This window comes from Schistocerca serialis, chromosome 10 (genome assembly GCF_023864345.2).
Source record: "Schistocerca serialis cubense isolate TAMUIC-IGC-003099 chromosome 10, iqSchSeri2.2, whole genome shotgun sequence".
NCBI lineage: Eukaryota > Metazoa > Arthropoda > Insecta > Orthoptera > Acrididae > Schistocerca > Schistocerca serialis.
The window spans coordinates 212,160,536-212,212,591 of NC_064647.1; the positions used below are offsets into that span (position 1 = coordinate 212,160,536).

The 52,056-nt window shown below is 43.2% G+C and overlaps 1 protein-coding gene across 1 annotated transcript; it reads right to left on the reverse strand.

Annotated features, from left to right (window-relative positions):
• Positions 1–7,668: 7,668 nt before the first annotated feature.
• LOC126425053 (uncharacterized) lies at positions 7,669–41,902 on the reverse strand. The gene is made up of 6 exons (XM_050087963.1): positions 41,425–41,902; positions 33,225–33,344; positions 27,829–27,907; positions 13,635–13,720; positions 13,169–13,325; positions 7,669–8,283 (listed from the first exon to the last, which is right to left on the reverse strand). The coding sequence occupies exons 1-6, from the start codon at positions 41,743–41,745 to the stop codon at positions 8,177–8,179; spliced, it is 870 nt and encodes a 289-aa protein (XP_049943920.1). The 5' UTR covers positions 41,746–41,902; the 3' UTR covers positions 7,669–8,176.
• Positions 41,903–52,056: the final 10,154 nt, after the last annotated feature.

A 52,056-nucleotide genomic window follows, 5' to 3' on the forward strand; every position in this document is an offset into this window, starting at 1 on the left:
ATATCCCCTCTTGTAGTATCTTTGAATGACTGCTATTACTTCCCGATTGTTGTCTGTTGTTGGAGAGTTCGTCGTCAGTTCGCGTCGGGAGTTCGTGGCGAGTTCAGGCTGCCAGTCAGTTGGAACGCATCTGGAGCGCCGCCCGAACCTGCCAGTTGGAGTGGAGATGTGACACTAGGGCAGTCGGGTTGGAGTACCAGTTAGGGCTCGCCCGACCATTGCCGCCATGAATTACTTGGGCCGGTCCAAGGTCTTGGTAGAGCGTCGGTCCGTCTCCCTACCGGAAGACGCGTTTTGGGTCGCCGATCGTTCATGAGTCGGCTGTGTGTGTGTGCATCGACTACCGATTTGTTTTCGTGTGTGTTTAGTTACTGTTGGGTATCGTTCAGGTCTTCGTGCAAGGGCCGGCCGGAGTGGCCGAGCGGTTCTAGGCGCTACAGTATGGAACCGTGCTACTGCAACGGTCGCAGGTTCGAATCCTGCCTTGGGCATAGATGTGTGTGATGTCCTTAGGTTAGTTAGGTTTAAGTAGTTCTAAATTCTAGGGGACTGATGACCACAGCAGTTAAGTCCCATAGTGCTCAGAGCCATTTGAACCATTTTCTTTGTGCAAGTGTTTGTCAGGTTGTATGTGTAGTTGTCCTTATTTCTACTGACGACTATTTTAGATGTTGTCGGCATTCTGCTGCTGGTCGGTCGGTTGCTGCGGAGTTTTCCTGTGAGTAGCAACGAGTGTTTGAAGTGGTCGAAATAGCCGCCGTCAGGTGCAATTGATCAAATTACTTTACTATTGTTCAGGTGCATCAGCGAAATTTTTTCTGCCTTGTGGCCGTTAGTGTTCTGGTTACCTGCCCTGCCCGCTAATGTACGAGGGCGGTTCAGAAAGTAACCTCCGATTGGTCACAGTGCGGGTTGTGGGGGGAGTAGCGACGCCATCTGTGCGTTCACGCACTCAACAGGTCAGTCGGCATCAAGCCGTGGTCGAGTGAACGTCGTACCTGCGCTAGTTTAGTTTTTGTGGCAGTTTGAAATGTGTGCTGCAATAGAAAACCCCGCCAAATGTGAAGTGCGTGCTGTCATAAGGTTTTTTACAGCCAAAGGATATTCTGCAGCAGCTATTCATCGTGAGCTTTGTGCCGTGTACGGACCAAGAGTTATGAGTGAAGGAGTTGTCCGTGAATGGGTACGTTTATTTAAAAGTGGACGAGAAAACGTTCATGATGAAGAGAGGAGTGGTAGACCATCATTGGTGACTGACGAACTCGTTCAGACAGTTGATGCAAAAGTTCGTGAAAATCGACGTTTCTCAATGTCGGAGTTGTCTACTGGTTTTCCACAGATTTCTAAGACTCTCTTGTACGAGATAGTGACAGCAAGATTGGGTTACCGTAAGTTCTGTGCACGATGGGTGCCCAAAATTCTTACCGACCACCACAAAACTCAAAGAATGGCCTCTGCATTAGACTTTCTGTCACGTTATGAGGACGAAGGAGAACCATTGTTAAACAGAATCGTGGCCGGTGACGAAACCTGGATTAAATACGTGAACCCTGAGACAAAAGAACAATCAAAGATGTGGGCACATTCAAATTCGCCTACCAAACCAAGAAAAGCCTCGCAAGATTTTTCTGCCAGAAAACTGATGGCAACGGTGTTTTGGGATGCCAAAGGGGTGTTGTTGGTTGAATTCATGGAACGTGGTACGACCATTAATCAAGACGTGTACTGTGAAACAATAAAAAAGTTACGACGGGCTATACAGAACAAACGCCGTGGTATGCTGACTTCCGGTATCGTTTTTTTGCACGATAACGCCCGTCCTCACTCTACTCGCAGAACAACGGCCCTTCTTGAGTCCTTCAAGTGGGACGTTATCAACCATCCACCTTACAGCCCAGACCTGGCGCCAAGTGATTATCACCTCTTCATGCATTTGAAGAAATGGCTCGGGTCACAGCGGTTTGATGACGACGAAGAGCTCAAAGATGCGGTCACAGGCTGGCTCCAGGCACAAGCGGGTGATTTTTATGCAGAAGGAATTTCAAAGCTTGTGAAGAGATACGATAAGTGCCTCAATCGCTATGGAGACTATGTAGAAAAATAGTGCAAAAATGTAGTTGTAAGATGTATATATTAAAATATTTTTATTTAACTTGGTGTATTTTTTTAAATCAACCGGAGGTTACTTTCTGAACGGCCCTCGTAATTTCAGGCAGCGTCCTTTCCTCACCTGTTGCTGCTGTCCAACATGGTGTGTAGTTTTGACAGCTTAGTGCACACAAGTATTTGATTGTGGATAGTGAGGCTCGTAACTTTTTGGTCTGATTTCTCATGTACTCTTTCGTGGCAACCAAGTGGTTTGTCGGTCAGTCCGTGAGGGTTCCGACGGATCAAGTATAGTTGGGCTCACCACCTGTCTCACCTGAGTGAACGAGGGCAGACCGACCTCCCTGGAGGCCTTCTGAGTGCCACCGGTGTTTAATTATATCTTGACATCTATTTTAAATTTTAGGCTTATGGTCATTTGTTTTTTCATAAAATTTTGCAAAATTAACTTTTGCGTTTATCTTTCAAGCTTAAACACTCCGGCCTTCTGTCTTTAAAGATTATGGTAATATATTTTGAAATTTTGAAGTTTGATTGTGGACCTCAGCCATTGGTATTGCACCTTGCATATGTTGTTTCTTTAAATTATTTTATTTCTATCTTAATTGGATTCTCATCTTGTTAATTTTTAAGATTTCTTGTTGTTAAACATGCTGGCCTTCTTCCTTCAAAGGTCTATGGTAATATATTGTGGAAATAAATTATGATCCTCAGCCATCTCTATTGCGCTTTGCGTATGTTGTTTTTCCGAATAATTTTATTGGTATCTTAATTGGATTTTATCTTGTTAAGATTTCTTGTTGGAGGCCTTCAGCCGTGAAAGATTTGTTAAATTACAATAAATGACAATTAGAAGCAGAAACTGACTTCAACCCTACAATCCTATTACGTGTTCTGCCCAGCGGGTTTAGCGGGCGTCTCAGTACCTACAGAGGATAAAGATGTATAACGTTAGTGAAGTTTTTTCACATTAGTAATTCGGAGCCATTACCTTTCAGCACGTGCTCGTAGTATTAGACGGCAAGTAAAGGGTTGCCCACATACGTTTCTCATTTTCAGTACTAAGGACTGTCAAGTTCTGTCTGCAGTTTTTCTGTATGTAAAAGCAGAAACTTTGAAGATTTCCCTGAAGTCTCTACGTTGTGCATAGCAGGGTCGTTCCAAAATGCCTGGAATTCTAAACTACAGTTTATTTATGTAGTGCCACAAAGTTAGCTGCATGTATTTTAATAAGCAATACAGACAATTTGTTTGTGAAAATATTTAATTCAGGGCTCCGAGCTTGCAAAGTGTGCAAAATTTTTGCTCGAATTATTGTAGAGGTCTGGAGTTATGACGATAAACAACCAATCTTCAAGTAGTGTTTTTGTGTGTTTTGTAGTCTATAAATGATAAATAATAAATGAGTAATAAATAATTTTACTTTCGACTCTCTTTTGCACCATCTTCTTTGGTGATGTTTTATCTCCACCATTGTCTTTGGTTGTGATATGTATCCAAACATAAGAGAAGTTCTTGTTGTGTATTACGAAAAAAATATGTAATTTAAGTGCCACACCATAGTTCGTAATAGGGTGTCTGTGGAATCTGTCTTTTGGGTACACTCCATGTGTGTGTGTGTGTTTCTGCATCACGTAGTTTTATTAGATGTTGGGGTTATTTAATATTTGATTACAAGAAATACAATCTATAGATGCTTAAAGTGCAGTCTTCATAAAAATTATTATTGTACATAACCTCTAGTACAGATAAGTTATTTGTAATAAAACTAATAATTGCTAGTCAGTATCACTGAATATATTTTTATTGTGTATAACTGTCCATCCTAAAATGGTGCTCGAGAACGATTTAGACGTAAAATGTTTAATATTACACCAAGAGTATGTATAATTAATTACATTCTACCAGTGCCTCAGGTTGCCTATTAGTGCGCTTAATTTATTGGCATAGTACTTTAGGTAATATGAATTTTTTTTCAGTAACCGTGTCCAATCTCTGCGGTAAGTTGATCATTTGCTAATAGTTTGGTGTCCATAGCATTTACTAGCAAATCAATCCCCATTAAAAACCGTAACGTTAAGGTCAATCTCGCTTCTCAAATGACTGCTAAATTTTGAGGACACAATACCTCAATGTAATGATAGTCCTTTTCATGGAGTATAATTAGATATTCGTTTGATTACTACTTTACACCTCCCATAACTAATGTGAATAGCTATTTTTGCTCTAGAAATGTCTTTTAAACTATCAGTGAAATGCTTTCGCTGATCATCTATACTGATGTCGTTTTGTCAGATTCAGTTGCACATTTTAGATAAACCGTAGTGTCAGATACCATAACTGTTTTCTTGCCGACCTTAGACGACAATGTCCCCAATGGAATTTACAAATAGAGATGCAATTCTTGCTCTTGATAGCAAACAAAGTAATTCCATCAAGTCCTTTGGATATGGCGAACCGTGTATCCCACAAGTAGATTACTGCTTACATTCGTAATTAAGGCTGAATGCAATCAAACCATTAATAAACGCATGAGTGGGAATCTCTTAAGAGCTATACATTTATTGTACAAATACTAATATGAATTTTTACTGAGATTCACTTCGCTTGCAACATTTAGCAGTTAAATTAATCATTTCTTTGCTGTTTAACAAGAAATTATAGTTTCATACAGCACGGTTTGTGTACATAGATAACTTTTTCTTTATCGATGAAAAGAATTAGTTTCCAGCATTGGCTGTTTTTATATGTATTTTATTTCTATTTTATATACTATGGCGTTTTGGTTGTGTAGACATTTTCAAACAGCTGCATGCATATCAGAAAACCATATTAGAATACATGGCACAAAGCAATAATTGTAAATAATCACCAGCACAAAAATAGAATAAAAAGTGCACTTATAATGTTTAACCCATTAAACACATATAGTTTGGATTACTGTCATATAATTGGTAAGTCAGAGCGTGGATCACATGATAAAGTAAAATGCAATTAAACACCATGTAGATACAGCTAAAATTGCTAAGTGGACAGTAGTTGAAAAGTCATATAAGACAAAGCTTTAGCGCATAATCGGGCTTGAATGCTGTTGGAAACCATTTTAGAACATGACATTTTCAGTTATGAGTAAAAATATGGAAATGTACTTAGTATGAATATATCAAAGTGGCTAAACAAATGTACACAAATATCCCTCATTTGGCATTAACAAGTAAGTGCGCAGCTGACTGAAGTATCCAAGCATGACTCATGACAGGGAAATTCTGGTACAAGCAAAGCTGTGACGGCGGGTACTTGGATAGCTCTGCTAGGTGAACACTTGCACGCGAGAATCAGAAGTTCCAAGTTTGACTCGTAGTACAGCACACAGTTACTGAAACTGCCAGGAAGTTTCACATCAGCATACCCTCCCCTGCAGAGTGAGTATGCATAACAGAAATAAGGCTGCTTATAAATGGGGGCCGGCCGTTGTGGCCGAGCGGTTCTAGGCGCTTCAGTACGGAACCGAGCGACCGCTACGGTCGCAGTTTTGAATCCTGCCTCGGGAATGGATGTGTTTGATGTCCTTAGGTTAGTTACGTTTAAGTAGTTTTAGGTTCTAGGGGACTGATGACCTCAGATGTTAAGTCCCATAGTTCTCAGAGCCATTTGAGCCATATAAATGGGGAATGAGGAAGTACAAAAGTCATAGAACAAATACCATTAAATCAGGGGTGGAAATATACAAGGGGTATGTTGGAAAAATAACTCCATGTGGGAATAAAGAAGTATATGTAGAAAGTAGTAGATATTATTTTGGTTTAGTCTTGCTTTAGTTACGTGCTTAACAGACAACGTCCACGAAACTTTTATGCTGTGAACTGTGCAATTTAAGCAACTTTCATAAATCGTCCACTCTGAAGGATCAGCAAATGTAGCCCTTCAATCCACCTGTGTCTTATATCTTCCATTTAGTCTGATGGCATATGATTTGGGTCCAGTCATTTTTATGTCTCTCTTCTCCATATCCCTAATTGAAAGTCGTGATCATCTATCTGCATTTTTTTTAAGCAAGTTATTTATCTCATACATTTTAAGACCATGCATACAGCTATTATTCCTTGATTGTTTGCAAAATATTCTGTAATGTTTCCTTATAGATGCTCTCTGCCTTGGTCTCAGCAGTCATGCCCCTGATTAGCTTCTTTTGGGCGTCACTGTTGAAGAAGTGATATTAAAAAAAACTTATTCGATGGCATCATTGTATGGCAGTTTCACGTATGTAGATAACTGGCAATGTAACTGCTTATTTACCGCTTTTCAAGAACTCAGTGCTTACACACAATTAATTGTATTACAGAAATCAAATTAATTTCCATCTAAATGTTTTACGCCGTTTACCAGACATTGTATTTCCGTACTTGATTATCAAAGACAATTTATTGTACCTGTGTACATAACTCTTATATGAGCAAAGTAAGAGTTATTAGAGGGCTTTCCTTCTACTATATGTATGTCAGTCTCAGTGATATACATTGTTTTGAAGGGAACTGACTTGGAAAAAAAAAAAAAGAAATCTAAATATTTAGTGAGGCATTTGACAGATTACCCAAGTGCTTGAACACGTATAGGTGAGAATGCAATTCATAATTCTAAATCCTCTATTTTGCAAAGCTTATATGTTTTGCTTTAGAGAAGAGCTGCCTCCAAGTATCACACTGTGGCACCAATGAATGAACACACGTATTTGCGTTATTTTACTTTTATGAGTTTCAAAACTGGGAAATCTTTTGAAACCAAAATAACTTTGACTTATTTGTTTTATCTGTACATTGTATGACTTTACCGTTGGTGTACTCCATTTTTCAAAGATTTTATGGTTCATCATTGAAAGTCAGAGTGAGCTTAGATAATTTAGAACCAAAAACAACAGATGATTGTTGATCAACACAGTAATTTCTTCCGATGCAAATGAAGTGTGAATTAACTGAGTCACTTAACGCTATTTAATAATAAATAATAAATAAATAATAAGCTTAGATAATTTAGAACCAAAAACAACAGACGATTGTTGATCAACCCAGTAATTTCTTCCGATGCAAATGAAGTGTGAATTAACTGAGTCACTTAACGCTATTTAATAAAACTGCCAAAGCGAAGAGTACGCTTTAAGACCAGACAGAGCAGATATTTCAGTACAACTATTGCTTGTACGACACAATGATGCAATTGACACTAGCAACTCTTCAGATAGGCCATTTAAAGCCCTAACTAGTGATATTTCATAATTTACAGTTTTGAGTTATTGATGGATTATATACAGAAATTTCTTAATTCAGCAATACTACAAAAAAAAAAACTAATTATTCAGGCGCCATCCCGCCAAATTAAGAATAAATGTGCTCACGTTTTCGATCATTATAATTATTGGCAAGTTCCTTCTGTTACACACTGTCCAACAGAACACTGCTGAACTGTCTGCAATATTTTCATGAAATGGATCTAGTTGCAAAAGTAAATTGGCAAAGCTTGAATAGAAACTTGGCATTTATTAATTTCAATAAAAATACATTCACATATTAATCTTCAGTCAGAAACATTAGACAGCTGGAACATCTCACATTTTGTCCTACAAAGCACATGTTCATTAGTCACTTACAAAAATAGAACTGCAGTGGCAGAAATTAACGTTTGTCTGAGTTCATTGAAAAGCACATAGTGAATTACCCTTTCCCAGAAGCAACAGTTGAGGATGGTATACACGAATTTCTATGAAAAAGTGCAAAATTAATACCTGAACACTTCTGTGCTATCTGGAATCAGTTACGGAATTATCTGTTTGTGAAAATGGGAAGGGCAAGTTGCGTCAGAGATATATGGCTTCTGAAATATAGACACTATTCATTATAAACGTTATGCCTGGATGGTAGATGCGCAGGCAAAAACAGAAGAGAAAACTGATACCTTTGGTTCCTTCCACATTGACAGATGTATGCACAAGTAAGAATCAGAGCCAGCAGTAATTCCATCAGTGGCACATTTCACATAAGTAATGGAGAATTAAGCTGTCAACACTAGTCACCTTCCTTCACATCTCTGCAGTCTCGCTGTCCTCTAACAGCCTGACAGAACCTGAGTTGGTACGTAGAGTCTGGTAGTAGCTGTAGACAACTATGAGGACGTACCCACCCAACACTGGAACATGAAAGTGAGAAATACACAGAGGGTAGAGGCAAATGTTAAGCAAAGCAAATACATTGAGGTATTACTGAGAAATAAATCACAGGGGCTGGATTAGAGAAAGTAAAAGGTTTTGTTTAGACTGAAGTAAATTGTCTTTTTCTACAGAATGACTATGTTTCGGAGACGCCATCACAAAAGAGTACCTTCAGGGATACGTTAATAAAAGGCAAACAAACTGTGGCAATTTAACCTGTATGCTGTATTAACAGAAACTTTTGTTACAATACTTAACGCTACTCACGTTTTTTACCAACTAAATTTAACCTAGTAAATCATAAGCAAAGCTGCTGCTTTTAGAAAAGCTACTGGTTCCTCATGTATAGTAAACAATTGCTGCTTATCTTCCACTGACAGCTCATTAAGTGTCACACACATATTCCAGTTTTTCAGTTACAGTGTGTAGTATGTATGGAGGTTTATTTACAGCACTAATTGGTTAATTCAGGGATTTAGAGATCCAGATTCAAAATTTCAGTTTATATTGCTAGATGATATGACTAATAAATTAGACTTTATTTGTAAATTTATGGAGATTCCAAATTTTGTGCTGTACCTATTGGTATCTTTTTAAAAACATAAGTGCGCCCTTTTGTCTTGTTAAGGAATGGTGGGGCACCTGAAATGTTGGAGTCAGTCTGTGAGCTATTGTTGAGTAGTACTTTAGATAGTGCAATGTTCTTAAGAATGACACCTGCTAGAATCCCAATCTTATACAAAGTTTTAGTCTGTCACAAGTATTCACTGGCGTGTATACTCCAATAAGGAGTGAAATTGTGTCCAATGTTCTTAACTGAACTGGGCCATGCAGTTTTGATAGACAGTCTTCACACCAGTTGTTCATGGGGAAGAATGCTCACCTGAATGTGCTGGATAGTTTAACATTCTGAGTGTGGGACTGCTATTCTGTTATTCTGCGCAACGGATTAATCTGAGATGTACCCTTTACCCTGTGGCTCCTGCAAGATGCAATTTCCACCCCCACACTACTACAGAAGTCAGACAGACTCTCCTAACGTTCTAAAGAGAAATGCCTGAAAAACTTTCAGCAATAAATATCTTCTGGAGTCGTCCATTGTAAGAAAATGACACAAAAATTCACAAAATTTCTTGCATAACTAGTGGGATACTTGGGTACTGGAGTAGTGCTAGTTAGTGTAAGAAAAACATGAAACTAACGAAAATTATTATTTGTTTTGCAAAAATTCTGAGGAAGCACAATGGCACTTTTAGTTATGAATCGAACAAGTTATATCCTGGTTCTTTTCGGAATGTGAACTTACCTCTCAAGGATAGGATTCACTAATGAAATTTCTATACAAAGTTTAAGATTGTTATTAACTTGTCAGAATGGCTGAGAACCTTGCCTACTCAACTTGAATAATTATCCGTTAGAATGTTGCTAGGTACGGTCAAGGCTGTCGCGAGTGAAACGCAGTGAAGTGTACTGATGTGGAGGAAATATGGGGCTCCCAATGGCTGTAGCACACAATACCATAAGCTGCGATGACAGCTGTCTGTGCCACTCGCTGCTGACAAATAAGAAAACTCTCGTTCTATCTGGATTGACCTTCGCCAATCAAACTCTCCCTACGCCTTGATGAAGTCAAGGACTCCTATACGCCCCTAGTCTAACTATTGGCGTAGTACACCAGTCAGATAACCAGTCCACCACAATGCCACTGAAAAATTCGCTAGCAGGCGTTTAACTATAACTCTGTCTGTTCACACCGCACAATAAGTGTGTCGGCCAACACAGTGAACAACGCTTAATTGCAAGTACACTATATAGAGTCGCACTTCGATTTGCTCTCTACAGAGGTGCTCTCCCAGTGAAGTACTGAGGAGAGACTTGTTCCTTGCTCTTTGAGTACATGTACGAGCGCGCATGCTCTCGTTACGTGTTCTCGCTCCAAGTGCGACAATGGAACGGCCCCTCTCCATGCCAGACGTGAAGGGGTATATCTTTTGGTCTCTTCCATTACTCCTTCAGCTCAAGGTGTCAGAAATATCGTCTTCCAATCATCATCGCTCTTCTAAAATGGGAGAATGACGTTTCGTTTAAGGCAACCAATCCGGAAACCTGTAGTATCGGCTTTTGTCGTTTGCTGTCTCCCTGTGAAAATCTCTGAAACTGTGTGCTATGTTGTAAAGAATGCGTAAACTGGGCGCTCCCACACAATGTAGCAGAATTTGCTTTTAAACCGAACACGGGATCGTTCCCCCTTTTCACTCAGGCCAACGCTGTCTGCTCTAAGGGTGGTCACCGGCCGACATATATAGGCTGAGTCGTCCTCTGAAGGGACCGGCCCCCTGGCGTGCGGTTTGCATCTCCCAAACTAAAAGCAAGCCCCTGCGACCGTAGTGTCTTGAATGTGTGTGTGTATGCCAGCCTCGAGTATTTCAACCACGGTGCGCTTACTTGTTATTTGCATTTCGTTTACATGAATTCATACAACATTGACTTTATCTTATCGAGTTTGGGTTCAAATGAAGCATCCTGATGTGCGGAATATGATTGTGAGGGCGGAATATGTAAGCAACGAAGGTCAGGAGACCACGACGACTTGCAACATACTATTGCAAAAGAGTGGAACGCGAAGTGACAACAAGAGCCTTTGTTTCACATGCTGAAAATGTTGATAGTTTTCACCTATAGATGGCGACAGATCAACGTATATAAAACTAAGAAAGTAGGAGAATAATGGGTAGCATTGTTGTATTGTCTCATTTATATTCGGCGTGTTTCTGCACACACTGATGTGGACAGCTCCACATACTATCAAAATCTTAGCAGTGAAGTTAATACTTATAAATTATTGTCATCTCTGTGACTGTCTCTCAAGAAAGATTTAATCTTCAATGTAGAGATTCAGTTCAGGATTCGTTGATTTTTGTTGATGCTGATCCATACAGTGAAGAGGTAATGCCGGTTACACTCAGTTAACATGCCATTGCCTCTATTATTTTTAGTTATGTAAGTAAATACGAATTTGAACTACTGTTTGTGGAAATATATCTTTATAAAAAGTGATTCTCCTGAATGGACGTGTTTATGTGCTAATAAGGAACAGCGTCAGTTTTATCATCACCATCATCCACTAGTAAGCAGTAATGGGTATTTCTCCTTCTGCAGCTTCAAAATCTCTTTAATTCATCAACAGTAAGGGCTTCCTGCACCACTTCTTGCTGGACGTTGTTATTACAGCACTTTATGCCAAAACCTTTCTATCTACTAGCATCTTAACAGCACGTGCACTACGTCCACTGGCGTTTGAAAGAGCCAGTTTTAATACCATATTGTGAAATATGGTTTGTACTTCTTTTTTCATTTGTTTAAAACATTTTCTTTATAATGTATCATTTTATTAATTACGCTTGATTGAATTTTTCTCTACGTCTGTGAGAGATGGTTGTTTAATCATTTTTATCTGTACTACTGGTGATCAGGGACACCAAATAAAAAAGCGCAGTCTTAAATAAACTTATGATTCCTGTATTGGTGTTGCATTTAAATAGACTACACATCAATTCATGTACTTTGGTGATTGTCATGCACTTCCATTTATGCCACATTCTTTTCCTATCTTGCATCAATCATGAAATGAATTTGCATTATTGAATATGGTCATTGAACAAGACGGGAATATTTCGCGTAACAGATAACGTCTTTAAGCTAGCTTATAGGGGAAGGCGACGAAACGGATGTTGCATTAAGGCTTATTTTTTCGCACATTCCTTAATTCCATTCTTATATTCTTTTCAGGGCATACATACGTTCCGTATACGTTCATATTTTTTGGATAGATACATGGAAGTGGACGGGGCTCGGAATATTTGGTATAAGAATAATCTAAGGAGATGGGAAGATTCTTTGTTCACTAATAATGACAATTTATCTTAGTCAAGCACGGAATTGCCACCGATATGAGCTTTAAACCACATTAACAGTTCAGAGTATTCACGACACAAAATTCAACGTTCTATTTCATTCAGTGACTGTTGATTTAGCAGAGGGTCGCTTAACCCACATCAGACAGGGATGCTGTGGAAACACTGATTTTATTGTAAGCGGAACCTGCCCCTTCTTCGAGATAGTATTTCGTTCATACAGATAAAAGCAACAGGATGACACGTCCCAGATTAATTTCTACACTTTATACAGTTATCTTTTTACAGTACGTTATTTGAAATCTTAGCTTCTAACTTCAAGGTGAATTGCACCTTTTGTGGCAACTCTTCACTGCCATCGCTAGGTCTCTCGATCGCCAGATTGTGGACCAGTACTTCACTGTTACAGTTATAGGTGGCTAACTGTAACAGATAAGAAACTTTGCAATAGAATCTGCATATTACTCTTTCACAGATGAGGTAACTCTGTTTGATTGTGTACAGAGGTGACAAACTGTTCCCATAAGCGAGCAAAATTTATGAAAACTTAACAGAGAAAGAGTGTGTGTGAGTGAGTGAGAGAGAGAGAGAGAGAGAGAGAGAGAGAGAGAGAGAGAGAGACATGGGCAGATATTACTAAGACTAAGAAAATAACTATTACTAGAGGATAGTCCAAATGCAATGTTTCTGTGAGGCACATGTAAGACAGTGACCTATAATACAACGGATACATAAATAATAAGGCTGAATGAAGTAAGGGCACAGTTCCACAAAAATCATTTTTAGAATTAGGAAATTAAATGTGTTTCAATAAAAAAATTGAATTAGTTTTTCATAAATTGTGAAAATAGCTCATTAAGATATTTCAAGTACCGTAGGCGACAGTGAAACAGCAAATGAGTAAGTGCAGTGACTTTTGCACCAGACCGTATAATAGTAGTATACTTACACACATAGATGACGGTAAAGGCATACTCAATAGAGCCGATGAAAGCCGTGTGGGGATGTGGGAAATGAGCAATGCATAAGATAATGCCTACTACAGCCGTTCCTACATCCACGACGGCTTCCACAGCCATCCATGGAAGAAGCATGCCAGCCTTCTTCTGGAATGTAAAAGACGAAGTTGACGTTACTGGATACAGATCTGTGTCTTTAATTTAAGATATGTTGGGAGCACTCTGTTTTTGTCATCCTGAAAACTAACTCCCATGACATTTACTAAAAAAAAGAATATTTTAAATAGAACGGTTACCACGTGCTTCTAACCAAAATATGACAGTAACAATAATAATACAGAAGCAATACGGTCTCAGCATTTCATTACCAACACCAGGAAAGGAACAAACAGTTTCTAAAAGGATTTTTTTCAGTTTCCGTTGAATACAGTGTACTTATGTAATAAGACACTTCACCTGAATGGCTCCAGTGAGGAGAAGTATGCTACAGACAATACGGATAATGGACAGCGCGAAGCCTATAACGATTTGTGTCAAAATAACTGAAACAGAAACATGAAAAAGTATTAGTTGTCTTTCTCATAACTAAGGCAAGAAAAAATCACAATGCAGATAAATCACTGTATTGTCCCTGCATTCTATAAACACAGTCATGGATCTACATTTATAATGTATACTAAGCAGTGGGATTGCTACTTCAATTGAAGGTACTAAATAAGTTCGTTAACACATATGAGCTCATAACTCGATCTGAGTTGCGCCCATGATAATAAATTATACTCTGGAGAACCGAAGAAACAGGTACACCTGCCTAATTTCGTGTAGGGCTCCAGCGAGCACGCAGAAATGCCGCAACACGATGTGGCATGGGCTCGACTAATGTCTGAAGTAGTGCTGGAGGAAATTGACACCATGATTCCTGCATGGCCGTCCATATATTCATAAGAGTACAAGGGGGTGGAGATCTCTTCTGAACAGCACGTTGCAAGGCGTCCCAGTTTGGTGGTCAGCGGAAGTGTTCAATCTCAGAAGAGTGTCCCTGAAGCCCCTCTGTAGCAATTCTGGACCTGTCGGGTGTCGCATTGTCCTGCTGGAATCGCCCAAGTCCATCGGAATGCACAATGGCCATGAATGGATGAGATGATGAGACAGGATGCTTACGTACGTGTCACCTGTCAGAGACGTATCTAGACGTATTAGGGATACCATATCATTCCTACTGGACAAGCCCCTCACCATTACAGATTCTCCACCAGCTTGAACAGTCACTTGCTGCCATGCAGTGTCCATGGATTCTTGAGGTTGTCTCCATAGCCGTACACGTCCATCCGCTAGATACAATTTGACACGAGACTCGTCTGACCAAACAACATGTTTCCAACTATCAACAGTCCAATGTCGGTGTTTACGTGCCCAGGCGAGGCGTCAAGATTTGTATTGTGCAGTCATCAAGGGTACACGAGTGGACCTTCGGCTCAAAATGCCCATATCGAGTGGTTCGCACGCTGTCACTTCTTGTTGGCCCGGCACTGAAATCTGCAGCAGTTTGCGGAAGGGTTGCACTTCTGTCACGTTGAACGATTCTCTTCAGTCGACGTTGGTCCCGTTCTTGCTGGATCTTTTTCCGGCCGCAGCGATGTTGCAGATTTGATATTTTACCGGATTCCTAATATTCACGGTACACTCGTGAAATGGTCGTACGCGAAAATCTGCGCTTCATCGCTAGCCCGGAGATGCTGTGTCTCATAGCTCGTACGCCGACTTTTTAACACCTCTTTCAAGCCCACTTCAATCTTGATAACCTGCCACTGCAGCAGGCCGACCGCAGTGCCGTATTCTGTCTGTTTACATACTAGAGTTGTCGAGAAAGTAAGTTCCGATAGGTCGCGAAATGGAAACCACAGTGAAAATCAGAAACGTTTTATTTGCAACAGTTAGGTATACCTTCCACCTGCATTTTTACATAGCCGCCGCTCCAATTTTGAGAGTTGTCGTAGTGTTGTATCAACTTTCCAATATCCTCGTCATAAAAAGCAGCCGCCTATGCTTTCGGCCAGTTATCTGCACTGGTCTGCAGCTCGTTGTCTGTGGAAAAATTTTGTCTTCATAACCAGATGTTCATGTGAATAGAGATGAGACTCAGCGGGAGCCTGTTACGGACTGTACTGTGGGTGATCAAACACTTTTCATCGGAAACGCTGCAAGAGCATTCCCTATGCCTCTTTACGTGCTCACTGTTCAGTCAAAACTGAAAACGCGACACGATCGGGTTCCATTTCGCTACCGATCGTCACTTACTTTCTGGACAACCGTCGTATATCTGTATTTGAATACGCATGCCTATACCAGTTACTTTGGCGCTTCTCCGCGCCGGGAAGCGGCTTTCCCCGCCGGAGGTTCGAGTCCTCCTTCGGGCATGGGTGTGTGTGTTGTCCATTGCACAGATTAGTTTAAGTGACATTAAGTAGTGTGTACACATAGGGGCCGATGACCTATGCAGTTTGGTCCCATAAGATCTTACCATAAATGTACAAATTTTTACTTTGGCGCTTCAGTGTAGTTCCACGGTGAGAGAACTTCTTTATAATTAACCTTTACAATAGAGGTTAATTTGCCTGACAGAAGAAAGGAAATGAATGGATAGGAAGGAAACTTATTAACCGATTATTTAGGTAAGTTTGATGATGAAAAAAACGACCACGCTACATGGACATTCATGATGTTACTTAATCCATCACAGATCGTGCCTGTCTAGAGAGACGTGCGTGTTAAAGGGCCCTTCCGGAATAGAATCCAGATAGAATCCACCTGGTGTATTAACAATAAGGTTCGGTGTACTGACTGGCATGGACGTGGTTTTTAGGTGGTGGGTAGTGGGCTGGTACCGATGTCCAACCTTCGTTACGCGATTCTGGAGTGTTAGGAAGCGTCACATTTCTTCAAACAATCGAAGTTTCGACACCTCTGCTGCGATCATCTTCAGGATCTTCTGGTGTCCACTGCAGATGAGAGCTGGATCTACAGTGGACACCAGAAGATTCTGAAGATTATCCCAGCACAGATGTCGAAACGTCGATTGTGCGAAGAAATATGACGCAGCCTAACAACACAGAGGATTTTTAGTTCAATGATAACGGCCGCGGAGGCGTGCAGATTTCGTAAATTGCCAACACTTTCACACCAATAACACTAGCTGCAGACAGTTGGGATACGCATATTGCGCCGCGGAGGTAACAGAGGATGGTGACACGCAGGGCATCCATCCACCCGTTGAATTAACCACGCCATATCCGTTAACAGCCATGCCGAACCTGCACCGATGCTGGACAAGAGCGCAAGATAAAGAAGAGCAGTCTAATCAAATAACGTTTACAGTCCAAGTACGCTCAACTCTACTCTGTCCTGTCTAAGTCTCTTCATCTCTGCGTAACTGCTGTAAACTACTTCCATTTGAACCTCCATTGACGAGGAGTGTCAATAAGTAATGCAACATTTTTCTGTCGGGCAGATTCGGTTGAAAAAAAAAATCGGAATTTGCTGTTGGAGTGAGTCCCTATAGTTTCATTTAGAGCTCCGATAAGTGGCGGCGCTATACATAACTTTGAAAATGGCTTCTCAGTTGCGGAATGTTTATGAAGACTTGGCAGTGAACATAATCACGGCGAATCGTTGGGCAACGAGAGGACTTTCTTGTTGTAGGTGATTGACGGATCACCATCAGACACATCGCTGCACATCTGGACGTCTCTGTTGACAATGCTGACACACTGGGGTACTCAAAGGTGTGGGTTCCTCGGCGCCTAACGCAAGACAGAAAGAGCAACGGAGAACCATCTGTGCGGGACTACTTATGCGTTACGAGGCTGATCGTAAACAATTTTTTGTCGAATATAGTCACAGGCGACGAAAGATGGCTTCGTCACTTCTAACCGGGAGCGAAACGACAACTCATGGAGTAGCGCTACTCCTCCCTTCCTCCGAAGAAAAAGTTACTAGGTCTACAACTTTGCTTCCGCCGTTTCTTCTCGAAGTTCGGAGCTTTATTGTGAAAAACTTACAAACAAATTATGATTCATAGTATTTCCCATCGCTGGCCACTACATTCTTCCATCTTTCGGATAGCATACGAATCCCGTGGCGGAAGAACTGGGCGTCTTTTGTGGGGGTCCATGGATCGATTCAATTTTGCACTTGTTCATATGAGCGGAAGCGCTGGTCAGCCAGACTGTATGTCACTATCGAAAAAGGTGGCAGTCAGACAGAGCAGCGTATGGAGAGTCGGCGGGAGGGATAGGACACCTCATTTCAACCTTTACATGTATATTTCGACGGGTTTTGCGCCATGTGGTCGAGCACCGATCTGCTGCAAAATTACCTTTACGTGTCTATCGCTGTATTGTGGCCGTTTGTGATTCAGTGCTGGACTCGGACGCATCAGTTGCTTTCGATAATGATGTCCTGTGACTGTATCCGTCTGTTTCAGTAGCTACGAAAACGTTCTGTCCTCCACCGCGATGCCGGTCTTCGACATCAAAATCAGCGTTCTTAAGGCGTTGAAAACATTCTATGCACGTTCTTCCACTAATACACTACTGGCCATTAAAATTACTACACCACGAAGATGACGTGCTACAGACGCGAAATTTAACCGACAGGGAGAAGATGCTGTCACATGCAAATGATTAGCTTTTCAGAGCATTCACACAAGGTTGGCGCCGGTGGCGACACCTACAACGTGCTGACATGAGGAAAGTTTCCAACCGATTTTTCATACAAAAACAGCAGTTGACCGGTGTTGCCTGGTGAAACGCTGTTGCGATGCCTCGTGTAAGGAGGACAAATGCGTATCATCACGTTTCCGACTTTGATAAAAGTCGGATTGTAGCCTATCGCGATTGCGGTTTACCGTATCGCGACATTGCTGTTCGCGTTGGGCGAAATCCAATGACTGTTAGCAGAATATGAAATCGGTGGGTTCAGGAGGGTAATACGGAAAGCCGTGCTGGATCCCAACGGCCTCGTATCACTAGCAGTCGAGATGACAGGCATCTTATCCGCATGGCTGTAACGGATCGTGCAGCCACGTCTCGATCACTGAGACGTTTGCAAGACAACAACCATCTGCACGAACAGTTCGACGACGTTTGCAGCAGCATGGGCTATCAGTTCGGAGACCATGGCTGCGGTTACCCTTGAGGCTGCATCACAGACAGGAGCGCCTGCGACGGTGTACTCAACGATGAACCTGGGTGTACGAATGGCAAAACGTCATTTTTTCGGATGAGCCCAGGGTCTGTTCACAGTATCATGATGGTCGCATCCGTGTTTGGTGACATCGCGGTGAACGCACATCGGAAGCGTGTATTCGTCATCGCCGTACTGGCATATAACCCGGCGTGATGGTATGGGGTGCCATTGGTTACACGTCTCGGTCACCTCTTGTTCGCATTGACGGCACTTTGAACAGTGGACGTTATATTTCAGATGTGTTACGACCCGTCCCTCTACCCTTCATTCGATCCCTGCGAAACCCTACATTTCAGCAGGATAATGCACTACCGCGTGCTGCCGGTCCTGTATGAGCCTTTCTGGATACAGAAAATGTTCAACTGCTGCCCTGGCCAGCACATTCTCCAGATCTCTCACCAATTGAAAACGTCTGGTGAATGGTGGCCGAGCAACTGGATCGTCACAATACACCAGTCACTACTCTTGATGAACTGTGGTATTGTGTTGAAGCTGCATGTGCAGCTATTCATGCACACGCTATCCAAGCTCTGTTTGACTCAGTGCCCAGGCGTATCAAAGCCGTTATTACGGCCAGAGGTGGTTGTTCTGGGCACTGATTTCTCATGATCTATGCACCCAAATTGCGTGAGAATGTAATCACAAGTCATTTATAGTATAATTTATTTGTACAGTGAATACCCCTTTATCATCTGCATTTTTTCTTTGTGTAGCAGTTATAATGGCCAGTAGTGTAGTTCCCTCACTATTGGTCTTAATCAGCATTTTAAGAGCCACATACGCAGATTTCTTCATGTTAAAGCAGAAAAGTAATACTTCCCGCAAATGGCGAGAAATGGGTGCTTAAGTTAACGTACGTAATAGAGAATAACCTTATGATGCAATCAGAAATCGACTAAAATATTTATGGCATTATGTTTACAGATGCCGAAGCTTATTGTATTACACCTATGACCAACCACCTGAACTCCACTTGCCGCTACTGCCGTCTATTGCAAAACGGCGGAAGCAAAGATGTAGACCTAATAAAAGCCACACTTTCAGCCGGTAAAGTCATGACTTATTTTGTTTGAAGTCCTCCATCATAGTGGAGCGGTCAACTCTGAAATGTATTATGCAGCCCTCAGGAAACTGAAAAAAAAATAAACAGCAAACTTCTCCTATTCCCTGAAAACGCAAGGCCTCACTCAAGTCTGCGCTCTCTAGAGAAGCCCGCAAAACTCCATTGAGCTATTCTTCCTGATCCACCCTACATCCTGGCTCTTGCACCTCACTTCCATGCATTTGGCCCGGTGAAGAATTCACTATACTGAAAGAAATATTCGGATGGTGAGTTTATTGACGCAGCAGGACGATGGATCCACTGTCGACCAGTGGAGCGGTACCATGTGGCCATACAGGCCCCTCCCGTTCTTACCCCACCACTGCCCTCCATTTTCAAATTGCCTCCCTTTAGACGCCTGAGGGTGTGTTCCATGATCCTCCCCCTTCTGCTAATCAGATTGTGTCACAGACCTCTCTTGTTTCCCTTGATTAGACTCCCTTTTTGTCCGAAATTAATTTCCTGACAACAGCTGTGTTAGCTGTAGATGTAGTGACAGCTGTAGATTTACTGCCCAGTAGTGACATATGAACGGATACGTCGGAGTTGGACACGAACCCGGATTTCATACTTATCACGAGAGGTCACCTAAACCACTATCGGCTATCCGGACCGATCCAAACATACATATGTATATCGTACAGCTGTGGATTGTTAACAGTGTCTGTTGCTTCAGACATGCGTGCAGCTATTACAAGCCAAGGCGGTCGTGCGATGATAATAACATTAGTCTCGATTCTGTGTTGTCTCATTCCACCTGTTGCTGGAAGCCAAATAATGTTGCGTGCATTACATGATGAATTTAGTGGACTACTATATAAGGATATACGCAGTGTGACACACTGAAAATGGAAAAATCAAAGCCGGCCAGGGTGGCCGAGCGGTTCTAGGCGCTACAGTCTAGACCGCGCTACCGCTACGGTCGCAGGTTCGAATCCTGCCTCGGGCATGGATGTGTGTGATGTCCTTAGGTTAGTTAGGTTTAAGTAGTTCTAACTTCTAGGGGACTGATGACCACAGATGTTAAGTCTCATAGTGCTCAGAGCCATTTATTGGAAAAATCAGTTTTGTGGTATGAACTGCACAATTTTATATTGATTCTCTACGGGCTTTGATTGATGCAATCATCTTCAAGGAGAAAAAATATGAATTATCTACTCATTTCCGTCATACATTAAAGGCCGGCCGCGGTGGTCTAGCGGTTCTAGGCGCGCAGTCCGGAACCGCGCGACTGCTACGGTCGCAGGTTCGAATTCTGCCTCGGGCATGGATGTGTGTGATGTACTTAGGTTAGTTAGGTTTAAGTAGTTCTAAGTTCTAGGGAACTGATGACCACAGATGTTAAGCCCCATAGTGCTCAGAACCATTTGAACCATTTTTTTAAAGCGCCAAAGAAACTGGTATAGGCTTGCGTATTCAAATACAGAGATATGTAAACAGGCAGAAAACGGCACTGCGGCCGGCAACTTTTACATAAACAACAAGTCTCTGGCGCAGTTTTTAGCTCGGTTAATGCTGCTACAATGGTAGGTTATCAAGATTCAAGTGAGATTGAACGTGGTGTTTTGGTCGGCACACGAGGCAATGGGATACAGCACCTCCGAGGAAGCGATGAAGTGGGGATTTTCCCGCACGACCATTTCACTAGTGTGCCGTGAATATCAGGAATCTGGTAAAAAATCAAATCTCGGACATCGCTATGGCTGGAAAAAGATCCTGTAAGAACGCCCGAAGAGAATCGTTCAACGCAACACAAGTGCTACCCTTCCGCAAATTGCTGGAGATTTCAACGCTGGGCGTCAACGAGTATCAACGTGCGAACCATTCAACGAAACATCTTCGATATGGGCTTTCGGAGCTAAAGGCCCACTCGTGTACTGTTGATCACTGCACGACAAAAAGCTTTACGCCTCGCCTGGACCCGTCAACACACACTGGACTGTTGATGACTGCAGACATGTTGCCTGGTGGGAAGAGTCTCGTTTCAAATGGTATCGAGCGGATACACATGTGCTGGTATGAAGACAACCTCACGAATCCATGAACCCTGCTGTCAGCAGGGGACTGTTCAAGCCGGTGGAGGCTCTGTAATTGTGTGGGGCGCGTGCAGTTGGAGTGATATGGGACTTCTGATACGTCTAGGTACCACTGTGACAGGTGACACGTACGTCAATATCCTGTCTGATCAGCTGCATCCATTCATGTACATTGTGCATTCCGACCGACTTGGGCGATTCCAGCAGGACAATGCGACACCCACACGTCCAGAATTACTACAGAGAGGCTCCAGGAACTCTCTTCTGAATTTAGACACTTCCACTGGCCAGAAAACTCCCCAGACATGAATATTATTGAGCATATCTGGGATGTTTCACAACGTGCTGTTCAGAAGAGAGTTCCACCCCGTTGTATTCTTACGGATTTATGGACAGCCCTGCAGGATTCATGGTGTCAGTTCCCTCCAGCACTACTTCAGACATTAGTCGAGTCCATGTCACGTCGTGCTGCGGCACTTTTGCGTGCTTCCGGGCGCCCTACACGATATTAGGCAGGTGTACCAGTTTTTTTGGTTCTTCAGTGTGTATGAACCGTACAAATGTAGAACATATATACGCTTAGTTATCACATTAGTCTTTCTTAACACAGTCCATATAACGCATCATCAGTTACTGTGCTGCTGAAACTACTTTCTGCATATTTCCTCATTGAATTCTCACAGCATTACCTGACTGCTCTATTGATACATAGAGGTTTGGGTCGGTGCAGAGATAGTCGATGTTGTTAAGTTCAAAAATGACTTTGAGCACTATGGGACTTAACATCTGAGGTCATAAGTCCCCTAGAAGTTAGAACTACTTAAACCTAACTAACCTAAGGACATCACACACATCCATACCCGAGGCAGGGTTCGAACCTGCGACCGTAGCGGTAGCGCGGTTCCAGACTGAAGCGCCTAGAACCGCTCGGCCACTGTGGCCGGCGATGTTGTAAAGGCGACTGTTCGCGATAAGCGGGAAATCTCGGTTCTACTCCAGATCCGGCACAAATTTTCATAAGTTCCTTTTGGTAAATTGACTTATACTTGATACAGCTGATGTCAAGAAATTCGCAGTATGTCAGTATTGCTACATTAGTTTTTACCATCTCATCTTCTGCATTCTTCTGCAGCACCACATTTCCTCTTCCCATCCGTGTTGCTTACTACCCAAATTCCATTTCTATTCCAGACAAATATTTCCAAAAATGTCTGCCTAACAGCTAAATTTCCATTCGATGTTAAAATATTTAAATTTTTTCAGAAAATATTTTCGAAATATCACTTCCGCATTTTACATCATCAGTTGTCGTGCTGCCCAAACTACTTTCTAATTCTCACAGCATCGTATGATTTAATTCTCCTACATTCCATTTCCTTGTTCGTCTTTCATTGATGTCCATATCGTAGTGTGTTTCAATACACTGTCCATTGTATTCAAGTGATCTTCCAACCTCTCTGATGACTTTGACAGAATTACAATGTCGTTAGAAACCTAAAATTTTTTATTTCTTCTCCCTGAACTTTAACGTATTTTTCAAATTTATCAATGGTTTCCTTCATCGCTTGCGCTATGTACAGATCGAATAAAATACGGGCTATGTCAATACCTTGTCTCACTTGGTTCTCAACTATTTCCTTCGTTTCAAGTTCTTCAACTATTTTAACGGCAGTCTCGCTTGTGCACAAGTTGTAGATCACCTTTCGCTCCGTGTATTTTATCACGGCTAACTTTAGAATTCTAACTGTCTCGATATTCAATTCCATTAAAACATGGAACGGAACTGCGTCTGTAGTCATGCATTTTGCCCACAAATGTATTAAGAACTGTTTTTAGCTCGTACGATCTCGAAAATTTTATCATGCATTTCATCTGACTTGGGATTAGATATTATGCCTTAATGACGGAAAGTAAAGAGTGAAATGTTTTAAACTGAAATTACGATCAAGGAATAGAGGAAGCTGTTAGCGTTTTAAAGGGAGAGAGAATGTACACAGGAATTAAGTTAGGCAAATAGCAAACTCTGCAATCCTCACCTTGAAACTTGGGTGTGTTCATGAATGCACCGTCATTTCCCTTTAGTGCAAAATCATTTTTGAGTGTATCAACCATATTACTAAATTTCTTGTCGATATCTGTTTGTATAGGCCTATTAGTGTTGTCTATGGTGATAAGAGAAAGGTCAGGTAATGATGCCAATCACTACAGTTTTAAATTGGCTAACGTGATCAGTCATCTTACGCTAGCAGCCCGCTCATGACAAATCTGACAGTCCATCGACTCACTTTGGCCATACGTCTACGTTTAGGAGGTAAGAAATGTGTTATTCTGTACAACATTGTCAGTCAGCTTAGTAGCGTGATACAGCAACCACATTCGTTCAGTGTAATTACCGATTTTACCACCACGAACAGCAGACACTTAACTACTGAATAATGTAATATACTGCAAGACAAGGCTTTTGGAGGAATGTGGGAGTTGGGGGTATGTTTTTTATATCGATGGTGGCCAAGACGCACTCTCAGATGTGAGGTAGGACTGCACAAATTTTGGAGTGCGCAGTCTTCCTTCGTGTATGCATTGTTCGTTTTTACTGTGCTGACAACTCTTAGCTTAGGTATAATTTCAATTTTTAATATCACAGGTATAATCATCGGAACGCGCACCAGAAAAATTGATAGAAAGTTAATTTCTACCGAAGAAATACTAAATGACATACATTTTAGAATTGCATATGATGTAAGCAAGAGGCAAGGAGCAAAATAGCCTTAAAACGTAAGAATTGAAATTGTAGATGTAATTTATACGAAAATAATTTTTCACCCCTGATGAGATTATCGATGTATTATTTTATAAGAGTTTTAGTACATTGCTGGTTTTTTTTCACGGTCGTTTCTACTTTTCTGTGCAGGTTTCTAACGGGATGGTGAAAAATACCTCGCAAGTTAATGCAGAGATTAGGTTGTAGGTGTCATAATTCGACTAGGAAACAAATCGTGCAAACTGCCTGTCAATTTGCTGATGTAAAGGGTGTAAGAACGGAAAGGAAATGGCTGGAAAAGATTCGGGTCAAAGGTTCTTTGAAAAGATACAGGCTGTCCGTCAGAGAGCCAGGAAACTGTAGTAGGAGGAGGGCAATCGCCTTCAAATACACACATCAAACAAAGTTTTGCATCACCCCGGTTCCAAGAACTCCTGAAGACAGACGTTGACTGTGGATATTGTATCACAGACAAAGTCCCTTCACAACTGTCCAGAAATGCCACTAAACCTCCCCAAAGAAGTAAGCAACCATGCATGAGCAGCGCTTATTAGACGGAGGGGGTCCGACAGCCGATCAGTTCCAGTCATTCCGCCAGTTAGGAGGTACACGGTTCGTGTTGTCTGTAGTTCAACCATGCCTAGACGGTCAATAACGCGATTCGATCGCGTCCGAATTGTTACTTCGTGCCAGGAAGGGCTCTCAACAAGGGAAGTGTCCAGGCGTCTCGGAGTGAACCAAAGCGATGTTGTTCGGACATGGAGAAGATACAGAGAGACAGGAACTGTCGATGACATGCCTCGCTCAGGCCGCCCAACGGCAGTGGATGACCGCTACCTATGGATTATGGCTCGGAGGAACCCTGACAACAACGCCACCATATTGAATAATGCTTTTTGTGCAGCTACAGGACGTCGTATTACGACTCAAACTGTGCGCAATAGGCTGCATGCATGATGCGCAACTTCACTCCCGAAGTACAAGGCGAGGTCTGTCTTTGCAACCATGACACCATGCAGCGCGGTAGAGATGGGACCAACAACATATCTAATGGACCGCTCAGGATTGGCATCACGTTCTCTTCACCGATGAGTGTCGCATATGCCTTCAACCAGACAATCGTCGGAGACGTGTTTGGAGGCAACCCGGTCAGACTGAACGCCTTAGACACACTGTACAGCGAGTGCAGCAAGGTGGAGTTTGCTGCTGTTTTTGGGTGGCATTATGTGGGGCCGACGTTCGCCGCTGGTGGTCATGGAAGGCGCCGTAACGGCTGTACGATACGTGAATGCCATCCTCCGACCGATAGTGCAACCATATCGGCAGCATATTGGCGAGGCATTCCTCTTCATGGACGACGATTCGCTCCCCCATTGTGCACATCTTGTAAATGACTTCCTTCAGGACAACGACATCGCTCGACTAGAGTGGACAGCATGTTCTCCAGACATGAACCCTGTCGAACATGCCTGGTACAGATTGAAAAGGGCTGTTAATGGACGACGTGACCCACCAACCACTCTGAGGGATCTACGGTACGCCGAATCGCCATTGACGAGTGGGACAATCTGAACCAACAGTGCCTTGATGATGAACTTGTGGATAGTATGCCAAGGCGAATACAGGCATGCATCAATGCAAGAGGACGTGCTACTGGGTATAAGAGGTATGGGGAGGTGTGTAGAGAAATCTCGATCGCCACCTCTGAAGATCTCGCTGTATGGTGGTACAACATGCAATGCGTGATTTTCATGTGCAATAAAAAGGACGGAAATGATGTTTATTTTGATCTCTATTCCCATTTTCTGTACAGGTTCTGGAACTCTCGCAACCGAGGTGATGCAAAACCCTTTTTGATGTGTGTAAAATACATGTTGAAAGAATTTTTATGACTGAAAATATGAAAGAAATTTCCCCCTCATACGATCTTCAATAGCGATGAATTGGGGCTATCAACAGTGCCTCAGAAAAAAACTAAAGTAATTTCGCCAGAGAGTAACAAAGAGGTCCGTTCAGCAGAAGAAGGTCAAAATGTAGTATTATTGTTTATTTGTGTGTTTCAGGTATTTATACACCGCCAGCTATAGTATTTTCCAGGAAGCGGATGAAACTGGAACCTGTTGTTACTTCTAGATAATCACACTACTTATATAAGTCTTTTTGGCTGTGAAATATTGCAGGGAAAATTTTTCGTCTCTCTGTCACTCTATTCCAGTCATGAACAAGAGTTATTTTGTGTCCTCTAAAGACTGAATATAACTCTGCAGTATAACTCTATAGAAGATGATGACTTGCTTGGTGTCCCTGTGCACTTTGAAAAAAAAAACCATACTTGACGATTCTTATTCCAACAGCGATATTGAAAACGTACCACTTTCAAGGAAACATGGTAAAAACGTGAAAACGCTTTCAGCTGACGGATTTAATGAGTCCATCTCTCATCCAGTTTCATCGCGTAGATTAATTGGCACTAGAACTGTTTCTAAGATGAAGATTAAACATAGAGAAAAAATCTCAATTCGAAAGCAACTGTTGAACATTCGAAGCTATCAGAATCCAAAAAAACAAAACCCGTTTGTTCAGGTGTTCCTACTAAGGCTAATGACAACAAAAAAGAAAATATCTCTCAGTTTCATTACATTCATCCCTGGGCGTAGAGCAGGGTTGAAAAAATCCAAATCATTCTGCAACAGTCTGAAACAGTATGAAGCTGGCCAATTAAAAGCATTCTAGAAGAGAAAAAAAAAACAACAAAGAGACAAGAACTTCGACAAAAGGATGAAGAAAGGAAAGAAAGTTATGATAAGAAAATTAAGGTTCAAATGGCTCTGAGCACTATGGGCCTTAACTGCTGAGGTTTTCAGTCCCCTATAACTTAGAACTACTTAAACCTAACTAACCTAAGGACATCACACACATCCATGCCCGAGGCAGGACTCGAACCTGCGACCGTAGCGGTCGCGCGGTTCCGGACTGTAGCGCCTAGAACCGCTCGGCCACTCCGGCCGGCGAAAATTAAGGGAAAATGGTTGAAAAGAAAGCTTGAAATTGAAGAAGAGCTCATAATCTATCAAAGGGCAACTCATCATATATGACGTGAAACAAAGGAAAGAAGAAGAAAAACTTTTTGCGCCAGTCGTGGATAGAGCTTGGAAGACTGTTGCGTGCAGTGTGGATAGCATTAGCAACGGTGGCACCAAACGTGTTCTCACTACGCAGGCTCAGGGTCTTCCTAATAACGATCATTGCTAAAGCTTACAGGGTACTCAATCGTAACGCTGAAGTCGTAATCAGCGCCCTCCATAGCCTCACCTGATAAGCCAGTTGAAACTGCACAAATGTAAACTTTTAAAAAGTGTTGGAACGAAAAATTTGTACTTCGATTTAATTTTTCATGAATATGATGAAGTATACAGATAAAGTACACTTTGACTAGTTTTTCATTAGTTTTGGAATGAAACTGGCTTTTTACAGCAAAGAAATACGTTGAGTGTAGACTCTTACCTGGCTTCAGCCTGTTCATATCAGTATCAATGGTGAGCGAAATGTACGGTAATGTTGCTATCTCCACAAGGCACAAAACCTGTAATGGAAAAATACATTTGTACTCAATTGGTTCCAGATTATGCTTGAAATATTGTAATGATATATTTTATTCAAAGACAGATTGTTGCTTCTTAGCGTTCACAGTGTTACTGTTTAGTATCTTACTGGTGTCACGCAGAAAACTTTGACCTTTCCTGAAAGTATAAATGAACATGCACCCACCTCATAGATTCAGCAGAACAAAGGAGGGGAAAGACGTACACTTGGAAAAAGAATTTGGTTGGTTTTTCAGCGTTCTTGCAGTATTTGACAAACCATGGACTCTTTGTATAGCTTGCTAAGAAACAATATTGGGCCAAACGATAAACATATATGTTGCTCTCAAGAGAGCTGTATGCCAACACTCCAATCTCAGAAATAATCGTGAACTATAAGAATCCAGCTGGATGTTCTGAAGATAGCGCTCAGTGACCTATAGTATATTTTAATGGGTGGAGATAAAAATAACTCTTAGCCCATTAACTTAAGTTTCTGTGCCGTCCAATATTTACTGATAGATAAACTTCTGTGACATTTACTTTAATGATTTAAGCCCATAGAATAGAAACAATTACATCAATATGGCGATGAAAATTAAAATCAATTGAGGAATACGTCCAGCATGTCCAGAAATAATAACCATAATAAGACATCCAGCATTCTGAGTCTTCATACGAAGTCTGCCATCAACGAGACTGTCCACATCGTGAAGATGGTCAACAAATACTATAATTTATAAACAGACCATGAACGTTTGCAAACAAGCAATGAACTTAGTGAGAATTAGTCAGCATTCCCTGGATTGCCATTTCCTTCCATTGCAGTGATATCATAATTCGTATTTCTACGATGTACTTGGTCACATTAAATTTCTACCTGTCACTAATTATATAATGGGAAAGTTACTACAGGTAGAGTGAGAGGAAATACCTTAGAGCTTAAGTGCGCTTTGTGCATATACTTTGCGCATCTTCGACAACCATTCAAGGAATTCGATTTAGTTTACGTTGCTACGCCAGTGCCTCAGCGCTGCCGCAGTTGTAAGCAACTATGGCAGCACTGGCGTCAACCTCGTGCAAATTGTTTCTGATAATTGGCAACAATGCTTCCATCGGTCAAGGATTTACTTTCTCAATATGGAATGTAGGTAGCCCCAAAAAAAGGCATTTGCCTCACAAAATCGAATACCGCGACATCCTTGAAGTGAATATACGCCTCTCGTACAATTGTAAGTTGTTTGTATCAGACAGATTTAGGCCAGTTGACATAACCTTTCTGTCTGGATTGGCACGTCAGCCTTTGGAGAACTGCGGAAATGAATAGACAGGAACACTTGCCACAGTATACAGGGTGAGTCACTAACTATCGAAACCTAGAATAACTCCGAAAGTATGATAGTAGCTGAAAAGTTTGTGGGACAAATGTTGCATGGGACAACGGGGGCCATAATACGACATTGATTTTTGTTGGTAGGTGGGGTCGCGTCAGAAATATTAAGGTCAACCGTGTTTTCTTTTTTTTGTTTGAAATGGAATGCTATAGTTTGGTACTTATTTTCTGATAGCGGCTGTCGAAACGAATCCAATGATGTGTAACAGTAAGGTCTTTGAAGATCAACGAATCAGCGAAGATCAAAAAGGTGGCATGAACGTCCATTTACAGAAGGTGTTCTAAGCGATAGCCGTTGGTATCAATGCAGTGCTGCCATCTTCTTATCATGGATTGAGTGGCGTTCCTGATCACTTCGGCACTTATCGAAGCACATTCTTTAACAATTTTCTCTCATATATCGTGCAAATAGTAAATACACTCCTGGAAATTGAAATAAGAACACCTTGAATTCATTGTCCCAGGAAGGGGAAACTTTATTGACACATTCCTGGGGTCAGATACATCACATGATCACACTGACAGAACCACAGGCACATAGACACAGGCAACAGAGCATGCACAATGTCGGCACTAGTACAGTGTATATCCACCTTTCGCAGCAATGCAGGCTGCTATTCTCCCATGGAGACGATCGTAGAGATGCTGGATGTAGTCCTGTGGAACGGCTTGCCATGCCATTTCCACCTGGCGCCTCAGTTGGACCAGCGTTCGTGCTGGACGTGCAGACCGCGTGAGACGACGCTTCATCCAGTCCCAAACATGCTTAATGGGGGACAGATCCGGAGATCTTGCTGGCCGGGGTAGTTGACTTACACCTTCTAGAGCACGTTGGGTGGCACGGGATACATGCGGACGTGCATTGTCCTGTTGGAACAGCAAGTTCCCTTGCCGGTCTAGGATTGGTAGAACGATGGGTTCGATGACGGTTTGGATGTACCGTGCACTATTCAGTGTCCCCTCGACGATCACCAGTGGTGTACGGCCAGTGTAGGAGATCGCTCCCCACACCATGATGCCGGGTGTTGGCCCTGTGTGCCTCAGTCGTATGCAGTCCTGATTGTGGCGCTCACCTGCACGGCGCCAAACACGCATACGACCATCATTGGCACCAAGGCAGAAGCGACTCTCATCGCTGAAGACGACACGTCTCCATTCGTCCCTCCATTCACGCCTGTCGCGACACCACTGGAGGCGGGCTGCACGATGTTGGGGCGTGAGCGGAAGACGGCCTAACGGTGTGCGGGACCGTAGCCCAGTTTCATGGAGACGGTTGCGAATGGTCCTCGCCGATACCCCAGGAGCAACAGTGTCCCTAATTTGCTGGGAAGTGGCGGTGCGGTCCCCTACGGCACTGCGTAGGATCCTACGGTCTTGGCGTGCATCCGTGCGTCGCTGCGGTCCGGTCCCAGGTCGACGAGCACGTGCACCTTCCGCCGACCACTGGCGACAACATCGATGTACTGTGGAGACCTCACGCCCCACGTGTTGAGCAATTCGGCGGTACGTCCACCCGGCCTCCCGCATGCCCACTATACACCCTCGCTCAAAGTCCGTCAACTGCACATACGGTTCACGTCCACGCTGTCACGGCATGATACCAGTGTTAAACACTGCGATGGAGCTCCGTATGCCACGGCAAACTGGCTGACACTGACGGCGGCGGTGCACAAATGCTGCGCAGCTAGCGCCATTCGACGGCCAACACCGCGGTTCCTGGTGTGTCCGCTGTGCCGTGCGTGTGATCATTGCTTGTACAGCCCTCTCGCAGTGTCCGGAGCAAGTATGGTGGGTCTGACACACCGGTGTCAATGTGTTCTTTTTTCCATTTCCAGGAGTGTATTTGCCGAATACGGCGTATCCATCTAACATGCCATTGACATGTAAACACCATTCGACGGTTTCGCCATACAACACTAATAGGAACGGTAAGACTACTATCGTCCAATCAAGCGAATGTGGATGATGTATTCCTTCGAAGAACAAGTCGATGTGCTTCTCATTTACGGAGAATGCCAACGAAATTCACTGAGAGCTAGAGACTTATACCCTCAAAGATATCCCTACACGTCGTACGTTTAAATATGTGTATGATAAATTGAGAACAACTGGATCTTGAACGCATCGGAAACATATCCGGCAAAGGAAAGTTACTAACGAGGAAACGGAAATTGGTACTCTTGCCACTGTGATTCGAGATCCAGTGTCAAATCGCAAGGGATTCTGGCATGAGCCAGAGTAGTGTTGTTCGTGTTCTGCATCGCCATAAATATCATCCTTACCATGTCAGTCGACACCAAGAATTAACTGATACAGATTGTATCCGTCGCACTGAATTCTGCCGATGGGCTCAACTTCAGTGAGAATTCAGATTCAGAGGGATGAGAAATTTATTAATTTGATTTAATTTACTGACGAGGCTACATCCACGAACCATGGAAATGTTAATTTGCATAACATGCATTATTGGGCAACTGAAAATAATTGTTGGCTCCGGCAAGTTGCACATCAAAAACTGTGGTCGGTGACTGTAAGGTGTGGTATTCTGGAGGGCAAAATTATAGGCCCCTATTTCATCTTAGGAAGTCTTAATGGTAGGAAGTACACAACATTCCTGCAACAAAAATTAAGCCTGTTATTGAAAGAAACACCATTAGGAACAAGGAACAGAATGTGGTATCAACATGATGGGTCGTTCGGCACATTTTTCGCTGATGGCTACAAATGAGTTTCAGAGACAACTCCTAAATCGTTGGATTGGACGAGGAGGAGATTTGTCGTGGGGATTCGTAAAAGCCATTATTTATAAAGACGTTCCAAGTACAGATGAAGATATGCGAGAGAGAACTGTCAGAGCATGTGTTTCGATAAGTGTCGAAGTGATCAGGAATACCACTCAATCCATGATAAGAAGATTGCAACACTGCATTGATACCAATGTCCATCGCTTCGAACACCTTCTGTAAATGGACGTTCATGCCACCTTTGTGACCTTCGTCGACTTTCAAAGATCTTACTGTTACACATCATTCGATTCGTTTCGATAGGCGCTATCAGAAAATAAGTACCAAACAATAGCATCCCAATTAAGAAAAAAAAATACCAACGTCATATTATGGCTCCCGTTGTCCAATGAAGCTTTTGTCCCACAAACGTTTCAGCTTCTATCATACTTTCGGTGTCATTCTTGGTGGTAGTAGTTAGCGACACACCCTGTATAACTTAAGGATAAACTAAGCAAAGGCAAAGGTGATGAGTTGAAAGAAGAAGGTGGTAAAATGTAGTGGAAGAAGCACTACAGATTTCCCCTGTCTGATATGGACGGTTACACAGGACTGGCTAGACATAAGACGATAATGAACTGAGGAATTAGTGCCTTGAAGTACTCGGATACAGCTGGAACACAGGTTTATGAAGTAGTGAAATGTGGACTGTTGTAAGAAAAAGAAGGAACTGCAAGCGTATGAAACAGAGTTGTATCGAGGGGCGTTAAGGTTTGGTGGACAGATAAAGTTAAAAATAAATGAGAACATAGAAAAATAAGAATTAGGAGATGAAGTTTATGGGAGGACCTAAACAGGGGAAGGGAGTGATTGTTGTGCCTCCTGCAAAGGGCATCTAGGATCAGCTAACCTTACACTGCAAGAAATAGTAGGAGGATACAATGGTAGGTGACTAGTAGAGAGTTGAACATGCATATTATATTATAGAGCATGAGAGCAAAAGATTGTCAGAAGACAGGAAGAAATGGAACAGCATCTAACCAGTGGAAGGGACGATGGCTAAAAAAAAAAATAAAATAAAAATAAGAAAAACGTTGAAAGGTGAAATTATAGAATTATAGGACACACCAATAGTGGAGAAAAGCACCTTGGTGAAGTTGCAATGCTTTAATTACCATCATAGTTTTTCCCTTGTGTACTCACCAGACAGAAGACAGAAGTGATGATGGTGCCAGTCTTGAGGTAGGACCCACAGGAACACTTGCTTAGAACAACCATCACTGCAACACTCTTGGGTTTTCTGACTGGTAAGTTGCTCTGTAACTAAGGGATGAAGGTCACATTGTATACAACGGCTTGAAGCACATTTAGAAACTACTGGTAATACAGTTAAGAGAGGTGAGTGACAAAACTGAATACACCGCATTCAATTAGTACCCTCAGCTGGTCAGCTGCTTGTGTAACTTCCTTATTGTTATTGGCCTATTCACTCGTATTTCACTAGATTAGATTTATTGCATGTGTGAATGTAAGAACTCTGCCACCGACGTGTAGGGACAAAACTAGAAGCAAAAATATGTTGCCTCACAGAAAGAACGGCAATACTCAGATTGTTAATGTACTCACGGAAACAGAACGCCTGACAAGCCTTTTGTCCAACCAACATGTTCCACATTATAACGTTTGCTGTGAGTATATTCTAAGGTTCTTGAAACTTGGATTAGTGACGAAGTTTCACAATGAAGTGGTTTCAATGCTGCTGGACAATGTGTGAGATTCACAGTGGATTAACTTTGGCAAACGTGTCAACCATTTGACAAAGGGCCTAGAAACTTAATACAGAAAGTCACTTCATTCATAAAGTAAGGCGAGTTGAAGATTTACAGTCAATAAGAATCTGTCACTCTCTCCTTCCTGGTGTTATCCCTCTGAATAGGCTGCACTATTTTCGTAATCTGGTAAATTTTTTTTTTTACCGTTGAGTCGGTATGTCGGTATGGTGTTTCGATCTCGTCGTTCTGGATCTACACAAGCATGCTTCTGTCCTTGGGGATCATGTACACTCCTACACGCAGTTTGTTTCTCCTCGGCACTATGGCATCTACCAGCAGGACAATGCAACGTGTCACACAACTCGCAGTGCACATGCATGGTTTGAACAGCATAAGGACGAGTTTACCGTACGCCTCTGGCCTTCAAACTCCCCGAACCCAATCGAGAACCTGTGGGACCACCTCGATCGTGCTGCCGGCCGGTGTGGCCGAGCGGTTCTAGGTGCTTCAGTCTGGAACCGCGCCACCGCTACGGTCGCAGGTTCAAATCCTGCCTGGGGCATGGATGTGTGTGATGTACTTAGTTAGGTTTAAGTAGTTCTAAGTTCTAGGGGACTGATGACCTCAGATGTTAAATCCCATAGTGCTCAGAGCCGTTTGAACCATTTTCGATCGTGCTGTTGGCGTCAGGGATACTCAACGGAGATACCTGGCGAAGCTGATTACAGTACTGGAGCCGGCATGGCTCCACATCCCTGTCGGTACCTCCCAGAACCTCACTGACACTCTTCCAGCACATCTCACAGTGGGTCGTGCTGCAAAAGTTGGCTACTCGGGATTTTTACCAGCGGTCAGATGAATGTTGCTGGGCAGTGTACATACATAATCTACGACTAGTACTCTGGTCAACACCGCGAACTTAGTACTGTGTGTCTTCGACCAAAGTGGAAGGATTATTTGCCCTCGGAAAATGTTTATATGCGATCTCGCGTGACTCCAGCCGTGCGGACTAGGTGCCTTGTCACGGTTCGCGCGGCTCCCCCTCTCGGAGTTTCGAGTCCTCCCTCGGGCATGGGTGTGTGCCTCGTCTTTACCGTAAGTTAGTTAGATTAAGTAGTATGTAAGCCTAAGGACCGATGACCTCAGCAGTTTGGTCCCATAGGAACTTACCACAAATTTCCAAAAAAATTTTCGCGTGGCTCCATACGGTGTGGTCTCATGAGGAGATTATTGTGAACTTACAAGTGCTGCCCGATAAGTGGAGATTGGACTGTCTGAACTTTAAGTCAAGTGCTGGTTGAAGCGGATCACGCTGCTGACAGAAGTCGAGGACACAAGTTAAATGTGCTTTTATTCTAGAATGAAATTTTAACCCTGCAGCGGAGTGTGCACTGATATGAAACTTCCTGGCAGATTAAAACTGTGTTCCGGACCTAGACTCTAACTCGGGATCTTGCCTTTCGCAAGCCGAAATTCTGTTGGTAAACTTATTAGTGTTATAACCTCATGATCTTAGATTTACGACCTGGTAACGAGAGCACTTTCACCTGAAACACATTATTAAGTTGTATGTAAGAGACAACTGCGGTTGAATGCAGTCAATTACACTACTGCCCATTAAAATTGCTACACCAAGAAGAAATGCAGATGATAAACGGGTATTCATTGGACAAATATATTATATTAGAACTGGCATGTGATTTGATTTTTACGCAATTTGGGTGCATACATCCTGAGAAATCAGTACCCTGAACAACCATCTCTGGCCGTAATAACGGCCTTGATACGCCTGGGCATTGAGTCAAACAGAGCTTGGATGGCATATACAGGTACAGCTGCCTATGCAGCTTTAACACTATACCACAGTTCATCAAGAGTAGTGACGAGCCGGTTGCTCGGCCACCATTGACCAGACGTTTTCAATTGGTGCGAGATCTGGAGAATGTGCTGGCCTGGGCAGCAGTCGAACATTTTCTGTATCCAGAAAGGCCCGTACAGGACCTGCAACATGCGGTCGTGTATTATCCTGCTGAAATGTGGGGTTTCCCAGAGTTCGAATGAATGGTAGAGCCGCGGGTCATAACACATCTGAAATGTAACGTCCACTGTTCAAAGTGCCGTCAATGCGAACGCGACCGAGACTTGTAACCAATGGCACCCCATACCACCACGCCAGGTGATACGCCAGTATGGCGATGACGAATACACGCTTCCAATGTGCGTTCATTGCGATGACGCCAAACACGGATGCGACCATGATGGTGCTGTAAACAGAACCTGGATTCATCCGAAAAAATGACGTTTTGCCATTCGTGCACCCGTGTTCGTCGTTGAGTACACCTTCGCAGGCGCTCCTGTCTGTGGTGCAGCGTCAAGGGTAACCGCAGCCACGGTCTCCGAGCTGATCGTCCATGCTGCTGCAAACGTCGTCGAACTGTTCGTGTAGATGGTTGTTGTCTTGCAAACGTCCCCATCTGTTGACTCAGCGATCGAGACGTGGCTGCACGATCCGTTACAGCCATGAAGATAAGATGCCTCTCATGTCGACTACTAGTGATACGAGGCCGTCGGGATCCAGCACGGCGTTCCGTATTACCCTCCTGAACCTACCGATTCCATATTCTGCTAACAGTCAATGGATCTCGACCAACGGGAGCAGCAATGTCGCGATACGATAAACCGCAATCGCGATAGGCTACAATCCAACCTTTATCAAAGTCGGAAACGTGATGGTACTCATTTCTCCTCCTTACACGAGGCATCACAACAATTCACCTTGCGGTTCTAGGCGCTTCAGTCTGGAATCGCATGACCACTACGATCGCAGGTTCGAATCCTGCCTCGGGCATGGATGTGTGTGATGTCCTTAGGTTAGGTTTAATTAGTTCTAAGTTCAAGGCGACTGATGACCTCAGAAATTAAGTTGATTAGTGCTCAGAGACATTTGAACCATTTGAACAACAATTCACCAGGCCAACGCCGGTCAACTGCTGTTTGTGTATGAGAAATTGGTTGGAAACTTTCCTCATGTCAGCACGTTGTAGGTGTCGCCACCGGCGCCAACCTTGTGTGAATTCTCTGAAAAGCTAATCATTTGCATATCACAGCATCTTCTTCCTGTCGGTTAAATTTCGCGTCTGTAGCACGTCATATTCGTGGTGTAGCAATTTTAATGGCCAGTAGTCTATTTACTGAGGTTAACGAAGGCGATGTTGGCCAGATGTACTCGACGATGCCCCTTAGCTACACTGTCTATCAACCTGAGGATGCTTAAATAAGGTGAAACGCGTAGTAGATATATAAAAAAAAAACTAAAATTGCAACCAAGACTATTTTCAACTAATACTACTAAACACTGGTTTGCTGATTCTTGCCACGGAGGGATTGGAAGAATTTCTTTTTTTTTTTTTCTAAATATTCTCGTTACGAATTGGCCAAAGTAGCCCTCCACTTCTTGCTGTCGGTTAAATTTCGCGTCTGCAGCACGTCATCTTCGTGGTGTAGCAATTTTAATGGCCAGTAGTGTATTACTGCTCTTTCCTTATTTTTATAAAGAAAATAAGGTGGCATCCTTTTATTTCGAGACTTGAAGTGGCGTTGAGACTTTTCCACCTACCATTTCATCATTTACAGTCGATTATATGTATGTTAGAATCTGCGACCGGCGATAAAGGAAACCAATGGGGTCGCCGAGACAGCTTTACACTAAGTGAAGTAAGCAAACTGGCTCCTATTGAACTAGGGAAATCGCAAGAATTAGGAAATGTATTCGCATATTGTGAATACAGTACCACCACAGCTATACAACTTACTGGAGCCAGATGACAATTTTTACCCGACCGGGGAACTGAACTCAGATTTCTTGCTTTACACAAGAGGTTGTCTTAACGGCTTCGGCTACCAAAAGATGCTTCACAGGCAATCGCAAACTTCCGTATGTCCTAGCGTCTGCTTGCCACATTGCTCGTACAGCGATGTGATTCCCTCACAGGGAGAAACTTATTATTTATACAATATTGAAATGGCTACGTTGTTAAGAGGAACGAAGGAATGGTGCTTCGAAGATTGTCCGGAGTAACAGGCACTGCTGCCACTACAACAGCCGCTTATGAAATACATGAAATGCATTCGTAGTTGCTAAAACGGACAACCTGCAGGTGTGGAAGGGAATAACAACAAATGTTTGTGCTCGACCGGGTCTCGAAACCGGATTTCCCGCTTTACGCTAGCCGTCGCCTTAACAACTTCGGCTATCCTTGCACGAGTTATGGCCAGACCTACAACCTGTACTCGCACACAGATTACCAGGTGTACCGGTAAGAAATGAGCGTTAAGATACAAATGTGTCGATAGGGAACATTTGTTGTGAACGAGCCTTAATTGTTTTTTGTTTTGTTGGTATGACATCTGTCAAAGATATTTAGTATACATCAAGTCATGGAACAAACAACATCATATGTTTTCATAGTGTTAACAATGTCGAATTTTGTACCAGAAAGTGATGATTTGCGGAAAGCATTGATTTTTTGTTTTCATTTGAAAAAGAGTGCTGCTGAGTCGCATCGAATGCTTGTCGAGGCATATGGTGATCATGCTCTATCAGAAGCAACATGCAAAAGATGGTTTCAATGGTTCAGAAATAATGATCTTGATGTAAGAAGTGAAGAACGTGGCAGACCACCAAAAAAGTTCGAAGACGCCGAATTGCAAGCAATATTGGATGAAGATGATACTTTGAGTCAGACGCAAATGGCAGCAATGCTAAATGTTGCACAACAAACAATTTCTGACCGTTTGAAAGCTATTGGAAAGATCCAAAAGTATGGAAAACGGGTGCCACATGAACTGAATGAAAGACAGATGGAAAACCGAAAAACCATTTGTCAAATTTTGCTTCAAAGACATGAAAGAAAATCAATTTTGCATCGAATTGTTACTGGCGTTGAAAAATGGATTTATTTTAAAAATCCTAAACGGGAAAAATCATGGGTTAATACGGGACAACCATCAACATCGACTGCAAAACCAGATCGATTCGGCAAGAAGACAATGCTCTGTGTTTGGTGGGATCAGAAAAGTGTGGTGTATCATGAGCTTCTATAACCCGGTGAAACTGTGAATACTAATCGCTACAGACAACAAATGATCGATTTGATGCATTGATCGAAAAAAGACCAGAATGGGCCAGAAGACATGGCAAAGTAATTTTTTTACACGACAATGCACCTGCACACAAAGCAAAACTGGTTCAGGATACAATCAAAACACTTGGCTGGGAGCTGCTATCCCACCCGCCGTATTAGCCAGACTTGACCCCTTCCGACTACCATTTTTTTTCATCAATGGGACACGCATTGGCTGAGGAACACTTCAATTCCTACGAAGAAGTCGAAAATTGGGTGTCTGATTGGTTTGCTTCAAAAGACGAACATTTCCTTTGACATGGTGTCCACAAATTGCCAGAAATGTGGTCAAAATGTATAGAAAGCAAAGGTCAGTACTTTGAATAAAATGTTTTTACTTTTCAATTCAAAATTAGTATTTCATATTCACAAAAAACGCTCATTTCATACCGGTGCACCTGGTATGTGATTCCCGTAGAGGGGAGGACATTTTAATTGAAAGTCGCTGCCTGATATGCATGCATGTCCGAAGGAACAATTGCACAGTTCCTCTTAACAGCAAAGGCCCTGCAGTATCATGTTTATCCGCCGATATCGGGCAGTGATTTCCAATTAAAATGTGCTCCCCTGTACTCGAATTACGTAATGTGTGCACGAGTACATGTTGTGACGCAGGACCGATGACATATGGAAGTCTTAGACGAGAATCGTTCACAGATAGCCAAAGAGGTTGCCGGCACGGTAGCTCAGCGTGTTCGGTCAGAGGGTTAGTCGCCCTCTGTAATGAAACACTGACCTAATGGAACGACGATGAACTTGAACGTCATGGGACGTCGGCCCCGAACAAACAGAACGAACAATCACGAAGAAAATGATATAAAAAAAGAGGTTAAGATGACCGCTCGCGTAAAGCGAGAAATCCAGGTTCGAGTCACAGTCGGGAATAAATTTGCACTGTCGTCATTCCCTTACACAGCTGATGGTTGTTCGTACTTGGAACCGTGAATATATTTCTTTTACTTATTGTTTAGTTTCCTCGGCAGGTTGACTTGGCTTTGGCATGAAATACATTAGTGCAGCGTCTGCAGCTATCGATATAATGTTCCTTCGGACGTACACACATGCACTGCATAAACTTTACAGACAAATAACGATACTGCTTTAATGTAAGTTATATGAAGCTTTTTTTATGTTTTAGCAGAAAACAGTCTAGGTTGTAATTTTAGTTTTTTTTATTTATCAACTACGCGTTTCACCTTATTTACGCATCTTCAGGCTAATATTAATATGGTATTTCTTAGGACGATCCTTTAGACAGTGTAGCTAAGGCGCATCGTCGAGTACATCAGGCCAACATCGCCTTCGTTAACCTCAGTAAATACTTTCTAGATGGACATGAGTGAGTCCCGCATAAGTAGTTACTACTTAAGCCCCATCTTATTCTATTATTTGCTCCTGTGAACTTGAACGCGTTATGCAAGTCTTGGAGTCACTCTTGTCCGTCTAGAAAGTATTTACTGAGGTTAACGAAGACGATATTGGCCTGATGTATTCGACGATGCCCCTTAGCTACATTGTCTATAGGATCGTCGTAAGAAATACCATATTAAGATCAGCCTGAAGATGCCTGAATAAGGTGAAACGCGTACTTGATAAATAAAAAAAAACTATAATTGCAACCAAGACTGTTTTCAACTAATACTACTAAACACTGGTTTGCTGATTCATGCCACAGAGGGATTGGAAGAATTTCTTATTTTTATCTAAATATTCTCGTTAAGAATTGGTCAAAGTAGCCCTCCACTTACAAAAATTCGTGAGCAGTAACTTGCACTGTTAGCATGTTTCGCGCAGTAAACTGTCATGGCAGGAACATTCCTTATAGGTCATCTTAATTAGTTAATTAGTCAAGGGGGAAAATGACAGGGGACGCTATTCTAAGATACTGATTACTTCAGTATCTAGATCTCAAACACTTGAGACACTGGAAAACAGACGTTCGAAGGTCATCAGCTGGAATCTTATTCCCTAAACAGAAATGCAGTCTGGTCTTTTTTGGGACATACTGAATAGGTGTTTTCCAAATATTCCCTTCTACTGTAGGAGATTTAGTGTAATGTTTCACTTCTTATCGCTTCACCGGATAACTGCCCAAATTTCTTCTTCAGACAAAGTAACGTCCACATCTAGGATGATACCATGCCTTGTCGTTATGAATGAGGAAGTAATAGCCTCCATGTTACTGTTCTGAAAAACTTGACTCCGAACGGAAGTGTCTGCAGTTTCCCCAGAGCAAGTTGCTGCTTTTCCGCGATTGCATTCTGACGGTATTATGTTTGTGATAAATTTATTTTCCCCATCGCAGTCACGATATTGTAGTCTACCCAAAGACATAGGATGTAGATGACCGACATGCTAATCCTTAGTTTTAATAATGATTTCAAACGAGCCAACATCAGATTTGTCGTAGGTAATTATCTACTGTACACTTTGAGCTCGGCCACTTACCGATTCTGCCTGTGCTGTTGCTGCGTCCGTGTGGTGCCCGGCTGTATCATCAGAACCACGTCTGCACTGCCATCCAGCATCCGCGAGCGGCAGTGTATCTGACCTTCTACTTTGCCGTTCGTTGTCGCTGTCGTTCGCCTCCCAAGAGCTCTTTTCGAGGCTAATCATCTCGACGCCTTCATCTTGTGCTGGATTATCGGCGTCTCTGTCCACAGCATTTAAGGCATCCACTATCATAGCAAGTTCTTCTGACATTGCTTCTTGACTGTTGTCAGAGTTTAGCTCACTACCATTCGGTTTCTCGCCGTCGCTACCGTCCATGTCGGTAGTTAACTCTGCAGAGAGGAACTTGGATTCTATTGTCGCCACCTACTCACGAAGCAAACTAGAAGACTCAGCTGTGGACGCTAGCTGGAAGACTGCTCTTCTAAGGCGTACAGAGAATTCCAAGAGACTCCTTGTAGAAGCCAGCATTCGTTCTTCCTCTCACACTGACTGCTCCATTAGTGCGAGGCCGGGGAATATAAACGACTCCACTTAAGGAGCAGGAAGGAAACTGCGGCTTTGCTCCGGACACGTCAGTTGCTGACCGAATTGTCACGAAGCCCACGCTCGGGAATGAGAAGATTCGAGATGAAACAGGGAAAAAAAGAGTGTAAAACTAAAAAAAATAAAGATGAGGCTTAACAGGAATCCCGGGGCACCTCGGGAGCTATTGAATTTATCTGACGAAAAGAGAAGACATAAAAATTCAGTAAATAATACTGGTGAAAGGAAATACAGTGGGTCGGCGAAGGTGCCCGCATGTCGTCGGCTATGATCAGTGCAACAGTGCCCTCTATAATCATGTGATCATCGAGAAACATAAAATAGGTCATGTACTTGTACACGATGCACTGATGAGCCAAAACGTTATGATCACCTGCTTAGTAGTTTGTTTGTCCGTCATTCCACGTATCAGGAATCTGACAGTTCGTTGGTAGGTTTGTGGAGGCATTTCGCATTAGATGTCTATTCACTGTTCATGTAATTCGCGTAAATAACGGGGATGGAGGGCCGGCCGTGGTGGCCGAGCGGTTCTAGGCGCTTCAGTACGGAACCACGCGGCTGCTACGGTCGCAGGTTCGAATCCTGCCTCGGGCATGGATGTGTGTGACGTCCATAGGTTAGTTAGGTTTAAGTAGTTCTAAGTTCTAGGGGACTGATGACCTCAGATGTTAAGTCCCATAGTGCTCAGAGCCATTTGAACCATTTTGAACCGGCGATGGCGCCCGATAGCGATGGGTGCCATGGCCGAATTTGGTCGCCGAGACACCAATGTGTGTTCACCAAAATGCTCATCCAACCACTGTAGCACGGACCTGGCTTCGAGACACGGACAGGTATACTGCTGAAAGGTGACATCGCACCCGGGGGGAGACATCAAGCATGAATGGATGCAGGTGGTTCGCAGCTGTCTTCAGTTACTACCAGAAGTCCCATGCAAGCTCAGGAGATTGTCTCCCATAGCATAACATTGCTACACACCAGCCGGCGTCCGTGGGGCGCTGCACATTTCGAGCTACATTCACCTCGATGATGGCGTTTGTGGACACGATCATCGACCTAGTGTAGTAAAAATGTAATTCACCCGAAGAGCCGACACGTTTCCGTTGATCGACAGCCCAATTCCGATGATCCCGTAACCACTGCAATCTTAATTGACGAAGTCACTGGGTCAACATTTGAACACACAGGAGTGGTCGGCTGCGGAGCTCCATATTCATCAATGTACAATGAACGATGTTCTCCAGCATTTGTGTTCTTTCGGCGGAGTCCCCACAGATCACCATCTATCCTACTTTACGGAGCACACAGGCCTCCGAAACCCACTTTCTGTGAAGATTCGTGGACGTCCAACCATTTAGCGCATAGTGGTAATTTTACTGTTCTTCTACCTTTCTCCGTAGATGCTCCAGATAGTAGCAAGTGGACATGCTACCAGGTTCGCTGTTTTAGAGACAGACCTTCACAGGCTCTGCGTAGTAATAATCTACCCTTTGTCAATTATTACAATGGATTTCCGCATTTGTAACCCAGTGTGATCCTCCCTCCGTGTCTGCTGTGTTTACATAGTTTTTTACCGCGTCCCATCATCAGACAGCATCCAGGGTCGTCGTGGGAAGTGGTCATAATGTATTGGCTTATCAGTGTAGTTTACAGGCTTAACACAAGGCACTTAAAAGCTACTTCTTAAACATACTAGAACAAGTGAAATTCTTTGTTCATGGTAAAAGTGAACGACAGCTCCTGTGTAACGAACAGAACGTTTTCATATTAGATTGGTATTTTGATATCTAACTAGACTTACTAGTACCACAGAACCTCAAGTGGAGCAGTGCAAGGCTGTACCTTAATTACCTAAATGTACATGCACGTTTAGGCAATGTTCAGGTCATAAACAGCCATGATACACTCCAAGCTGATGAACAGGTCAGTGTCATAAGAGAATCCAAGGTTACTTAACGTCACAAGACTACCCAATGGACAAATATCTGCTTAGTCGGAGGCCTCTGTGTTCGATCCTAACTTTGTTTAATTTCATACAATTTAAGGAAAAGCCTGGCATTCAAATACCTACATTCACCTAGGTGCAACTCTCACTTTCATATTCAGCCCATTTCCAAACACCTTCGTAGGCATTTTCTTAAACTTTGTCACAATACCTACGTACACTCGCACATCCCCGAAGACTCAGCAGCCTCATGGCACAGCTGCAGGTTGGATGTTGAGTTATTACTCTTTACTTTAATTAAACAGAGACGTTTTAAGCTACAGAGCTCATTTACTTTGCTATCCACCACTGCAAATAATTTAAGGGGGTATTTTGTATTCGGAAGTGATAAAGTTTTTCTAAAATCTTTCATCTTGTTCACGAAATGTCGTCCACATATGACGTCCTTGGCTGTCATCCAGTACACGAGACAAATTTTTCCCCGTTTCTTTAGTATTTCTATGGAATTCGTTAGGAGCACATGCCAAATATTCTCATGGAGTAATACTTGTGACATGATAGACAAAATCCCATACTATGTATTCGTGAACTCTCTAAAAGTTTTGTGAAAACTGCACTTTCTTATTATAGTACACTCTCGATTATCCACAGGCGGATTATCTGCTTTTTGGCGGATCATTCGTGGCCTATTTGTCCCACTTTTTTTGTTGCTGAAAATTTGTCTTTATCCCAGGAGTGGCTGCGGGCGAATGATGATACGCCGTTACAACAAGAGTATAATAAACAATCTGCTGCTCGAACACTGCAAGCACTACACCGAAATTTTTGCGGTGTTCAGTCATTGACGTCTGTTGTTGTTGAAAAACGTCCGAAAAGCGAAAACGTGTTTCTTTACCGGTATCTTTACCGGTTCATCTGAAACTAGAAATAATACACAATCTCGGAAGTGCAATATTGGTATCTGAAACCAGTCATTGATTTCAATAGTGGTGAAACCATGATCTGTGAAATATTGTGCTTCGGTTCACGGTTCGCAATGAAATGAAGCCGGTATTCAATTCACGGATTTAGTAGCAACGCCGTCCGCCCCCGTAGCTGAGTGGCCAGCGCGACGGAATGTCAATCTTAAGGGTCCGGGTTCGATTCCCAGCTGGGTCGGAGATTTTCTCCGCTCTGGGAGTAGGTGTTGTGTTGTCCTAATCATCATAATTTCATCCCCATCGACGCTCAAGTTGTCGAAGTGGAGTCAAATCGGAAGACTTGCACCTGGCGAACGGTCTACCCGACGGGAGGGCCTAGTCACGCGATATACAGGGTGTTACAAAAAGGTACGGCCAAACTTTCAGGAAACATTCCTCACACACAAAGAAAGAAAATATGTTATGTGGACATGTGTCCGGAAACGCTTACTTTCCATGTTAGAGCTCATTTTATTACTTCTCTTCAAATCACATTAATCATGGAATGGAAACACACAGCAACAGAACGTACCAGCATGACTTCAAACACTTTGTTACAGGAAATGTTCAAAATGTCCTCCGTTAGCGAGGATACGTGCATCCACCCTCCGTCGCATGGAGTCCCTGATGCGCTGATGCAGCCCTGGAGAATGGCGTATTGTATCGCAGCCGTCCACAATACGAGCACGAAGAGCCTCTACATTTGGTACCGGGGTTGCGTAGACAAGAGCTTTCAAATGCCTCCGTAAATGAAAGTCAAGAGGGTTGAGGTCAGGAGATGGAATTGGTCCGCCTCTACCAATCCATCGGTCACCGAATTTGTTGTTGAGAAGCGTACGAACACTTCGACTGAAATGTGCAGGAGCTCCATCATGCATGAACCACATGTTGTGTCGTACTTGTAAAGGCACATGTTCTAGCAGCACAGGTAGAGTATCTCGTATCAAATCATGATAATGTGCTCCATTGAGCGTAGGTGGAAGAACATGGGGCCCAATCAAGACATCACCAACAATGCCTGCCCAAACGTTCACAGAAAATCTGTGTTGATGACGTGATTGCACAACTGTGTGCGGATTCTCGTCAGCCCACACATGTTGATTGTGAAAATTTACAATTTGATCACGTTGGAATGAAGCCTCATCCGTAAAGAGAACATTTGCACTGAAATGAGGATTGACACATTGTTGGATGAACCATTCGCAGGTTTACCCGTGGAGGCCAATCAGCTGCTGATAGTGCCTGCACACGCTGTATATGGTACGGAAACAACTGGTTCTCCCGTAGCACTCTCCATACACTGACGTGGTCAACGTTACCTTGTACAGCAGCAACTTCTTTGACGCTGACTTTAGTGTTATCGTCAACTGCACGAAGAAATGCCTCGTCCATTGCAGGTGTTCTCGTCGTTCTAGGTCTTCCCCAGTCGCGAGTCATAGGCTGGAATGTTCCGTGCTCCCTAAGACGCCGATCAATCGCCGATCAATTGCTTCGAACGTCTTCCTGTCGGGACACCTTCGTTCTGGAAATCTGTCTCGATACAAACGTACCGCGCCACGGCTATTGCCCCGTGCTAATCCATACATCAAATGGGCATCTGCCAACTCCGCATTTGTAAACATTGCACTGACTGCAAAACCACGTTCGTGATGAACACTAACCTGTTGATGCTACGTACTGATGCGCTTGATGCTAGTACTGTAGAGCAATGAGTCGCATGTCAACACTAGCACCGAAGTCAACATTACCTTCCTTCAATCGGGCCAACTGGCGGTGAATCGAGGAAGTACAGTACATACTGACGAAACTAAAATGAGCTCTAACATGGAAATTAAGCGTTTCCGGACACATGTCCACATAACATATTGTCTTTATTTGTGTGTGAGGAATGTTTCGTGAAGGTTTGGCCGTACCTTTGTGTAACACCCTGTATATCATCCAGGTTTTGTACTTCATCTTGTTCAGACATTAGTCCAGGCCAAGTAGCTCTTTCACATCAATAACCGCGTTTTAATGCTATATGTATATAGCAACCCTCTAGTTGTTCCACCATACAAACACGATTATTGATGATGACCACGCTGTCTGGTCTCCTTCCCCAAACCAACCAACAACAACCAACAACCAACGATTATTGATGTGAAACAGCCACTTGGCCTGGAATAATGTCTGAACAAGATGAAGTACAAAATCTGGATGAAGAGGACTGTCTGGCCCTACAAACTTTGAGGACTGCAATTGAAAAATTTACGAATGCATATCAAAATGTATTCTTACTGTTAAAAAGGGTGACAAAATGAATGACAATTAAAAAAAACAGCTGTTAACATTACTCAAGACATGCCGACCACATCAGTCCGTCCTATAGTAAGAACGACCGCTGTAAAACCGCCTCTGCATACCTCAGCACTCTCTAATACCGCCGGATCCAAAGCTATTCATAGTGCGCCCCAGAGATTTCTGCTATTTCATAAGTGTGAGACAGAGCATTCTGTGCTTGCATTTTCAGGGTGCTGACATGTTCTCCCTCAGCCCCTCTAGTGTGTGTACCTTGGTTAGTACATAAAACGGATGAGTACTCACAGGAAGTATCTTTCTCACCATGAAACAACACAGTGAAATTGGGTCTCGGAACAGCAGCGAACATCAGCATCCACGTATTAGTAAGTATTTAATTTTCTTTCCTTTTTCCACACTTGCTTTACAGTCATGCCAAACACGGAATTGTAATCCATATTATAGATGACATTGTTAACCAGACATCTAAACTGAAGTGTCAAAGAAACTGGTACAAGCATGCGTATTCAGAGATATTTAAACAGGCAGAATACGGCACTGCGGTCGGCAACGCCTGTGTAAGATAACTAGTGTCTGGCGCAGTTGTTAGATCGGTTACTGCTGCTGCAATGGCGGGTTATCAACACTGAAGTGAGTTTGAACGTCGTGTTATAGTCGGCCCACGAGCGATGGGACACAGCATCTCTGAGACAGTGATAATGTGGGCATTTCCCTGGATACACTCCTGGAAATGGAAAAAAGAACACATTGACACCGGTGTGTCAGACCCACCATACTTGCTCCGGACACTGCGAGAGGGCTGTACAAGCAATGATCACACGCACGGCACAGCGGACACACCAGGAACCGCGGTGTTGGCCGTCGAATGGCGCTAGCTGCGCAGCATTTGTGCACCGCCGCCGTCAGTGTCAGCCTGTTTGCCGTGGCATACGGAGCTCCATCGCAGTCTTTAACACTGGTAGCATGCCGCGACAGCGTGGACGTGAACCGTATGTGCAGTTGACGGACTTTGAGCGAGGGCGTATAGTGGGCATGCGGGAGGCCGGGTGGACGTACCGCCGAATTGCTCAACACGTGGGGCGTGAGGTCTCCACAGTACATCGATGTTGTCGCCAGTGGTCGGCGGAAGGTGCACGTGTTAGGGACACTGTTGCTCCTGGGGTATCGGCGAGGACCATTCGCAACCGTCTCCATGAAGCTGGGCTACGGTCCCGCACACCGTTAGGCCGTCTTCCGCTCACGCCCCAACATCGTGCAGCCCGCCTCCAGTGGTGTCGCGACAGGCGTGAATGGAGGGACGAATGGAGACGTGTCGTCTTCAGCGATGAGAGTCGCTTCTGCCTTGGTGCCAATGATGGTCGTATGCGTGTTTGGCGCCGTGCAGGTCAGCGCCACAATCAGGACTGCATACGACCGAGGCACACAGTGCCAACACCCGGCATCATGGTGTGGGGAGCGATCTCCTACACTGGCCGTACAATACTGGTGATCGTCGAGGGGACACTGAATAGTGCACGGTACATCCAAACCGTCATCGAACCCATCGTTCTATCATTCCTAGACCGGCAAGGGAACTTGCTGTTCCAACAGGACAAAGCACGTCCGCATGTATCCCGCGCCACCCAACGTGCTCTAGAAGGTGTAAGTCAACTACCCTCGCCAGCAAGATCTCCGGATCTGTCCCCCATTGAGCATGTTTGGGACTGGATGAGGCGTCGTCTCACGCGGTCTGCACGTCCAGCACGAACGCTGGTCCAACTGAGGTGCCAGGTGGAAATGGCATGGCAAGCCGTTCCACAGGACTACATCCAGCATCTCTACGATCGTCTCCATGGGAGAATAGCAGCCTGCATTGCTGCGAAAGGTGGATATACACTGTACTAGTGCCGCCATTGTGCATGCTCTGTTGCCTGTGTCTATGTGCCTGTGGTTCTGTCAGTGTGATCATGTGATGTATCTGACCCCAGGAATGTGTCAATAAAGTTTCCCCTTCCTGGGACAATGAATTCACGGTGTTCTTATTTCAATTTCCAGGAGTGTATATGGGCCTGGCTGGCTGCCCTCTTCTACCTGGCTTTCATCGGCACCACACAGTAACCGCCGCGATGCTCCGTGGATCCATGGAGTTGCTCGCTGATAAAGGGGAGTAACATTGTGCAATCCCCTTGGTGATGTGTGTCATTGTCTACCCGACCGCCTTTTTTGGTTTGTACCCGGCCCTCAGAGTTTTACTCGGTCGGCTCTTTTGTATCGGAAATATAGCCTGTAGTATTGTACTAAGACACTGGAGGTCCCTAAAAAATTTGCCCTGTTACTATAATGCCTGTCTTTATTATTTTCTGGTTTGTACCCGACCCGCAGAGGTTTACTCGGTCGGCTCTTTGGTCGTAAATATAGACCGTAGTATTGTACTAGACACTGGTTGTCGTTTGAAAATTTGCTCCGATATTATATTGCCCTTCCTTTCTAGTTCATACCCGATCATTAATGTTTTAATAGATCAGCTCCTGGTTGGAAATACAGCCGGAACAACTGTACGAAGGCACAGGTTGCCGTTAGACAAACAGGGGTCTTGTGGTTAGATTTAGATGTTAACCGGTTCAATTCCTTGATTGCAATTGTATTTGACGTAATCTGAACTACCTTTTCCATTAAGCTGTGCGTTCCTGTCGTTGGAAGACCTGGTCATTATCGGTATATTTTTAACTGGATCTTGTGGTTCCGCCGAGTGAGTTATCTTGTGGTAAATGCTCATACCTAATGTTTTAAAACGTTCCTCCAGAGCGGCCTTCATAACTGAGAAGCAATTTAACTTTTGGCGTATTAACATCCAACTGTCACCAGGACTTAAGTCAGAATAAGATTGTCAAAAGGGACGGGTTGGCATCAAGTAGCACCCTGTTGCTGATTGAAGTGCGAAAGTTGCTCGCTTTCAAGCAAGCCTTATCATTCTCATAATTGTTGACTGTCTTGTTTAACCTTTAAGCATAGGTGCGCATCTTAACCCCGAACCTTTCGACATACAGTTTCCAAATAAAAAAAAATACAGCATTTGTTTGAGTAATTAAAACACTCTCGCCATCAGTATTACTTCCACGTTTTCATGTGTTGCAGAAGGGCATTCAATAAGAGAAACTGAATCAAGCGCGGTAGTAAACACCGCTGCTTCATCCGATAATGGGCGGGCTCCAGGTCCAGGCCATTGTAATTATTGACATGTTGTTCTTGTTTTGATTTCTCTTTTAAAAGCTTATTCATTTCACAAATTTGTTGATTTGTAAAGAAAAAAAATTATTATTATACATTATTAAATAAATAGGTTGTGTGAAAAGAAAGTTACATTGGTGCGTCCTCCCTTCCACGTTTTCCTTAATACCAGTAAAAACCACGTCTCAGTGATAAAACATCAAATCGTCGACATCGCTGCGACCGGAAAAAGATCCTGCAAGACTATGTAATGGTGTGGCGCGTGTGCAGTTGGAGTGATATGGGACCATGATACGTCTACTCTGACAGGTGACACGTACGTAAGCATCCTGTCTGATCACTTCATCCATTGACTTTTATTGTGCATTCCGATGGACTTGAGCAATTCCAGCAGAACAATGCAACACCCCAAACGTCCAGAATTCCTACAGAGAGGCTCCAGAAACACTCTTCTTAGTTTAAACACATCCGCTGGCCAGAAAACTCCCCTGACATAAACATTATTGAGCATATCTGGTATGCCATGCAACGTGCTGTCCAGAAGAGATCTCCACCACCTCGTATTCTTACTGATTTATGGACAGTCTTGCATGACTCATGGTATTAATTTCCGCCATCACTAGTTGTATCAGTCGAGTCCGTGCCACGTCATGTTGTGGCATTTCCGTGTGCTCTTGGGGGGTCCCTACACGATATTAGGCAGGTGTACCAGTTTCTTTGGGTCTTCTGTGTATATGCCACTGTAGCTAATGTACTCCGCATTTCTCGATCCTAAGCATATATATAAGCTGTTTTATTTCATACAGTATGATTACAATGGTTTTCTTTTGTCTTCCGTAGAAGAAATTGGTTAACTCGGATGGTATGATAACTGGAGTCAAGAAATATGTCGAAGTCCTTCAGAAGGAATCGTCTACCGCCTCAGAGTAATGCTGAGATTGTTGATTTCAGTATTCATTAAGCTCCGGTACATTATTGTATATATGTGCAATAATACTGTTTTATATATAATCTAACATATATTTTTTGTAGATGATACCACTGAGAAATGTGTGGCCGAACGGTTCTAGGCGCTTCAGTCCGGAACCACACTGCTGCTACGGTCGCAGGTTCGAATCCTGCCTCGGGCATGGATGTGTGTCATGTTCTTAGGTAAGTTAGTTTTAAGTAGTTCTAAGTTTAGCGGGGTGATGACCCCAGATGTTCAGTCCCATAGGGCTGAGAGCCATTTGGACCATTTTGAACATATTTTGGAAAATTAGATTCCAAGTGGAGAACTCCCAAACGTTTGAACTGTCTAAGTATGTGAGTAAGTAGTGTGATGTGGCGGCCTGTTCCAGGCCGTACCTCACGTATTATCCTGCTCTGGACACTTGATTAGCACAGCAGACTTTCATTTCTTTATTTTGCTTCCTGTACATACTCGCAATTGTACAGATACAGATGAGTTGTTAGGGCATAGTTGCTAGTACTCTAGATGGGTGATCATCTGGATTTTAGTATTAAGCTTATTTCTGGTGGATTTTGTATTGTCTGTTAACATCCTTGCTCGGCATGTGGAATCTACTCTAACTGTGGAGCACCAATCTTCCCACCCTCAGCAGAGTGACATGTTAATTAAGCTCTTTTCCTCGTATTAACGTTTCCGAGAGCACACCTCTGTGGCGAGCGGTG

What these genes read in the sequence shown, in the direction of transcription:
- LOC126425053 (XM_050087963.1), bottom strand. Translation starts at nt 41,745, where the DNA reads ATGGACGGTAGCGACGGCGAGAAACCGAATGGTAGTGAGCTAAACTCT. An exon ending in TATGAACAGGCTGAAGCCAG is followed by an intron (nt 13,721 to 27,828) that starts GTAAGAGTCTAC and finishes TTTCTGTTTCAG; the next exon opens with TTATTTTGACACAAATCGTT. An exon ending in CTTTACCGTCATCTATGTGT is followed by an intron (nt 8,284 to 13,168) that starts GTAAGTATACTA and finishes TTCATGTTCCAG; the next exon opens with TGTTGGGTGGGTACGTCCTC.